Source organism: Blennius ocellaris, assembly GCF_963422515.1.
Source record: "Blennius ocellaris genome assembly, chromosome: 12".
NCBI classification, from domain to species: Eukaryota; Metazoa; Chordata; class Actinopteri; order Blenniiformes; family Blenniidae; genus Blennius; species Blennius ocellaris.
Genome location: NC_137661.1, coordinates 19,816,170 through 19,879,703, shown reverse-complemented (window position 1 = coordinate 19,879,703; position 63,534 = coordinate 19,816,170). Strand labels below are relative to the sequence as shown.

Here is a 63,534-nt window from a genome sequence, read left to right as displayed (position 1 = left end):
GTCGTTTATTTTAATTACATTTTGAGAGACACTCAGTAGATATTGAATTAACAAGGTTGGTACCGATGGAGAAAAAAAAAAAGTCTTCCACAACCAGACAGACTCACAAAAATAAATTGTTCGACATTTATTCAGACTTAAAGTGTAGATGGCGAGCATATTAAACTTACATGTGACTGAGCTAAAATAACTGCATTCAACCAAACTTCCAGCTCATCTTTCTGAGGTCTTTACACCAGCAAATCATAAAATCCTTGTGTGCTTGGATCGCTTGACTGCGAGCAAGAGGACATCTGTACCCATTATGATCATATGTATTCATTCAGATGATTAATAGTTGCCTGCAGTTAATGCTCTGTGATTGAGGGTATTAGAGGAGGCTTGTGTCCACAGCTTTCAGCCTCCTCCTCTATACGAGACTACAACCGTACTGATTACCATATGCATTGGTATAATTAATCTGCTTATAAATAGCTCTGTTCCCAGTTTACAGGACGGGCTCTCTGCCCTGCAGGTTAATTCCTTACAATTTTGATCATTTATCTGGGTAATCAGAACTTACTGGAGGCACGCGGGGATGTGAGTGAAAAGCAGAAATAAAATCAGCGTGTTATTATCCCTGTGTATTTGTGCACTTGGGTTGCCGTCCCCTACAAAAAAAAACCTCTGACATTGTCATTCTGACGCTTATTGCTTTTTAATGCGTGTATGTCAGATCGGCAGGAAACACGTTGGAGGGAAACAGTGTGAAGTTCAGGAAAGATGTCAAAGATGCATGCACCTCTCCTGATGAGCCCTCTTCTCTGTCAGTGTGTCAGTGCTGAGATCGGAAACCATCCAGCTCAAGATTTGACACGGAGACTGTATCATCCAGTCACCGCGACAGCTACTCGCACAACACACACACTTGCCATTACACCTATTGTTACAGATGCGTCTGCACACATAAGCACTACTATTCATGTTCTCTGGTTCGCTTTATCAGGGCCCCTCCTTCGAAGGACATCGATAAAGATGGAACTGTGGCGTTTCTGCCTTTTTGCAGATGGTGTTGCTCTTTTGGCTCCATCATGAACTCGTACTGCTCGTCAGTGAGTGTGGGGCCAATGAGATGAAGATCAGCACCTGCATGTCTGAGTTCATGTTCATGGGGAGGTGGCATCATGTCCCTCTTCAGGAGGGTAGACAATCTGCTGCAGGTGGAGGAGATTAAGTATCTCCTTATCTTATTCACGAGCGATTCAAGGAGGAATCATGAGATCAACTCGAGTTTCAAGCAAGCTGCAGAAGGCATGCAGCCTCTCTACAATACTGTGGTTCCTCTCCCATCCTCGCCTGTGGTCGTGAATTTGGCTTGATGACTGAAAGAATGAATTCAGCAATGCGAGGTGGCTGAAATGAGTTTAGCAGGCTCCATAAAGCGAGGAGCCCCATCGTCTGAAGGAGACTCGAAGTAAAGCTGTTAATCCTCCACACTGAGAAGAGCGAGGAGAGGCAGTTTGGGTATCTGATTAAGATGCCCCCTGCTCGCATTTGGTTGGAGTGATTTGACTGGATTGACTTGACAGCGGAGTGGCTCCCCCTGAAAGAGCTTGAGGAAGCTTCACGAGACAGGACTAAGGCCTTCTTTGGTCACGTTCTGCCACCACAAACCCATCGTGATGAAGCCAGAGCGAATAAGGATGGACGAATGGACACATTTCCATCTTCACATTTCCTAGAAAGCCGTGTCTAATGTGCACTTTTGGCCGAGACCTCTCTTGTGTCCTCAGTTCATGCATCGCTACATCTGTGAGCCGGCAAGGCGCCATGTGTGTACGTTCCTCTGATTGCTGTTGTTTATGTCCTCCAGTATTATATTCATCATCACAGCTGCCGGCCTTGAGTGTGCCACTAAGCTGCAAGGCTCCGTTTCCGGTCACGACCTGCTTCATTAGAGGACCAGCATCGTGTCACACTAACACCACTGACCAGCTATTATCATAACATGGTTGACATCACAGCAGGAACGGGACTGGCACTAACACAGAGAGGACAGACAGACAACCACCACGCTCTGATTTCTATTCCTGCCGCTGGTAGAATGAGAAAGGACCAGAGAGCAGTCACATCTCACCAGCTACAATAACAGAGTGTGAGAGCGGCCCGAGATGAAACATTAGTTGTAAAGATTAATGTTGTCTGGTTCAAGCCGGACTATCTCATCACGAAAGGCCAGAGGGTTTGGTGTCCTGTATTAATCTTATGCTTGGGGATCTTCCAGCAAACTCCTAGTTGAAGATGAAGAAATGTGGTGCAAAAAAGCGGCTGCAGCAAGTGTCCCGAAACAGCTGGAGTTCGACTGCACAGTCAAGCGACGCCGCAGGAACAAAGACGGCACATATCTATTTATCTCCGTTTCCCAACCTCTTTCTCCAAGTTTCTCATGAACTGGAAGATCTCATTTGGTTTAGTCCTGGAGTGTTTGACTCTCTTCCAGATTTCTACTGTGAGAGCTGCACATGGAAAATTGAACAACTTGATTATGTATTCCCCCAAGTTTAAACTTAAAATATTATTTTGTTGAGATGTTTTTTTGTTCTTCGTGGTGCTATAGTAGTTAATGTCTTAGGGTGAGAAAATTGTTGGTTTAAGTCCGTGTTCACAGGCCTTTCTCTGTGAAGTTTGCGTGTTCTACCTATGCAGTGTGTGGTTATCTGTCTGTTTGACCTGTTCAGGATGTCCCCTGACTTCACTCATTGTCAGGTGGGATCGACTCCAGCCCTCCTTTATCCTGAATTGGATAACGCAATTGCAAGTGTGTATTGAAATGAAAAAGGCAACTATAAAGGATTTACTCCCTGCCCTGGTGGCACAAAAAACCAGGATATTTATACAAGATTATGGTAAGATTATTGAACGAAAACATATAAATTCCCACAATGCTGGACTATAAAACATAGAGTGTTGAGGCCTGCATTACTGAAGATGAGATTTGTGAAGGAAATTGGGACTGTGAACGACAGCGAAAACCACTGAAAATGTCAAGGGCACTCTGCCAGGCTGATGTCTGTTTTCCCGGGCTGAGTGATGGGATGAGCGAGAAAACGGCGACTGACAGAGAAACAGACGGTGAAGAGAAATTGAATGCACAGTGAATCATGGCGGCTGCCAATTTGTCCTGTGTTCTCAAGTAATACATTATTTTATTTATCGCTCATTACAGCAAGCAACTGTGAGCTTGTTTTAGGATGAGACTGCGGCCGTTAAGGAGAAATAATACTGAAGGTGGTGAAAGGATAAATTTGCATCATTTCGATCTGAACTTGTGACACAGTTAAAACCGAACACACCACTGCTACGACCAGAATCATGTCGGTTTAAATATAGAATTATTCATTCCAAAGTTAAGGTACACAGTTTGTTTTCATCTTATCACTGATGGCCTGTTTACCTTTTTTGTCCTGCTCTCTATCTTTCATTGTCGGTTGAAACTCCAGCAGCTGCTGTTCAACAAAATTATTCAAAAGGCACAGCCTGTATTTCTTTTACTAGCTTCCTTGGAGTGTTTGGGAGATTTTATTCATTCTGGACAGAATTAAAATGGAGGCAAAATAAAGTGTAAACCTTGAAAATAGGGTTGCACCTCATTAAAATGGTCCTTAAAGCTAGTTCACAGTAGAAGTTCCCATCCCGAGGCCCTTTCGCCATTGAGGAAGACCACAGAGATTCCAGACTCACATCTGAGCATATTAAATAAAGCCACATTATTCACAAAATGTTTTTATCTTGCGCAGTAGTGTCTTGCATCAATGTAGTGTTTTACCAAATCGAAAAAAGGTGGAAGAGGAGGTCGCCAAGCTAACCTGGGGGATGCGGGGCACAAAGAGAGTGGTTTCTACATGCGTGGTTTTTTAAATGACCTTATTTATTTATTTGTTTATTTGTTTATTTACTCATTTGTTCATTCCAAAAATGTCATAATGTAATGAAGCCTCAATAAAATGTAAGATTGTAATAATTTCAGGTACATTGGTTGCACGTACTTGCTGTAGTTTCCACTTTCAAATGAAAAACCTCTATTAGCTGTTATCAGATTTTACCCATTGCACGCGCATCAGCCAGTTACGATGATGTTTTTCATTCAGAAAACATTTGACCTGGAATCAGAGTTTTTAGTGTGAGTCAAACTCGTCACACTATAGTGTGAGTTTAGAGTTGACGTTAATATTTAAAATGAGTCTATTTTACTTGTTTAGTCTTATTTGTTAGTGAATTAGCTTCAATAAATGTAAAGGGGAGATTAACTTGATCCCTTATAAGGTAGAAATAATTGAGCAGAAGGGTGGATGTGTAGATTATCAGGAAAGACCCCACCCACCAATCACTCACAGCTTATTTTCCCCTCGGCGCCACTGGTTCAAAGGATCAGTTTTGCATGACTCACACTGTGAATGAGGACTTGAAATGCGCTTTATTTCATACAATTTGTGTCCTGGATGAGTGGCATAATCATGGTTGGATGCACAGCTGTTGTCAATTTCACCTGGGTGTAAAAGACTTTTCAACTCGACTCTCTTCTGCCAAGTTCTGGCTGAATGTTGTTTTAGAGATTTGTTTTTAGCTTTCATCACACTTCTCTTCGAGTGGAGGCCGGGCAGCACTAATGTGCAGCCAAGAACTGTGAAGACGGTCAAAATTGTCACAAGAAGCATGAACCAGTGACCGAAGGAGGAGGAGAAATTAGACCCAGATAGCCGGAGGACTTGTTTGCTGTTGTAAGTGGATGTGTGTCTGACTATGCTGTATCCGGTTATGAACAATTTTATGTAAATCTAACTGCACGTACACCGGAGGGGGTGGGGTGGAGTGGGGGGGCGGACCTCACACCTGGCTGGAGGCAAGGTTGGCAAAGTAATGAGACGGAGCAGATCATCCAGCCAGCTCAGACCCTCACAGATGGTGACCGAGAGCGATGAAAGGAAAGCCATGCGAACCGATATGGACACAGGCTGCGTCAAATGTAGGCCATTGTTGTGAAAGGTGTAAGAAATATAAGATAACAAAAGAAAACAACAAAGATAAATAAAGGAACAAAAAGCTATTGAACCGAATGGCTTTGAAAATTCTTAATAAGAACTATAAAACTGGAATATTATTCAGCCGTAACATTATGGCCTGCAACCGCTTATTTGATTAACCCTGATTATATCTTCATCCATGCTGTTTGTGTGTGGACTATAATAGGTAGCAAGTGAGCATTTTGTCTTCGAATCACGGACAAGATGGTGGAAGGGTTCCACTCGTTCCTGGCATGAATGGACAGAGATGGTGCAGAATCCCATGAATACCCTAAATACCCACTATCATCCTCCCATCCTCCAACCACAATAGGTACTGCGAGTCCTGCGTGGCATTGACATCAGTAAAGCACCTGGACCGGATGGAGTACCAGGGACGGTGCTCAAATCATGTGCCCAGCAGCTTCCAGCAGTGTTCACCAACATTTTTAATACACCTCAGCAAACCACAGTCCCCACCTGCCTGCCTGAGGACTGCCACCATATTTCCCATGCCCAAATCCTCTGCCATGAACAAATGAGGAGCAGACTCCTCCCACTTCTGTTGAGAAAGTTTTATCACTGCACAATAGAGAGTACACACAATTTATCACACACATGCAGAAAAAAATGAGAAAAACAAGTGTCTCATTGAGTTTGATGATGACCAAATTGTGATGGCTCCTTGTCTCACCATCATGAAATTGAAGCTCTTGTGGGTTTTTTTTTTTTTCTTCCCAGTATGCGGTTGTCAGTATCTGTTGGAAGTGGTAAACCACAGACAAGGTCATGTGATGGTCAATTCCCAGTGAGGGACACGGAGGGTTAGGGTGAGCTCATGTGGTCCATTCAAATGCTCTACTGCAGTTCACGCCCCCCCGCTGAAATGACGAATGTTCAAATAACACAATGCATCACAGTCTGTTTCCTTTGGGACTGCAAAGCTGCAGACCAGGCAGAGTGGCCATGCCGAGCCGTGTCCACCACTGAAAGCACCAGCAACGGTCATCAGTGCATTACAATTGCATCATAGAGCTGCTGTGAAGTAGGTGACCTGGTCTGATGTTTTATTTCAAAACATGTCGAGCACAAATGATTCAAGGGTGCTGAAAGTAACGCTATAAATTGTTGACTATCGGATGTAATGCCTGAACAAGTCCAATCCATTTAGACTCCAGCTTGTAACTTAAAAGGCTTAAATGACTTCCAGAGAAATAGTGCAGAGCCCCCACTCTACATTATTTCTAGGGGGGCTGGAGAGAAGGCGATTCAGACAGATTCCTTTGTGCCCACATCAATAATGAGCCCGGCAGAGGATGGTTTTGAGATTGCTGAAGCAGGCCGGTCTGATCCCACAGCTGCTTCAAAAAAACTTCTGCAGAAGTACCATCGAGAGACCCCCTGCCAGGGCTGCATCGTGCTTTAACTGCAGAGGGCAGAAAGGATCTGTTCTGGGTAGACTTGGATGCTGAGTGCATGCAGAAGAGGCCATTCAGTGCTTTGTTACTGCCTATGTGAAGTGAGACTATCATCTTGTATATTGGTTGAATTGTGTTGTTCTGGTTGAGTTGTTTTGTGAGTGACCCTTTTTTCTGCAGCATTACAATGATAAAAATCCTTTTTAAGTTGAATCCAGCTGATTACATCTCAGTGCCAGATCGTAAAGCTCTTGGCAATAAAAAAAAATAAAAAAAGGAAACTACACAAGATTAGAAGACGTATTGCTATATTTCTGATTAAATGTTATTTGAAAGATATAATTGTGGAGAGAAAAACCTTCCCGTAAATGTTCATAAGGCCCATTTATATTCTACGGGAAGCAAGAAGTGTTTTCTCTCTGCAGGGCCTCCAGGACAAAATGACCTCATTTTGTTTTCGCAGGCCGCTATCAACAAGTTTGAAAACCCTGGTCCAAAACAAACTGTTCTCTTGTGCTTGCTGATGTAATAGAGAATAAAGTTATCACTTCTTGCAGAGTATAAATAGGCTTCAGTCGTTTGATTTCTTGTTTCTATGAACTGAACACTTCCGAGTACCGAGTGCAGGTGTTGTGGAATTGCTGAAAATATCTACTTGTAAAGTCGTGACGTTACTTCAATAATGAGAAGGAACACAAAGACGGCCAGTTACTTGAAAAAGTAAATCACATGTACCAAAACGGTGGTGTCTCGGGATATTTCTGTCGTATTACACAACTAATGAACTAATCCTCTTCAACTGTTTTCACACACGACAAAACAAACAAGCTCGCAAACACTTCAGTAATTGTACCTGTGCTGTGTTACAGATTTCATATTGATAAGTTACTACCTCTTTACTTTCTAACACATTATTTTGTGTAGCAGGTACATATTATTCTGATTGAAAATACTGCTTAATGGTGTGTTGTCTACCAAGCAGAGAGCCTTCATGTTATTTTTTGTGTATTATTATGCTGTATGTCTTGCTTTAAGCGTACAGTATTATCTATAGGATGTGTTTTATACTGGAAAATAGACTTTGAGTTTGAATTTGGCCTTTTTTTCACCTGAGATTTCTTCAAATTATACAAGAGTGTGACCAATAACTGCAGAAAAAAAATGTGGTTTATACTACAGGGATGAGGATTTATAGTGGCAGTTTGAGGGAAACCTCAGCATGTCCTTCTGAGAGGCAGTTGAAACTGGGGTATGAGAGACGTGTGGGATATTTTTCAGTTGATCTGTTTCTATTGAGCAACTGCACCACAATCTTAGCACATCACCGTTGACTGATCTCCATAATTACTCTCATAATGTTCAATGCCAACGCAGTAACTCAATGCCTCATTAGACTCACTTCCTAATTTCATCCTGGACAGTGAAAGACGTCAAATAAACGCACGCACACACACACACACACGCACACGCACACGCACACCCACCACACACACACACACACACACACACACACACACACACACACACACACACACACACACACACACACACACACACACACACACACACACACACACACACACAGGACAGCTATCATGTTACTGAAGAGGCTCAATCTATTATTTCAACCAGACCAGCAGATGTGACACAACAGAACAACAGCTTTTATTCTTAAGGACATCCCACCTCCACCCGCCAACCCCCCACACCCTCCTGAGTCTGTATTGATCAGGAATCCGTATTGAACACTGCAGATATACTGTGGAAACTCTCCTCTGCAGAATTGTAGAACATTGTTAAAAAGTCTGATGGATAGTCACTATGACGCTGCAAACGCAGCCAACCAAAGCAACTGAATGACGACATTGATCAACTCCTGGTCAACTTTTGACTTCTGTTTGGAGGAACAACTTTTTTTATGGGGTTAGGGTGACACACACCATTTATTTCTTACTGGCTCACATTTAAATGTGTGCTTGTTAATCGTCCAGTAAAAAAACAAAAAATAAACTATAATTGTAAATGTAAATAATTGTAAATGTGTGTACATGTTACCTCAGCTAAAAAGATGATTTGGGCGTAGACTGAAAGGAGATATTCATTGGGAAATGAAATGATTATTTTCTAGTTTCACCCTTGTCATTTTTGAAAAGAAATCATGTTAAGCAAGTTTTATGTTCAGGAAAGTCTTAATGCAACATTTTGATAAAACAGGATGTTTTCAAAGTTGCTGTGTGATTAATAGTAATGCAATAAGTGTAACATGGAGTGTTTAAAAACTACTAACAGATATAACATTTTGAAGGTAATAGGTACAGAATTACTGTTAATGTCTAAACAAAAGCTTCAATTTCGCTCATTTTGTGAAAGATTTTTCGATAGTAGTTGACGAATCACTTAACAGGAATTGCAGCATTGGAGTAAAAAAGAAAAGAAAAAAACATGGCCTGGCATTAGAAAAAGCTGGCCTGAGTTTCGAGTCAGAGGTGTGAGTGTCACACTCAATATGTGAGAGTTGGCAGTGCTGCATTCATCCGTGTCTTCACTATCATGAGCTCAGATCTGATAGAGGCACATATAAACTTGTGCAGCCAGAGTAATAAATTGTTTGCCATAGCACAGTTAACTGTGTTATGTCATCCAGCCAAATTTGATTAAAAACGAAACCTATAAAATCATTTAAGATGAGAATTATACAGATTGATGGTCTCTGCTGCCAAGCGTTCGGAGTCTGCTGAGGACATTGAAACGCAGAGAAGGGGCGGTTCCTCAAACATCGACGACAGCAGGCTTAAAATGGATATCAAACAGCTGGAGAGTCTGCTGCCGTCAGACCAACAGACCCGACGATGAACTGGAGGTGGCGGAGCTGAAGACGTTGAGGTCTTCGCTGGGAGTGATCAGGAAGGACAGGATTACAAATGAATACATCAACGGGGCAATTCACATGACAGCTTGGTGGTGCGGTGAGAGATACGAGGCCGAGTTGATTCGGTCATGTATGTGTGAGGGATGGCAGTCTGTAGGTGGAAAGACGCTGCTGAGGCCATCGGTATGAGGGGTTGGGACACACGAGTCAGAGGCAATCAGAAGAAGATGATTTGCTCTGGAAACCTCTCTGAGGACAATTCTGAAAGAAGCAGAGCAGTTATGCAGAACTTGGCATGAAGGTGACATCCATTGGCAGCACGGTGTAAACTTTAGTCTGCAGTCGACGTCGGAAGTGTGTTAAATGTCACATAAAAGGAAAAAAACCCCCACTCCTGACAGTTTTGATGGCTGATTTTAATAACACAATCCCGTCTGTTCAAAGAAAAAGGCTCAAATCCACATTTCAACATTATATAGTTACTTCTTTTTTCACGTCAGTGACAATTTTTAATATGCATAATGGTATTATAGACATATCTCTGAATTTGCTTCTCATCGTTTGAGGGTGTGTGAGGGCTTTTGGTTCCCTTGTGAGTTTGTGTTTGTGTGTGTGAGCCGGTCTTTTTCCAACCTTCCTTCTCTCTCCCGCAAAGCCCTGGCAAGTTGTCTAAAATGTATAGATCATATCCAATCATTCTCGTTATCCTCCCCCCATTGCTCATTTCCACGTTTAGACCTTTGGCTTCATTGGTTGATGACTGCAGTTTAATTAACACTTGTAATAGCAATAATCCATCAGAAAGCAGCACGGCAGCCAGATACCCCTCTCATCCTTTGACGAGCTTTCTCTTTGAGCGTGTGTGCATGCAAATGTTCCTAAAATGCTCCTCTTGTATTTGTTTTCCCTTTTTTCTCCATTCATCTTTTTGTGCCGTTATCTTTCTTCCCATTCCTTCCTGACTTCCCTCTTGAAAGGCGCTGTCTCAGTCTGCCTGACTATCTCTTGTTCGGTTCTCTCATCTCTCATTGTTCCAAGCTTGGAAAAAAAAGAAAAATAAATCCTGCCTTTTTGAAGAGTACAAATGCAATTAAGCATGCAGGGAAGTGAGGGAGCAAAGGAGCATGGGAATTTGCAGCCGTGGTAAAGTGAGATGAGCTGATAGACGCAGGAGCGCACAGTATCCTGCTTCACTCTTGTTTTTGATCGCAGATGCACACAGAAACAAAAAAATAAAAAAAACCCTCTCTCCTCCACCTGTTGTTTTAAAGACTCTGCGTTCATACTAATTGAAATACATGAGGGTACTGTGCTATATGCAGTATATGCTAATGCAGCAGAGTCCCTGAAGCAGCATGAAATCGTGCAGGAAGACACAACTTCCTGAGCAAAACATCAGATCCTGTTCGGGCTCTGGGGGTTGACCCTGACCTTTGACCTCTTGTTTGTTAAGCATCAAACACAGTCGACAAATTAAGTGCCCGCCGTAGCTCTTTCTACCTGCGTGTGTGGTCTGCTGATTATCGTATTCCTCATTATGAACTGGCAGATGTTTTGTCAGTGAAAACACTCATCTTCTTATCTCACCGCAGCTGCAGTCATTTGTTAGTGGTTAATAATGTTTGTGCGGGGGGGTCGATGTGTCACGCGTTTGTAGTCAAGTCTTTTCACCTCGCTGTGCATGTGTGTGTTCAGCATATTAATGTTTCCATGTCCTCGACACCAAAGACCCACGTGTATTACTCAAGGGAAATCTATGGAGTTTTTATCGGAAAGGTTATCACTGCATTGTTAAAAGCTGTTTGGGTGGATGTGAGTCCGAGCTTTCATTGGTCACACAACCTTTTCTCTGGAGTAATTACCTTTTCTTTTTTTTATTTCTTTTTTCTTTTAATACCCCCTTCGCTCTTGATACTCTGCCCTTCAGTCTAAACCATATATACTGATTACTCAATGCCCTCTTTCACACTACATCTTTCCTCATTAATCTCCTCTCTCATTACTCTTTCTTTTTCTCGTTTTCCCCTCCGCCTCCAGACGAGGGCCAGACGGTGTGCCACAGTCCCCCGGAGCTGGCGGGCCAGCGGCTGGCGGAGGTCGGCATGCAGTTGCGGGCGGACTGCCACCAAGGCCTGGGCTACTGGGACTACCTCTTCTTCATCGCCATTGGCTTTGTCATCTTCTCGGCCGGCACGGTGTCGGCCTGGGTCATGGGCGTGCTCATGGTGCTGTACGAGCGCTACAGCAAGCGGAAGAGCGAGGAGCTGGACAGCGATGACGAGGACGATAGGAGAGGGATGGGCGGAGGTGGAGGTGGAGGTGGAGGAGGAGGAGGAGGAGGAGGAGGAGGGGGGAACCAGGGGAATGGGGATTTGAGCAAGCCTGGCATGCAGGTGTGATGAACAAGACGAGAGGAGGAGTAACACAAGGACAGAACGAGAGAAGACAGACGGGAGGAACCAGAAGTGATGAGAGGCATCTGAGACCAAAGGCTCAGCAATGAACTCTGATCTGCCTGTCTCTCTTTGTTACAGATTTAGATATTGCAATATGCTTCTTAACACAGTGGAAAGTGTGTGTGTGTGTGTGTGTGTGTGTGTGTGTGTGTGTGTGTGTGTGTGTGTGTGTGTGTGTGTGTGTGTGCGTGTGTGTGTGCGTGTGCGTGTGCGTGTGCGTGCGTGTGCGTGTGTGTGTTAGAGAAAAAGAAGCAAAGACAGTAACAAGAATGACTATGCCTTCACTTCAGGAGAACAGAATGACCTCTGAGATTATTGAGAGCAATAACCCCCACACACACACACACACACACACACACACACACACACACACACACACACACACACACACACACACACACACACACACACACACACACAGACACATACACACACACCTGCTGTTTGACTGTGCACAGAGCTTGAGCTGGTTTATCAGAGTAGGTGGATGTTACCTGCATACTATGTAAAGCGCGCTTGAGTGACACCCTAGAAATGATGACCATAATGTGAGTGACACACACGCACGCACGCAGACAAACATGCACATGTTCAGCCGCACGTGCACATACACACACACACACACACACACACACACACACACACACACACACACACACACACACACACACACACACACACACACACACACACACACACACACACACAGTCAGTGTATCGGTGCAGATTACACAAACAAAGGTATTTGGGGTCACAAAGGGAGTGATGCCGAGTTTCTATTTCCACTTAAAGTGGAACTATTAAGTTAAAATAGCATGACTTTCCCTGATTGCTCATTGAAAACATTGCCATTTCCCTTTGACAAAATCTAGTCGGGGCACGCAACAAGACCGTGCTTGGGTCAAACCAAACAAGTCAACAGAAAAATATGTGAACGTACATATAAACAAGGAACTGAAAGTTGCATAAATTAAAGATAATATAAAAGCTTTACATGGTACTTTTTAAGTTTTAAGGCTAATACATTCATAGAAGTGATGGTCTTAGTGTACTCCAGTGGGAAGAAGACTGCTCGCGAAGCCTCTGTCTCACTGAGCTGTGACACCTTTTGACTTGTTTTGCCACTAAAACAAAAAGATAAAATGTGCAAATTAGCCACACTTTTCTTTTGCAAACACACTGAATTTGATACTTTGTGTATTTTGCACAAACATCTGAAGAATTTTGCATGAACTCACGGAAAAATGTGGGTCCAAATTCAATTGGTGTGCACATGCATTGGATTTGTGAGGTGAAGTTACAAATATTAATATTATAATGCTGCGCAATAATTATATCACATGAAAATACTTGGCCCAATGAATCTAAAGGGCACATCCCATCAGATCTTTTGGATGTAGACCAGACATACATCCTGAAGGTGTTTTTGTCATTTTGAAATGACGGAAACTAACAATTGATGAGGGCTCATGATATGTTTCAGATATCCATGATCACTACAAGATGTTGTATAATAAAGGTAAGACTTTAAACATGATGAAAAAAATTTAAGGAAATTGTAAACCCCTGCAAACACTTCATAAATACTATTTTTGGAAACTCCTTCACTATTTGTTGCAGCCCAGTGAGACAAAGAGATGTCGGAGACTGCTGCTTCACACAGGCCTGTGTAGGAGATAACCTTATCAATAAAATGACCAATTCCTATGAATGTAAACACATCTGTCTGGAAACTGCACCAGTCACCTTTTAGAAAATAACTTACTTTCTCATACTAATGCAGAAGTGCACCCTGGGGGGGCGTCGGTACAAAGTGACAGTGGTTACAATGGCGTGTGCTTCTGCGGATAAACTGCGTAAAGCCAGTGAAATATCTGGATCGTAATGATTTGTGACACAGAGGATAAAAGCAGAGATGAGGAGTAATGTCTGTTGAGACAGTTTCATTTTGTTTCTCCTTTTCTGTGACAGATTTCATATCATGTCCATGAATTTGAACAATAGGAACCTGAACCACTCTCCCTTATGAAAAGTAACAAAGTGAAATGGCTAAAACTCTGATATCTTATTGAGTTTTCTTGTTCTTTCCTCGCTATTGTCAGCCTTTCACTGAGCACAAGCCCTGCACCCCTTGACATGATCGTCTTCCTGGTTGTTTGTCTCTGGTTGGGCCAAAACAGGTTCTAAAGGAGGGTGAACGCTGTGTGATATTGGCTGGTCACGGGGCAGATGATGTAGGTCTTTCGACATTAAAAAGAGTTTATACAGTGAAAGAGTTCAAAGATCTTATAACCAAAGATAGCTTAAAGTCATCTCTTGACGGTGTCCACCTCCCCACGTCGTACAGCTTGTAGATGGGTGGGAGTAGTAGAGGCGACCACATGTAGTGATAAAGTCACACTATTAACTCTGGCATCACACACTGCCTGATGTAAGAGTTTTTTAGGAAATAATAATAGTTTTTGTTGGTGAAGGCTGTTTGCATTCATAGGCATTAAAAAAAAAAAGAAAGCATAACCAGGGTGCTAGGGAGGATAGAGACGGACTTCTGGTCTCCTAATTGACATATCTCATAGCTCTCGACACATCTGTAGCAGGTAACAAATGTATAAAATGTTCAACAAAAATAAAAAAACTTCTAATCATTTTATTATTCCATGATGTGAAAGAGTGCTTAACTTAAAAATCCTAAATCTTACCATCCAGTCTGACTTTCGTATTAGTTGTTTTGAGATCAACAGTGAATGTGAAATATTCATGTTAAGCTGCTCAGACATGAGAGGGAGCAACAAGATCCAAATATGAAAAGCAACACAACGTCTTCAGGCGAACAAAAACAACAAAGCAAACAACGGTTTTCCACAGTCTTACCGTAAGCTCATCCCAATTTGATCTTATCTGAGAAGAAGTCACACTCTGAAAAAAAAAAAAAATCAGTCTTGCCTAAACGGTGAACATCAAGTTTCGACTCAAAATATCTTGTTACACTAGACATGAGATTTCTGAGACGTTGCATCACAGATCAGAGATTTCATGAGCTTTTACAACACACTTGAAACGGTCGTGTTGGGCATTGCACTTTATTTTCTCTGATCTCAAAGTGTTTTCCCAATAAACACACCGGTTTTACTTCTCAGTAAAGCTTTCCTTGTTAGCTGAATGTGACTCCTGAGTGTGACAGGAAGGTTCTACGAAAAACTAAATAAGCATTCTTAAAAGCAGTCATTTTCTGAGCGCTGTAGATTTAAGTTTGTTACTTTGTGCCTGTGGTTGATTTATTAGTCAGTCCTATAAGCCAATGGAAATTCAGTCACTGATACCTGTGGTGTTCATTGTGGTGTTAAGTTACTCCTGAAGGTCATTCCGCTGTGAAGACAGTCAGAAGAAGACTATGCGCCTATAGGTGCACTCATATCGTGTGTGTCTTGCTCTTCTGTACGTTTGATCACACGGCCAGACACAATTGTCTTGAACTCGCCACGGTGGCAGAAGTGGGGCAGGTTCACGGTGACTGCGCGCGAAGACGGCGTCGGCGTGATCGAGTCAGACACATCTAACGGCGGCTCCGCAACATGTGACCGAACACCTCACTCTGTTGACCCTCGCGTCTGCAGTTGTGCGCGTGCAGTGGGTCGGCCAGCGATCCCGAACCCCCAACTGCCAGCGCAAGAAGTGGGCCTCCAGAGGAGGAGTGGTAGTAGCAGTGTTCATGTATGCGTGACTGTACGTGCTTAAGTGGGGCAGAGCGATCACAGAGCATCTCTGTGAGCAGCATGGATGAGTGATTCACAAGCACAGACCGTCCAAAGCCTTCCTCCTCCATCCTGCTCCGCTTCCGCCCCGTCCATCACAGGATGGATCGGCAGTCAGAGATGACAAAAGACAAAACTCCGGATAAAGGTTGGGTGGAGATGGAGCCGGGTCACCATCTGAGAGCAGAGAATTCATCGTGAGTGATGTACTTAGCGGGTTTTTATTGAAGGACTGATTGATAGCCAGGCTCTTATTCATGTTCTGAGCTGAATGGATCCAAATGCCCTGGGTGAATGGGTCTGGTTAAATGGTAAGTCTTCAGAAGGCTTGGCGGAGCATGTCACTGTGTGCACTTGTGTGTACATGGGTGCTTGTTTATGGTCTTATAAGGCTTGGTTTATGATCATGACGGTATATCTTGATGTGGCTGCAGTTGAGGTCTTTTCTTACAATAGGAGGATAAATTGTCATCAGAATCAGTCACGTGGGAGCCTGCAGAAGCACACACACACACACACACACACACACACTTCTTCACTCAAACGTCGAAATCACTTCACTATCTCCTCACACACACACACAGACTTGCTCACATGCACAATAAATCTCAAGGGCACAGCTAAAGTCAGAGCCGCGGGCCCGAGAACATTAACACTCCTGTTTTGGTCTCTCTTACCATGCATCGCTACATCCTCTTATCCTCCCCTCCTTCCCCAATCTAACTCTGTCATCAGCTTTCACACGACGCCAGCACGCGTTCAAGCACACAGACGCACACCCCCGGACCCATCATTTATCTGCTAAATCTTCAGGCTGTCATTATCGGATCATTTATTCAAAGGGAAGCTTTAGAGGCCAGTGGACTTTAAAGGACCTGCAGACTGCTGCTGTCCATCCGTGTTGTGTTACATCACACTTGTGAAAAGACAATTTGACCTACAAGAGCGTGACCTCATGGCTAAATACCGATCATATCCTCAAACAAAATGCTTCCCCTTTGGAGTTTTTCTGCATGGCTGAACCGAACGTCGGTTTTATGCCGGTGACAAATTTAGAGCTGTTTAGCAGACAGAAAATGTGAGTCCTTTATCAGCAGCAGGTCGGAGGACAGGGTCAGTGTGCCAAAAGGATGAGGTGTGTGTGTGTGTGTGTGTGTGCTGGTGTTAACTCGTCACAGGACACAGCCCAGGACAGAGTAAAAATATCACCGATCTAAGAGGGCATGTGTTTGTGCACATGTGTAGGTGGCAGCCTCAAAGGTGTAATATTATTAACGTGTTTGATATTGAAACGGGACGTTTTAGCTTGTCTGAGTTCAGTTTGTGTGATTGCATCGACTGAGTCGTTTACAGGATGTAACGTTTCAGGTTTTATAGTCAAACACAAACACATGGAATGTTCTGCTATTGCTCCGACGATCATTGTCGGTGGGTCATATTCAGGATGTGGCTGATGTAAATGAGATGAAGGAGCAGCGTTGTCACTTATCGCCTTCTCTTGACATACCTTGATTTATGTTGTATGTGAGTGAGCATGCTCACAGTATGAATGTGTGCCTATATTTCTGTTACCATCGTCTTTATGAGGCAAGAAAACCTGGAGATTCACTTCCGTTTTTGGGTCAAACTTTGCAACGTGAGACCCACAAGTTAGTTTTTTATTTTGCCTTTATTTTTCTATTGAGATAACAATCTGCTGTACCACTGAGAGATATTTGAGATTAACCCAAACCCTAACACAAAGAAGAACCCAAAACTGTACAGATGAACATTTTTAACCCCTAAAAAAAAGGAAGCAACATTTCTCCTCTTTCAGATTTACTAAAGACACTCTTGAATTGTTTGATGTTTACCAGCAGGTCCGGCTGTGAATCAATCTGAAAAGAGCGTAAACATGTAAAAGCAATATAGAATAAGGTGCAGGCCAACAGGACTTAAACAAATAAAAGCACCAAGGTCATTTTGACCTTTGCCTAGTATTGCTTTTTTTAAATTTCTTCTTTTTTTTTTTTTTTTACAAAGTTAAAGTGCACTGATTTACTTTAATTCGAGGGTTAGGATGGTCACAGGTTTTAATTAAGTTAATGATATTGTAGGAGTTTCGATTTAGGTACTCTGCAGTGCAGACCAAGGTGAGGAGGAACATTAATTTGGCAGTAAAAACCCCATAAAGATGCATTACAAGTGTGTGTGTGTGTGTGTGTGTGTGTGTGTGTGTGTGTGTGTGTGTGTGTGTGTGTGTGTGTGTGTGTGTGTGTGTGTGTGTGTGTGTGTGTGTGTGTGTGTGTGTGTGTGTGTGTGTGTGTGTGTGTGTGTGTGTGTGTCGGAGGTGACAGGATCAGATTTACAGTGTTCGCTGTGCTGGTGTGAGTTTCCAGGAGGTGATTCCTGATGCAGGACGTCACACGTTGGCTATTTTTATTTCTAATCTCTTTTGAATTTTCATACTTATTTTTACATCAAAAGCCAGAATTTTTTTCTTTTTTTTTGGTGAGGAGTAGATGGAAACTAGTGGTCTGGGACTGTTTGTTGAAACTGAAAACCGAATTAACAGGACACAGGAGGCATTCAGAGGATTGGTGGGAGAAAAAAACAAACTGCGGAGAGGTGAAAGTACCGGCATTATGTTCGGTTTCGTATTTAACGTTCAGATCTGTGCAAGGAATTACGACTCCTTGGAGTGTTTTAGACTTCTACACCTCTGACTTGATTTCACGTTGGCCAGAGTCTGTCCAGTGAAGTGACCGCTGACTCACGCGCGTTCGCTCGCCACTGGCTCGGTCCGGGGCTTAGAGCAGGAAGCCCAGGCCTCGCTTCACAACTTCAGGGAATGCACACACACAAATGTTTTCTCTCCCCAACAACTCCTCTTTATCTGCCCTCACACCCTGCTCCCACCTGCTTGGCTCACAGCACTCCACCCTTCCATTTCTCTCTCTCTCTTTTTTTTTTTTCCGCACTCCCCCTCCACTTCACTTGTGCTGCCAGCTGCTCGGCAGCACCGCTCACATCATTGGCAGAGAGTTCGCTCTAATCCCTCACACGGCCCTCCAAACTCTGCCCGCTGGATCTTACGGCTTTGGCACTTCTGAAAGCCTCTCACGAGGGACGGCTGCAGACAGACAAATGGACACCGGAGTGGGGGGGGTGGGGGTGGGGGGGGACACTGACAGGCTTGCAGACAGATAGACAGACAGAAATGGCCAAAAAAAAAAAAAAAAAAAATGTATGGAGTAGTGCGAACACAAAACCACAGAAGCACAAAAAGCAATGCGAGAGCCAAACGTTCTGAGTTCATACAGCCATTACTGTGTGTGTGTGTGTGTGTGTGGGGGTGTGTGTTCAGCTTGTGTGTTGGGTCTGATCTGATCCTGTTATTTCTCTGAGGGCGATGTTAGAGAGCGAGCACAAAGCACAGAGACCATCTAATGCAATAAGTCAATAATACATCCCATCATTGCGCACAGACACAACCACACACGCACACAGCACAAAATAGCCTTCCAGGGGAAAAACATGAGTGTTTTCTTCTTTGTAGATACTTCCTTTTTTTTTTTTTTAAACCAGTTTGAGATTTAATATTCTCGTATATCTGCATACGCTGTTCTCGCGACTCAAGGCAGGGCCGCTGCGAACTAGGGTTGTAAGTAAGTAGAGATGCCGCTCTTCATCTCATGCACCTCAAGAGGTGAAATCCATGCGTGGAATATTCAAATATAACCAGGCGGAGGTGAAGAGTCAGAATCAACAACTGTTTATGCACCACTTTGAGCGTGACCCTACTTTAAGAGCGAGCGAGCGCGCACACACACACACACACACACACACACACACACACACACACACACACACACACACACACACACACACACACACACATACATGCACACACGTTTACGCTCCAGCATGAAAGCCTTCCTGTAGATGACATTGTGTAGGAGCAGAGGAGAGTGTGGCTGTCAGCAGGATTCCCTCTGCTCGCTTGCCCTTGAATGGTATTCAGAGGCGTAGTAGTGAAGAGTATTGGGGAGACGGTTCAAACCATAAAGGGAAACACAAAAAAAAATTATATCGGCACACCTCACCAGTGAAAACGCGGCAGCACCCACTGGGCAATACGTGTCCAGCTGGGTCTTACTCTCATGAAAGTGGTCAGTCTGACCAACTTTAAAATGACCACACCGACGACATGCTTGGTGAATTAAACCCAAAAAGCAGCCTCGTGGTCAGAGATGGGTACAGAGCCTTCCTTCGATTACTTTTATATAATGTGCTGCACCCAGGAAATTAGTAATAATGTCTCAGCTGCTGATCAATTGTCTGATATCGTACTTCACATTCGTTCTTTCAGTCCTCAGCGCAGTGGGTGGTATACTGATTGACCTTGGTCGGAGCGATTTTCAGCTGAGGGTGAAATGATGATCATCACGTCTTATTTCTGTTTGTAAAGACAAACAGCCTTGTTTTAACATTGCGTAATGGTGTTTTATCCTGTTAGATTTTATATCTTACTTTTACTCATTTGTGGGTCAATTGAATGCCTAACATTATAGATTTGATGTTAAAATCAGTCGGAAAAAGTACTGCAAACCTGTGCTCAAGTACAAACACTGTTACCTCTAAATCACAGAGGAATGTACCGTTTTGTTTTGTTTTTTAAATACTGCAGAAAAAGTACACTTGTCAAAAACTACCTAAACTATTACTTTTTTTTTAACTACATGTAGTTGTATTGGCAATAATAACAAAGGTATCAGATTATTTTCACTTGCATTAATTAAATTGTATTAAATATAGAATTCATTTATGGAATTACGTTTAATGAATTTAGTTAAAGCACAATCCTCAGACAAACAACGTATTTAAAATTACAGTATTGTCACTTGTTTTATAAACAAAGGTAAATATAAAGCAGCAATACTCTCAGTCACAATAATGAACTGATAAGTAAGAGTCATGGGGATTTTCAAAGTAGCATAAAACTCACATCATGTGTGACGTACTAGAATTTCTCAGTATTTGTAATTCATTACTTCTACCTGTCTTTTCTGTTACTATTTTTTTTTTTTTTTTAATGAAGCAAATGGCAATGAAAAACTGTAAAAAGTAACATGTAATCACTGAAGTTCGGTTGACACAAAGCACAAAAGTTGGAACAAGTCAGGGTGGTCACAATCGTGAGAAGACGACCCACACATAAAATACATATTTCCTTTAATATGGACCTTTATGTGAAAGAACCAGAGCTAAAACAAAAAGTTTTGACAAGGGATTTCTTTGTTAGTAGATGTTGGGCCGACTGTCAGTAGGTAGCTGTGCTCAAATGGAGAAAATAATCAACCTAAGAATAGATGTCCATCCCAAAAAAAAAAAAAAATGTCTGCATAGTATGGATTGAAACTCAGAGTGACAACAGTCTATTTATATAAATCTATATTTGTTAGCTTAAAAAAAAACAAAAATCTGCAGACGAGTCAGAACTCTAGCTGTAGTTCTTCTTCATCGATAGGTGGAGGTTTAAGAGGCTGTGGACTTGAACCTTTTTTCCAGCAAAAATAGAGAGATAAGAAATAGAGATACAGAGCTGGGACGCAGACGTCAGAGGTCAAAGGAAGGTTCAAGACAGATGTTTGTAATTACGTGGACGTGACACATTTTCTATACGTTAGCGGCACCACACCATATGCGCTCACATCGAGGAAAAAAAACAACAACAAAGCAACACACAAAAGCAGCAACGCACCTGAGGGTCTCTGACCTATATTGCACACATACACTCATACACACACACTCACTCACTCACTCACTATATTGGTTGTCTGACTTACAGTAGCTCTCCTCTTTCTTCTAGCGTCTCATCTTTGGCTTTACACACTGAAACACACACTTGGAAACACACGAGATACAAACAAATGCACACACATACACACTCACACAAACGCTGCACATACACACAAACACATTATGCACGCACTCATTCAAATACACACTCTTGTCATTGTATGAATCTACACAGAACTTGCCTTTGTATGACTAGCGGTTCTGGCTATTTAAAACTGCAGTAACTTATATTAAGTAACATTTTATCTTTTACTATAAATTAAAACAATAGACTGACGTTTAACCCATGTTTGTGTGTTCTTTATTTCCTGGAAGCGTGTCGGTCTTTCCTGTCTTCTGTGTCCTACAGCGATGGGAAAAAAAGTGCACCTACTATGTCAGCATATTTGTGTGGAAGGAGGGCAAAGAGGTGATTGATTTCGCCTCTGCACCAACGCCCTGGCACAGGAGCCGGGAGCGACGGAGGGATCGGGAGAAGGAGAAAATGCTTAACGACGTTCCCGCAGCCTCACCCAAACAAAGCCGACTCTAAACTACCATCACTTTCTTTTAGATTATCCCGCTCATCACTTTTAAATCCCTTTGCTTTTCTCTCTGCCTCCTCTGCAGCGCCAGAGTGTTTCTCCCTTCTTTCTGCCTGCCGATTCTTTTCCACTCTGCCTCCCTCTCCTTATTTGTCTTGTCTTTTGGCCTCCTCTGCTTTACCTCCCTGCCTCTATCTCCGCTTGTCTTCTTGGCAGGAACAGTGGTTTTATTATCCAGCGTCACCCCTGCCAGGATGGGTCAGATACTGCAGTGGAGCCGTCTTCGCTTGGCATCTAAGTGCAGCAGGGAGAGGGAGAATGAAAAAAAGAGGGAAGGAAGGAAGTGGAGAATGACATGCAAGTGGAGAGTTTCTACATCTCCCTCACACATAAACCCAAAAGTGCGAAAGTTCTTCCCGGCAGCCAAGCTAATGGTGTGTGTGTGTGTGTGTGTGTGTGTGTGTGTGTGTGTGTGTGTGTGTGTGTGTGTGTGTGTGTGTGTGTGTGTGTGTGTGTGTGTGTGTGTGTGTGTGTGTGTGTGTGTGTGTGTGTGTGTTAACGGTGCGTCACTGTGGCCGCGGGCTCCCTACGAAGGGGTTGGTAGACCAGACATGGCACGCCGATGCCAGAATGCCAGGCCTGGTCTCTGCTGCCAGCTCCGAGGAGCCTCAATCGATCCTGACAGCTCAGTGTGTCACCAGGTCACACTGACATACTGAGGCAGAGGAAGAAAAAAAACACAAAAAAAACCCAAAAGAAACACGAGCAAGGAAACATTTCAGCTGCCTAAAGTCTGCTTCTCTCTCTCTCTTTACGTTTCCAATGATGTCTCTCCTTCAGTCAAGAAGCAGAAGCTGTAAAAAAGCAACATCATAAAAATCATCTGCAGCCACTCATTCAGCCATTCATGATCACTTTTGAAAAGCGGAGCATGTGTGAACAACGATCCAGTTTAAAGTGTTTTACATTAACAAACGTCTGCAGGAGTAACGGGAAACGTGAGGGAAAGCAAAGGAATTAAAAACCTCAGCATATGACAACAAATTGAAACAAAAAAAAGTTTAAAAAGAATTATGTGAGCAATTTATAGTTTTGTCAGTTTTTTTCTGTATTCAAACTTTTATTGGAATTTAATTTAGATAGTTATGGCCTACAGTTTAAGGAATGAATAGGAAAATACATCTAATCTTGGGAATTATTGTAATGGTTCGGGAAGCCGTATATAGTTTCTATGTCTAATAAGCTTCAGTTTACACATAATAAATCTGTAATACGGAAGTTTTACTGAACTACATTATGGGGGAAATACATTATTCCCATTTACGTTAATTGTATTTATATTATCCACAGAATTAATGGACTGCAAGTGTTTCATTTTTTTTTAATTTGGACCAAATGTTGTCTGCTACACAGGCTGAAGTTTGGGTCGTCAACACTGGTACTATTTGATTTTTAAGTTCCTGCATTCAAAGAGTTTATTTTACAAACCGTTAAGTCAAACTGGAATAATTATTTCCAAACACTGACAAGTGAATATATGTGGGCAGGCTGACTCATGATGAAACAGCAGCGACGATACCCCTCCGACTTCTGAAGTTTAATAAATATTACATGTCAGAGTTCAGGCGAGCGTCATCTTTTTCTTCTCATTCTCCTTTTATCTCTTCTTCCTCTCTCTTCTCCATCCTTCTCCTCTTCCTTCCTACTGAATTGTGAGCAGTTTGTGTGATAGAAATCAAAGTGTTTGGAAGTTTCACTGCCCAAATTGAACTTTTTTCTTTGGTTTTCTAATCTTAAAACAAAATCTGTACTTAAGACATAAGAGAAGACACACAGTTAAAATGTATTACAGCTCTTTTTCACATGAGAATGACTTTCACTCATGAAAAAGTTCAGATGGTTTCGATGAGGATCCAAAGTGCTGAAAACGCTGCAGTTTGCATATGAGGCCATAAGTCGGTGTGTTTTTATGAGACTTTTTTTTTTTGCACACTTTGTTGGAGAAGTGATGTTAAATTCAAAAGAGGGATCCACACAAATATTTTGAGATATGCTATAGCTATCATTTTATGTCTACTCACCCATACAGCCATAGTGCCCATGTGCAGTACTGTGTGTTTCAGAAAAATGCTTTTTTCTTCAGATAGCGAGCAATGTGTATCAATCTGAGAGGTGTTTTTACCAACCTAAAACACTGTTGTCCTGTAAATTAACAGCCAACGAGAACCATTCTCACTGGAAAGAGAATATATAAGATGGATCTTGGTTTTTCATTGGCGGTGAGAGCAGGCCTCTCCTGGAACCACATCTTTTAAACGTCACATATTTTCTTAAGTCTCCTGATGTTTTTGGACGGCACAGCTTCTTTGCATACATTTTAATGCATTCTCCACTATAAAATATGCTACACGTAAAAAAACAATTGTGTTTTCTTCTGTCTGTGTCAATTCATTGGTTTTGGTTTATCCAGCATCTTATTGTGGCAAGATTAACTCAGAACACGATTTTTTTAAAATATGTGAATTCAACTTATTTTGTCTATTGTTAATGTCTGATTTAATGATTGAAACAAAGCACAAGTTTGTATTTTGCTGAAATTAATATAGGCCACTATGTTTTTTTTTTTTTTATGAAAGTAGTTGAATGAGAAATTCAATAAACAGTTGCTGCCGCGCCGTCTTTTACTTTCTTTCTTTCTTTTCTTATTGCAGTGATAGCGACACTCCACACAAAAAGTCAGGGAACATTTAATCATCACACCAAACATCAATCACTTGGCTGGATTTGAGTAGTTTATTGACTCGGTATGCTGAGCAAACATCGCCAGCAGACTTCTGGCTTCCTGACCTCGACCTTCTGACCTGCTCACTGGCTCCCTGATGGCAAAAGTCCCTCCAGGACTGAAACTGTGAACTTGCAGACACAAAAAAAACACACAAAAAAACCAATGACATGATGTATAAGTGATTGTAAGAGAGGATCCTTGGACCGACAGCAAGACAATGGAAGAAGACGATAGACGGAGCAGTCAAGTCAAACGTCGCATTGAATCGAAGCTATCCTTCGCTGAAGACTCAACTCAGGTCTGATACTGTCTGTCGATTCTTTATTTATTTATTTTTAACTCCCCCAGATCTGATTCTTTAAAAGAAAACCCAAAGATCCCGGCGCTCACTTCCCCTCACATTCTGTCAGGGGAGGAGCCTGAATCTGTGCTGAGCGGCACGAGAAGGTGAACCAGCCAGATTAAACCTCAGAATAGCAGCGCTCTTCTCCTCTAATAGAGCTCATCTTCCTCAGAGACTAACAGCTCATTACCACAGGACTGCCCCCAAGGACCCCCTCCCCACCGCCACCTCCCCATTACCAGCTCCGCACCCCTCCCGACATGACCTCCAACCTAAAATGTAGCCCCTCCATCATGACGCATATCTGCATAAACCCCCCCATTAAACTGCTATTCTTAGTGAAGTTAAAGTAACTCCCAGCCCTCCTGCTTTTGTATTTCACCTTCCTCTTAAACGTCATCGCTGCCGATAAGCCAGGCAAACAACTCCATCTTTCAACAGAGCCCATCCTCTTTCCACGACACACACACACACACACACACACTCCTCTCCTCTGTCTCTGCTCCCCTCTGTCCCCTCGCTGGATGGCTTTTTGTCGACACCTTTCCTGATTTGGAATTTTTTGATGAGAATTCCCCACCTCAATCTCTTCTGTTTCCCTACTTAACCCTCCCAGGGGCTTCCTAGATCTGCACTGACTCACACACACACACACACAGTGACGCAGACACACACAAAAATGACTGGATCGTCCTCGCTGGGCCGCACACAGACGTGCACGCTCACGCGCTCGCTTTGCTTTAGCCTTAATGAGGTCTCATCATGTCTTTTACTCTCTCTCTCTCTCTCTTTCTCTCTCTCTCTCTCTCCTCCTCCTCTTTATCTCTTTGCCTTTTCTCATACTCAACTGTCACAATCTTTATTGTTGTCATCTCTTGTGATCTGCTGGAGTGTCTAATTAAAACATTAGCAGAGACAAACTCCGTTCAGAATCCATATCAACATAATGATCTATTTCCTTTTCAAGGACATAGAAAAACAATCTCTAATTAGCGCCGGCGTGTTTGTGTACGCGGAGGTCAAGCTATGAAGAAGGGAGCGGAGGTGCCGGTGTGTGAGTCCTCCTGCATATTGTTGCTGCAGAGGATATCATAGGAAATAAGTGAGAAGGCCTCACTTTGAAAGAGACGACCTCCCCAAGGAGGTTTTAATGATGCTGTGGGAAATCATCAACCAAGACCCACTGGTGGCAAAAATACTTACATTATCTATTTAAGAAGTACAGACACTAGTTTACAATAGACACTGATGCAAGTAGAAGTACTCATTGAAGTCAATTATTCAATTACATGTATTAAAGTACTGGCTCTAAAATGTACAATAATTAAAACAAAATGATTGCATATGGGGGAGTTTGACTACAGCACTTTGTCGGATAAAGCACGAACATACGGGAATTTCGTATTTGCAACATTAATGGACGGGATGAGAAAGGAGGTCAGCCGGGAGGCTTCATGGACAATGATGTTTGTCGATGACAATGGTCGGTCGTCAAGTAGTGAAGACGTAATGCAGGCAGCATGAAGTGGGTTTGAGAGGAGAGTCACGGCTGATGTTTGACTGAAGGACAGCGGGAGGACTGAAAGGTTTATAAAACCTACTACGAAGTTTGGTTTGGAGAGACGTTCCCCGTCGAGGAGCCAGGAGACGGAGCTGGAAGTGAACATTATGGACAGGATCTAGAATGAAGAGATCACTGCAGAGGAGAAGCGAGAGACGTTCAGATGATTTAGATATGTATTGAGGTGAAACGGTGGATGTGTTGTAGAAAGAACTCTGAAGAAGGGGAAGCGAAGAAACACAAATTCATGAATGTATTGACGGATGACGAAGCAGGGACAAGACAAGATGTAGGCAGATGAGTCAGTGTGGCGACCATGACGGGAGTCGTTGCCAAAAGTCATTGTGTTACAGTCGGGCGTTTATAACTTTGTAATGCCTTTTTTTCTCCCAATACTGTTATTATGTAATAGATTAGTTCTCCTGGCTGAACAAGCATTTATCCATTAAAACGTGTACAGAATGAGAGCAACCTGTTCAATCACAGGGAAATATAAAACATTCGCGCTGACCTCGCATTTTTGTCAAAACACAAATAAAGGATAGATTCTCTAACGCACACGCGCACGCACTCACACACTTTTCTCAGAAACTGCTGCCTCAGCACTTTGCAAGGTTGGTTATAGTAGCTGCACTTGTATGATGGATGGCCTCAAGATCCTGTTCTACGTAGAGGTGTAGTCTGACTCCTCTCAGGAGACACTGAATATAGCCGACTCAAAACCCACTCGCATGAAACAGTGAAGCTCGGCGGGAGCAACTGAAGACTTCAAGACGTGTAGCAGTTTGGTTTAAATGTCTTAGTCAGTGTGTCCCGTATAGGAAACGTCCTATGAAACACTTGTGCAGTACTTGTGTTTGTTTCGTCTCGAGGAGAATACCACACACATTTAGACACCGACGAAATGACTCCCATGCAATGTTGTTAAAACACAGAGAACTAAAGATGAACATGCAGACTTTCACCTCACTGGCATGATGTGATTAAATCGGTCATTTTGAAAACTCTGCTCTCTGAGAAATAAGAGTGGCTTTTAACAGCGATTTCCCCAAAGAATAAAGAAAAAAGAAAAAGAAAAAGATTGGTTGAGGGAAGAAGTAAAAAGGAAAAAACACAGAGTCAGATAATTATAGTGGAGGCTGCGGCTAAAAACTGCAATTTTTAAATCAATATCCAATAGAAAAGAGTCGATGATGGGTTGAAAGGGAGAGAAGAAAAAAAGACACAATGTCTGTTTCCTTTCCTCCACATAACCTCGGTCTTTTTACCAAGGTGCTATCGACCTAACAAAAGCACGTGTGTGTGTGTGTGTGTTTTGTTCTTCCCTACTTATGGGGGCCTCCACCTGATTACACACTGATGAATGGTTACACATGTCACTGTGGGGACAGGAATTGAGGTCCCCATCAGGGGAATAACAGTATTTCTAGAAGAACACAATGTATTTTTTTTTTTAATCCATCTCCACACTCACATAATATCCATCTCCTTTCGTGGTTGTTTGTAACGAAACTATTAAAGAACTTCAAGGGACATTTCCAACTCGATTCACTCTGAAAAGCTATTTTTACTGACATTTTATTTCGGTGAAAGTATTCCTTCCGTGTATCTCCACAAGCAATCGATGTTGGTTATAGACAGAATCAAGGAGCTTTACTATATTCTTTCATCTTTTCTCTGGCTTATACACAAGAATTGCTTCTATCAGAGGAATCCCCCCCGAGGGGTGTTACTAGTTGGGATATAGAGCTGCGGAAAAAATACCAAAAAGAAAACTCACAATTTTTCTGAAGTCACTCTTTGAACATATCTGTTTGGCCTTTTCCAGAAAGAAGATGAGTTATTTTGCATTGAATCGTAGGAGAAAGATAACTGATGACTCCAGGCAAAAGAGCTAATGGATTTAGCACAGCCAGCATCTTCATAATGGAGTTCATTTGCATGTTGTGCTACTTGTAAGCTTTTGTGACGCTTCTGTACCAATATAAACCAGATCACAGCAGATAGATGTATTCATCTATACAAGAAGTATTGCACTGTTACTGCAAAAGCAATAAAGTTCCAAGGCTTCAGTTAGTATCAGGTTAATAAATTGTATTTCTGTTGTTAATGCGACACTGCAGAGCCAATATCACTGTGACAACCTGAGACTGGTTGAAGATACAAACAAGTTAATTTGCAATTATTTTCAGTTGTATTTCTGGAGTTTCATGTCACCTGACGCGTCACCTGACATTCACTCTGCATCCGCACATAATTCAAATTGTAGCACTTGTCACTGTCCGTCAACTTTGACCGAAAAACTATTAACAAATTAGAATGCATGGTCTCTCCCAAGTCACCAAACACTCACTAGTAATACTAAGTGAACAAATCTATTTAATTAAATAGGTGAATTTACAGAAAAGTGTGCTTTCTTGTAATTTTTTTCAGTTTGAATAGTCATTTATAGAAGGTTAAAAAAAAATCATGATTAATTTCTGAATCTGATTCTACACTTAAGATACTTTTTTTTGCCTTTGATGTGCTTGCAAAGTTTTATGGCAAATGGCACAGCAATAACGTTTTTAGTCTTTGCCAAAGAACATTTATTACACTGCTTTGTCCATTAATGGTCCAACTGAATACGTCTCCTGGGAGAAGAAAAAGCCAGCATGTGGACGGGAGGCAAAATTTGGAGTCCATGTCTCCTTAAATCTTTTATGCTGTAACTATAATATCAAAGCCATTTGTAATTTAAATGCTCACCTTGGTAACTATTTTGTAGGACCTGCCAGCGAAATGTAGGAGTAGTGCAGAGTGGTTTCATTGTGTTGTGTCAGATCCAAGTGCTCTCAGAAGTACTCTCCAGCTGTGTTCAGCACTGGCGCCCGATTTATAAAAAGTGCATCGAAGCGTGGGAGGAGAGCATTATGTTGTGTCAATATTTCAGATGGCATAAACCACGGTGATGTGTTACTAAAGTAAGTGAGTGGAGAGGAGATGCCTGTGTGTCTGACTTCACATAAAGACACACACACACACACACACACACACACACACACACACACACACACACACACACACACACACACACACACACACACACACACACACACACACACACACACACACACTGGCCTGGCCTATAATCGTCCCTATTTAAAATGCTAATTTTCTCTCTCCCGCAGGTGCCTAACTGTGTTTGAAACTAAATTGCTCGTCATAGCAGGTCAATCTGAGCCTAATGAATTCATCTGTTCTCCCATTACACTTATTGATGCTGAATGGCGGACGGCAGGTGCTCCGAGTACTCAAGGGTTTGAAAGCAAAGCCCGCATGCCTCTTCTTGCTTTCTCGGAGTGCGCAGATGAAATTCCACATTGGCCTGTGAATATTTTAGCATTTGGCTTGGATGAGGCTTGAACTGTTACCATCTCCATTACAAAGGGATTTTTTTTTTACTTGGCTGTGCTCACTTGTTTACTGACTAAACAACCAATCACACTGGCTCTCACCTGTCTCCACCTGCTGCTACACATGAGTTCATATCGCAGCTTCAAGGTCAAACACTCACCCAGGAGATTCCCTTCATTCAATGCATTTTACTCTCTGCATGTGCAAGAAAATATTGACCTAATAAATCTGGATAAAAGCCATAGAGTGGCTTGGAGACGATGGAGAGTATTTGCATGAAAATTCATCAATATGCACAGAAACGCGCATGTGGAGTTAATGCATGAAACTTTGCATGAATTTAGTGCTTCGAGAGCCTGCAGCACCCTTAAGTAACGCAAGATGCAAAACACGGGATGAAGCATGTTGATGTGGGTGGATGGTCAACACACACACACACAGAGGCAGATATAGATATATGCTGTACATACACTAACTAATGCTTTGGGCCAGTAAATCCTGGGCCTGATGGTGATCTCAAATGCATGTCTACATTGCAAATGAGTGGAACAGTCTGTTCTTCTTGTTCCATGGCGTTCACTGTGGCACATTTACTCCGTGTGAAAAGAAAATGTGAAAAGTACATTAAGTCTATTTTCAAACCAGTAAAATGTCAGTCTGCATAACTCCAATAATAAAAATGTCTTTATTCCCGCTGACTACGCCGACAGTAATGATACAGGTTATGACAACCAAGAGTAGCCAACATAAACTTTTCTCCATTGCACAGTGACGGTATTGAGGAAGAGAGAAGGACAACAAGGCGATGAGGGAGAGGCGAGGGGACGGAGCAAGACAAGCGGACTATTTTCCACAGCTTTTACTTTTTGCTTCCCTACGGCGATCATTTCATGGCACAAGAACAGAAAATGGAAGAAGTAAAAGACAAATACATCAAGGACCAACCCGTGAATGTTACTCCTCCCAGTTTCTTGCAGCGGGGAGGTGCAGCAGGGGGCTAATCTTGTATAAGTGGCAGGTTTAGAGTTCATTGACAGCTGTGATGTAATACTTAATGCATGGCTATAAATTAGCTCGCACAGTAGTGGGACCCAGTGAGCCTTTTTCCACAGCAGCTCCCCAGACTGACGTGAGGGATGGAGTTCACTGCAAACATTCAAAAGAAAGCGGCAAGGAGGAAGACTTCCCCCTCCTCCCTCCATTGTGATGTCGCATCTACCTCACTGGAAGTAGTACATTTACTTCATGTATCTGTAAACAGCCGTGTTTATCACAAGGAGGATCTATAAATAAAACATTGTGACACTTCATCACAATTTGCTCACAGCAGAAATTGGGTGGATAGGTAGTAAGTTTACCAGTCAGTTAGTCAGTCAGTCACTAATTAGAAGGTTAGTCGGGCAGTCAGTTAGTTAGTTAGTTAATTGATGATTATGTTAAATCTCATCACGAGCTTTAAAAGATGGGAAAAGATCAGGCAATACCATTTTTTTCCCCGTTTTATCTTCTAACAATCTTTTATTGGTATTATACGGTATTTGATTACACTTTTTTATGGTTTCGACTGAAACATAATAAGTGATTTTAATTGTGAACCTGCCTCTTTTTACATTTTTATATTCCTCCACCTCTGGTCAGAGGCAGAATAAAAGTTTCCACATTTGGTCCGTTAACGAGCTGCTGGTTGCACTTGTGCATTACCATCATTGTACCGATGTGAAAACATCATCGATCTTCATATTTTCCAAAAGGAATCTAAGCTGGTCTTTCCCTTGCAAATGAAACTTTGGTTTCATAATCAATAAATCCATGCGTCATTGCAGCGCTCCCAATATTGCTGCTTCTGACGTGTTTGGCCTTCAGTGACCTGCAGATCACTGTTTTTGCTGTGAGTTGTCTGTCTGAGTACATTTATCATTTGTGCTTATGCTGCTGCTCCTCTGCATTTTTTCTGCATGCACCCCTTCTAGAAATAGCTCAAGATACAAGAAAATAATCCCAAAGCAATCCCATTTAAATAATTAAAGAACAGCAAATTTAAACTTAGCAAAAAAAACAAAAAAAACCTACGTCAGTTTTTGTATTCGGTCTTCTTCAGGTAGTGTGTCGGGGTTCAAAGGATCAGAATTATTCTCAAGGGGCAATTCATACAATCGCTCCAAATAGCAATAATGCAAATGTGACATAATTATCATTTGAATTTGTGTTTCAAAGTGATAGCAACACAAATCATGTTGATAAAAAACTAATTAATATCTTGTAGGACTGAATAGATCAACACCACCAGGAATAAAGAAACTATGAAACTTCTTCCTCCTGCATTACACTTAATCGTACGTAAAACAATGGCTCATATCAGCAAACATTGACTGAGCTGTTTTCCTGGACCTGACGCTGTTGCCAATATGCACTGCAGCTTGTTTGTGCTTGTGTCTAATATAACATAGCCAGTTTATTAACGGCTGCTAAATTATTTAAAAGAACGTCTAGATTGACTCTCATACAAGGGGCAGTTCAAACAATTACAATCATCATAGAATAATATCATTAGAGTCTTACTCAAGTGTTTTTTTTTTCATTACCTTAATTGTCACACATATCTACTACTCTATGCAATGATACCTTCGAGTTAAGATTTGCTTCAAGAATTGAGTGATGAGTCAAATCACCTGATATCAGCTTCATGTCCAGAAACAGCTGAAACCTTCATCTGTCATATATGATAACCAGTCTCCACTGCGGAGAAGCAGCGCTTCTCTGTGTAGCAAAGGGTTAATTATATCACGTTCTCGTGGGGAATGAAGTTAATCTAAAGCGGTGGATTATGTAAGGGGAACCTTCGCTCTGGCTAATCCTCTCCTGTGCTTTGATGGCGGGGTGTCAGGTGAAAGTTGCAATGTTGTTGTTGTTGTTCCCAGAAGAGAAACGGGAATAATCCCGTCCCAACATCTTGGGCGACATATCGTATCCTATGACACTCAAATTTATTGTCTTTTTTATATCTAATTGAGTACATTTACAGAACAAAAAACAGAATGCAACATTTACCAGTGGGTAACTGCATGTGCATATGTGGAGATCCCAGTAGCTCTGAGGTTGCTCTCAGCATTTTCCACCACATGAACATCCATGATCATTTGCCCTGTCGTTGCCCGAATCACATTAGTGGCTTGAGTTTTGTGGGAGGGAACATTTCCGCTTGCGTATATGCACTCAGTGGCCGGACTCGTGTCTTTATGTCAAAATAGATGAGGCTGTACATGTGGGCACGTCGAATGTGGCCGTGGGAACGATGGAGGAAATGAGATGGGCTTCATCCAATCCCGTGTCGTTTCTGATCGAGCTGATGTTTGAATCAACATCTCGTGTTGCCGAGCGTTCGTGGATGTACAGAGTGGAAGGAGTGCTACTCTGACCGCCTGGTTGAACCTGATAATGAGATAATTGGACTGTCCTCGCCTCGGCCTGCCCATCCCCACTCTGGCTCTCTTCCTTCCCTCCAACCCTGGCCGACCACTCCCTCTTGACGTCCATTGGACTGCACAACTACAACCAACAACCGATTGGCTGCAGGGGAAATTCTCAGGCTGAGGACTAGTTAATTATGCTAAGCCAAGAAACTGATAAGAAGACAGCTTTAAAAAATTTAAAACCTCTGGAAACACACACATACACGGAGAAGCGGAGTGGTTTAGAGGGAGACGGACTCTTTGAGAAAATATGAGGGGGTTTTATAGGAGCGGGCTGAGTTTACTATCGCAGCAAATACAGAAGAAGCCGAATTAAAACCAAATATCTTGCTTTTCTCCAGCAACTTTAAACCTTTGTATTATCTCAAACACAAACACAGTTCTACAAAATGTAACTGCATGTCGGTCCTTCCCTTCTCCCCACTCAGCTCCCTGTTCCTCTTGTGTTGCTGGTATGCTGCTGGCCTTTCCCCTCTCTCCTAGTTAGCTGATGTCTGTAGGCGGATAACACCGCTTCACTGATCCACAACTCATGAAACACCACTCATCCTTTTTCTCCCCTTCTTTTTTTCCTCTTTTTCATCTCTGACCAAAACAATCGCAGCTGAGCATCAGTTTTGCAGCACACAAACACACGAATGCCACCCAAGTCTTTGTGTTTATTTTCTTTAGATTTCAGAGAAGCAGGAGCGCACATTTAACCTCATAATAGATTTATTCTCGACTTCTTTTTTCTTGTGAGTTTACTGTTTGGTGGGTTTCCAAGCTTTCACTGTCGCACCATCGTGACAAAACTGCTGAATGCAACATTTACTAAAACTGCCAGATACATCAAAGTGACAGACTTGAGTGTAAATGCTCGTGTGTTGTTTTTCTTTTAAGAAATTGTTTGCTTTTGTTGTTTATTTCCCTCAGCGCTGAAATGCAAATAGTTTCAGTCCGGGTCCATATCTGCCTCTGCAGTCCGGCAAAGACTCAGGAACCCTGTGAGCTTGCAGGTGCAACTGTGCCTGCCAGAACTGGAGCTGCACTGTGGTTTCCCGCAGGACATTTTTCACAAAGGAGAAAAAAAAAAAAAAAGAGGGGGGGGAGGAGATAAAAGGAGTTGGGACATCAGGATAACCCGCCTCTATATTCTATGCTTCATTTCCAACATGCAGCCTAAATGTTCTGCAGCCAGATATTAAGTGTTTTGCAGCCGCAGTAAGGACAAGCCTTACTAACTCCACCACAACAGCAGAGACGTACTGAGCCGCAGAATGGCTAAAGGGCTGACTCTTCCCTCTGCATCCTCAGGATTCATTTTGGTTCAAAACTATGCAAAAATAAAGGGGGACAAAGCAAGAGACACAAAAACTGCAAGGAGAGCATATCACTCTGCCAACATTTTTTGTACTTGCTCGCTTCTTGTTATCTACCTTTGTGCCAAACGTATTTTCCATGCATAACAGCTTTGGGGGGAAATTAAGTATAATGTGCATCTCTCTGGTACAATCGCCTATTAGCTTTGCAATTCTGCTTCAGTGACTTTAACTGCTCCTATGTTACTGCTAAAAGGTACATCATATGTAATAAAAGCATTAAATGCTCTGATGCAACTTAAAAACAAACTGCATAGGATTATTTTAAAGTTGCCATCACAAGTAATGTGGGTCCCCTGACAGGAGTGTGTGTCGTGGCTGTGGATCAAACTGCGGAGTTTACTGGCTCATTGGGACAAAAACAAAGTGGGGAGGAAAAATGGAGGGGAAAGAGGAAAAGATGGATGGAGCAACAGAGGAGGGGGATAGGGGAGAGATCGAGTATCTGTGGGAGTATAATTAACTCCATGGCCTGGCTCTCTGCAGGCCTGCGGCACACTGCTCTGAAATGCTGATTCAGTACACAGATAGACAGAATGGCACGGGAGGGAGAAAGGGGGTGAGGAGAGGGTGCAACGAGAGAGAGAGAGAGAGAGAGAGAGAGAGAGAGAGAGAGAGGAAGAGAGAGAGAGAGAGAGAGAGAGAGAGAGGAAGAGAGAGAGAGAGAGAGAGAGAGAGAGAGAGAGAGAGAGAGGAAGAGAGAGAGAGAGCAAGAGGGAGAGAGACAGTTGCAACAAAAATGTTTAGTGAGGGAATGAGGGAGGCACAAGAGACGAGATCAAGTGTTCCAAACCACGAAGCCTGGTTGAAGAGCAAAAGCCAATACATTCGAGGTGGCGCAGTTGTGTAAGACGCACCGCATGTCTCCGGTGTGATGTGCTTGTATAAGAGGCAGGTTCTCTGCAGTCACTTCTTGACTTTACACCAGAGCTGAACATTTGCAGATACTTCAGGAGAAGCAGCACACAAAACCCAAAGGCTGCTTTGAAGAGACCAACAGTGACACCTAGTGGCTTAACGCATAACTGCAACCTGTCCTGCGTGACGCTGATGCCCAGATACCCATCAAGAGCTGATGAGGGCAGCAGTATATTGCACCTTTCTTCTTCTTAAATAAAAAAAAAGAAGATCTATATCTATATAAACCTGACAGGCTGTGAGTTGGTGTCCTGTGTTGTGGTGTCAGTCAGGTTGCTGAGATGCTGGCAGAAGGGTTAGTCACAGTTGAAAGTGGTGAGTCTGTCAGCAGGCTGGTGGGGGGGGGGGGGGGGGGGGGGGGTGTGACAGCTCACATCTATAATGCATCAAGCTGGGTGTCAGTTCAACTGGAGACAAGGACGGGACAATAGAGTCAATAAATGCTGCAGAGACACCACTGGATGGATTTCTTTGTATTTAAAGGAGAAATGTTTGTCGCTTTGAACAGTTTAATGAGGCCCAGATGTGACGCTTTATCGTTTATACTTTCATTTTTCAGAATTGCAAATATTACACGCATAAGTGGATCAAAAATTACCTGGCATGGTTGTTTTCTCATAATATCTTTTAACCATTATCATTCACATCTATGTTGTAAAACATCGGACGTAGCCATTTCAAACTAACTTTTTATACATTTTATAAAGTTAATGTTCTTGTATTAGTAACCCAGGTTTCTATAGGTGGGTCAGCCTCTATTCATTTCCTTTATGATTTGCATGGGAACTTTTGTTCCCTGTCAACTGTATCTCTCAGGAATTTTGCCTTTCCTATTTTACATCTAACGTCTATTTAATACTATTTAATTCCTTACTATCGGTGTTTTTGCTGTCGACTGGGCCTCGGGAACAGAAGTTTCATGCCAGGACATGAAAAAAAAAACGTGCAATGGTATGACAATGAAAATCCTTGAATATATTTCATGAACCATACAAGATGTCCTTAAAAATAGAAAGTGACACTGTATCCTCCGATACGTGAAGGTATTATCGTCAATTTTACTTAATTTTTAGTGGGTCTACCTGTGATGTCTCGTGGAGACAGAGTATCCTGTGAATAATTATCATGCATCAACAAAATATGCTATTTTAAAGTGAGCTACCTCAAGCAATCCAAGTATGCTGGCTGACATGAGTGCAGAGGTTTATAAACATGTGGCCTGCGGGTCAAAACAAGGTCCCAAGAGGCTTACATCTGGCCCTCAACATAAACTTGAAGCTTAAAATTAACAAAGAATAAGTGTAACTTTTCAATGAAAGTGCCTGCTGTACCCATATTGGCCACTGGGGGTCAAACTCTTCCATAAAGACAGGACATGACACAAGACGACAGACCAAAACCTGGCAGCAACACTGGTGGCCATGAACTTGGCAATTCAGCAGTAAAAACTAGCTACTGCATTGATAATGTGCAACGTGATAAAGAAACCATGTTTACTGAGAAGCCACCGGGTTTTTCATGCCTCAGTGTGGAGAAACGCAAATTCACTTTAGGTCGTCCATTATAGATCACGTAAAAAGTAAATATGAATGTTTTCAGGGTCCAGTTGTATGCTTTTGCAGTGAAACAAAAAGAAAATATGGAAGATTTTGGTAGTTATTGTTTATTATGACATAATTGATGAGATTGGCCACATTGCATTCGGGCTGTATGAATGATGGACTTTTCTGCATTAGTGTTTGTACTCTTTGTTCCATTCGTAACTACTGTCAAGAAAGGTACATGTATCTTATTATCTACATTACAATTTTCTTGTTAACAAACTAGTTCATGAAAACACCTCGTAAAAAGCAACACCCCCGCCCCAGGAGAGAAACATACAAGGCAAACTAGAGAGAAAGAGGCATCAGCTCGGCCCAAAGGTAAAACATTTTGATTTCGGGAAATACAATGTGCCCGCCTGCCATGACCTTATAAAAGGAGGTTGGGTAGGTTTGCATGCAGTGAAGAGACAAGGAGGCAACAGTGGAGAAGAAAAAAGGCACAGATGATGATCACTCATTGCTCTCACACGTAATTTTGGGGAGACATTAAACGGTTTAGGGAAATGTAAAAATAGAAAGTCTAGGTTTTTACACACGGTGGTAAAATAAATATGTAAAATAAATATAACTCAAGTATTATTAACGAAAATAGTCCAAATGCCATAAAAAGGCAGTATGACACAGGTCATTTAACATCCACTTATGGCGCATCTATGAGTTAAACATGTTTAACAATCACTTAATAATTAATTACATCACAGCTTGTGCAATGTAATTAATTGATAAAAGTGCATTTCTGTAAAAAGACAGATTAATGTTGGTGGTTTGGTTTATTACTGCCAATTTTGTCATTTTGCTTGAAACCTGTTTAATTATTTATTTGCATATTTTCTATCTGTTATTCACTGTTGGCATGTACAAAATGATGTGAATAGCGTGAAACATAAATGTCCTTGTCCTAAATGTCACAGAAACAAACCTGGACAAATATGCAGAGATGTACCCAGCATTTTATAGCTTCGATCTCAATAAATAAAATGATATTGTGCAGTTCTGCTGTGGTACGGAACGGCTGATTCAAGGTTTCTTGTACCTTCTCGTGCTGATATTCAAGATGAGTCATCTGAAGAGAGGAGTCAAAGTTCCTGCTGCTACTCAGACACCCTCAGTCTGTACTGTGGGTGTTCAGTGTGTGTCTGCCGGTTAAGTGCGTCAAACATAACAGAGACTATATTCTAATAAGTGGTTGAGAAAAGGACCCAGCAGTGAGTTTCTTCCATTATCCAACAACAGGAGAGGAAACTGGGATGTCAAAACAACCGTGAGGGATGTTTGAGGATTTTTTTTTTTTTTCAAGCATTTTACAAAAACAGATGGTGTGTGTGTGGCTTCAAGAAGGCAGCTGCCTTTTATCCAGGCACACATAACATGATACTTTAAAGTAGTGTGAGCATCCGAGTATGCAATATAAAAGCAGCCGTGCATTTTCAAGTAGTTTCCCCAAATTCTAGAAAAATGTGACAGGATGAGGAGTGTGATTCAGCCGTGCCCGCCCAGCTGGCTCCGTGCGTCTGAGGTAGCATCGGGTGGATCTTCTTCACTCGGGAGTAGACCCCACGTCCTGAGCAGAGCAACCCGCTGAGCAGGGGGAGTGGAGAAGTACTCCCTCTGTTTCTGAGAGTACGTCTGGACCGGATGGACAATGTCTCTATAGCTCCAGTCCTAATACAGAGTAATAAAACAGACGAGGAAATCTGACTTGGCTCCGATTTTTCTCAATGTGACATGCTCAGAAAAGTGGGCTTAGTAAATATAATTGGGCTCTAAAAAAACACTCAAAGTAAGAAGATTTATAGGATCAGTTTTTGAAACATCATCAAGCACAACATACCAGAAAATATATTTCCCTGATGTGAATATTTTTGGTTTAATTCACCCACATGGATTAAAAAAACATAAAACAACAACAACACATGTGTCTTCTCATTTTACCTCCTACAATACTCCAAACAAAACACTGAAATTTTCTCGGTTTAGCCCCACAGGGCAACAAAGCCTTCACCAACAGGTGGTCTTTTCTCTAAAGGTTATCCGTCTCAGGATCTCTCGGCATGGAATGGTTTTGCCGTTTTGTTTGTTGTGTGTGCCACGGGTGTTATGACTAAAACTGCCCAGGTGGCGTACCTGCCAGTGGAAGTTGAACGCCTCCAGCAGCTTGATCCGGCCCTCTCTGGAGGGCACACAGTCGGGAGGAACAGGCTGCACCAGCTCAGCGCCCACCTGCACATCTCCAAACGCCAGCAAAGCTCGGATGGCAAACCATCCGCCGAACCTCGGGTGCACACACACTCCGAACATTTTCTGTAGGCAAATACAGACGGAGACGCTGAGAAACTCAGGGTGAGCCGAGAAAGGAAATGCTACACAGAGTGCCATCCGGGCAACGTCGTGAAACGACAGGTGGGAGAAAAGAAAAAGAGAAATGGCATTACTTTTTGTGCCCATGGTTGGTCTGTGACATCAGACTGCTGGTAGTAGAACGCTGCTCCAGACACGTGGGCAGCAGTCTGTGCCAAGAACTTCGGCTTCCTGCTGGGCAGAAGCTCAAAGTCGTACCTCACGTCGACATTCTGTCCTGGGAAACACTGCAAGGCAAAAAGAGCGAGTTAGAAAAGAAAACACTCATAATCGTAATCAAATCTGACGACTGTGAGTAGTCCGTCTGAGGGAAGGCTCCCCGGGAAGCCAAACATTTGTACATGTCAGTGGCAGTATTAATGATCCACTTTACATAAACACCGTCTTCAAATTGAAATTGAATGAAGGATCTTCGTGGTCCCAAAGTAGACCGTATGCTCAGTGGTTGTGGGATCTGGAGATTAATATTCTTCATGATTTGTTTTAACATGTTTCTTTCATTTCTTTTTTTTTTATTAATATATTTATTTCATTTCTTTGTAAAGCTTTTCTGTATTTCTTTAATTTCTTGTTAAAGCAATCTGAATTGCCCTGTGTTCGAATGGTGATCTGTAAATACATTTGCAATAAAGTCAGCAATAAGACTAATGGAGCTTTACTATGCAGGTGCTGTCTGGTGCTGCTATACAACTAGTTGAAAAACTAAAACTAAAGCCCACCTGTCAATCAGACAGAACCAAAAAAAAAAAAGCCCCACAAAGATGGAAAAAAAATACAGTGAGACTGTGGTGAGAGACAAAATGTCTTAAATGAAAAAGTAGTTTTGATACTCTGCCCCGTAATACACAGCAGGTAACTTTAAACAGTACAACACCTTCTAAACCACAGCCAACCCTTTTCATGACCGTTGAAATTGAAAATGAAAAATTGCTTTTGTTGTGTACGACAGAGCTCTATAATCGATTGCTCTTCTGCGTCTCTGGAGTGGCTCCCAATAGCTTAGAAAGAAAAAAACAAACGTATGTCTATTTTAACATTCAAATAACCCGTCAAGAGAGACTCCTGTAATCAGATGTGATCACTGCTAAACTTGAATAAAGTAATGTTTTAATATTTTGCAACCATTATAAATAAAGTCACCTTCGTGGCCTCTTTCATAAAAAGAAGGTTTTAATCAGTGGGAATAGACATAACAAAGACTTTGCTTAGTATTTAAATAGCATTAGTACAACATAAACTACTCTTTCAGCTTAACTGGCATCACTATGCTCTAAATATCTCGACTGATTCAGGTGTAGAATTTATTACTGAGTCATTTCACATTAATGGCAAGAAAATCCACAGCGCAGCATTAATGCAGCATCTGAATAATGCTATATGAAATAATACAAAAGGGTATAGAATACCATACTCAGTCCCTCTCCATCCTGTCAAACACATCCACCCTCACCTGTGAGACAGCAGAGGTGACACAGCGCTTCACACACTGGTCTATGGGGTCAGACAGGCCCTGGCAGCTCCTCTGCTCCATGAAGGGCAGGAAGGCTTGTTCGAACATGGCAGGAGTGCTCAGCACCACCACCGCCAAGCTGTCATCCGGGAGGGACAGACGCAGAGAGGAAGGCAGCACAGAGTTATACCAACCGACCTGCAGGCAACGAGAAGGTAACAGAAACTAGTTACTTTGAGAACATCGGGGAAAACATGCGATCACAAGACTCCAACAAAATGCTTTTTTCTTTTTCCCCCCTCTCAAAACTTTCAGCTCCTCAGCACTCAGTCCTCTTTAAACACAACATTCTGTATGGAGTTGTCTCACTTTTATTGCCAATGCATGATAACACACACAAAAAAGTAATATGAGCCACGACACCTTAAGAGGATGCACTTCAAATCCCAGTTTTGATAAACAGTTGTCCAGTTGCCCTGTTATACTTTCCACATTGTCGATGGAAGCCGCCATTTTTGATGTCAACATTGCGCACAGGATTATGGGAAATGGTGTTCTCCGGCTCACCGGTGTCGGTCAGAAGTACGTCAGCTCTGTCACGGTAAAGATTAAAGACAGTTTGAAACATGTATTTTTTTAAAGTCACATTTTAAAGAAACAACTGTACTGTACTACGGTGTGCTTTGGTGACGTCACTTTGTGGACTACAATTCGCAGAGGGCGAGGGGTTTGCGTCTGACGTCATCACGTTGTTATTGTGCGCTCCTGGATTTAAAAGTGGTATCGTCAGGTTTTCTGTGAGTAGCTCTGTTAGCAGCTAACACATACCTTTCGATTCTAGGTGTTCATTTATACTTTACTTGGCCTGTGTAAGTAGCGCATGGCTTGTTAGCAAATTAGATATCATTCCGTGTCTTCGAGGCGATAGATTTGTGCTGTCTGCCAATCAAAGCAGAGATGGTGTTATTCTGTGAGGGATTGTAAAACTGCTAACAGACAATAGCTCAGATTGACACCACGTTTACGTCAACACGTGCAGCGCCTCCGTTTGTTATTGTTGCTGTTTTGTTTTAGTTTTTTTTTTTTTTTTTTGGGGGGGGGGGGGGTGTTGTACACACGTCGTTGTGCTTGTGTCGGCAGGAAGAGGTCCTGCGTCACTCCTAAAACTGGAGAGGCAGCTGCACATCACCTGAGCTGGCCCATTGCTTTACCAGATACCCTGCACATCCTGTCACATTAACCTGTGCAGCAGCTGATAAGCATCACCTATAACTCACACGTGCACGTGCTGCAGTTTGCCTGCTGTAATCTAATCCCCCGTCAAAGTGTCAGAGTTCTTACCTCAGCTGTTACCTCACAGATCAGCCTGAAAACACGTCTAGAGTTACTGTAGCACTGTGTCACTGTGGTGGTCAAGGATCAGGGAACCAGCTGATTATGATGCATATCTGACAGTTTCCCTCGATGCTTTTGGTTTCCAGGTGGACTCGGACATGAACTGGGACAATCAGCTGAGCTCCATCCTGTCAGTAGCAGATGGCAGCGTGGCAAAGATGAGGGTGAGTGAGATCGAAGAGCCTCCTAAGTTGACATGTATTATTCAAAAGCCTTTGTTCATGTCATCATACATATAAGTGTATATATAAAAAAAAAAAAAAACAAGCCATCCACTGTGGAGAAAGCTATTCTTTATGAGTTGTTTATATTTATTTATTTATTTATTATTTGATTTGTTTGCATTATTTATTTCGAATGAAAGAACAATCAAAATTATATGAAACAAAAAGAAAATGAAAAAATAATTAAATCAAAAACCAATTTCAATATAGTACACGTTTGACTTGTTCGAAAAGGGATAGGAAGAAGCCTCGGCTTGTCAAGTCCTTCCCCCCCATTCTTCACCATTGACAGATGGAAAATCCAATGAAATAACTAAACAGACAACAACAACAAAACTACTCCAATCAAGCTGTTTGTGTAACAGAATAACTCAAAAGCACACAAAAAAGAACAAAATGATGGGCCTTTAACATCAGCAACATTTACATTCTCCTTCTTCACTTCTGTATTTTTCAAAGATATACAGTCTCTTTTGTAATTTTTTATAAATTGCTTTATATTCATACCCCACAGATGTAAATACACATACTTTATAAATGGGTCTGAACATAATTCTGTTTCAAGTTTAGTTTCCCTCTAAAGTTATAACCCCCCCAATCTGTCCTTGCACAGTTTTTGTATGATTACAGGTAGCAGTTTATTTATTGCTTTGTACATTATTTGTGCAGTCTTGAATTCTACACAAGCTGTCTAAAACACAGCTTCTACCTTCGAGCTGTGGCCTCCATCACACACCGCCCCTTGCTCAGACACACAACACGCACAGCCGACACACTTCAAACTGTGTGATGATCCACACAAACTAAAGGACTGACCTATACCCGTCTACCTCACCTGCGGTTTTGTACAATGAACCGTCACACAATGTGCTACCAACTTGTGCTTTTTATGCGTTTTACTTTTTTATTACTGTACACATTTTTCTGCTTATACTGAGCATATTTTCTTTTTATATTTATATATATTTGTATTTATCTGCATATAATGAGAAGTCATGGACAATTTCATTCTACATTGGAAAATGACAATAGAACTATTGTTATTCTGATTATAAAAGACTTGATATTCAGTTTACGTGCAATTAATGTTAAATGTATCATATTGTCATTGTTTGGAATTAATTATGGGAAAATTAACTTTTTAAATGTATTCTAACATTTTGGGAGCCACCTGTAAATACAGTTTTTTTGTGTTTGTTTTTTTTCTTTGTATTACACTAATCAACATCATGGACGCTTGTCTCAGTCCTATATGTCATTATTGTAGCATTCTGTAGATGGCAGTATTGTTTTATTGGTTGGACTGAGATAACAGTGTGTGCTATTAGGAGTTAGGTGATTTCATTGAGAATCTTCTTGTGTTCTTTTTTTTTTTGTCAACAGGAAAGACTGACCTCACCAGGAAATTACCCAAAAGGAAGAGAAGGTGAGTTAACCTTTTTAGATTTCTGTTTAAGTATAAAGGGGGAAATTACAGTTTATGTATATAAAACTTCCTCTTCTCTTGCAGTGAATCTCACATCACAATCTTTAAAAAAAACAACAACAAAAAAACATTTGATGGTATTTTCCTTTCCTGTCCCCACGTATCTCTTCAGATTTGTTTCCTGTAAGAGAAAAGCTTTGCAATTCAGATCTGGACCCTCCTGCTCTTCCACCCCGAGCCCCTCTTCTCCGACAGCCTTCCCCATCTCTGAGTCCTGGCGTGCAGTGGGCAGACTTAGCCTCTATCCAGTCACAACTCCAGATACAGAACAAGGTGTGATTTTTTTTTAATAGTTGGATGCACAGAAACAATCGACAGTGTATTCATGAATTGCTACAGTGGGAAATTGTACATTTATATTCAAACTTTCTCTTTTAAGGCGATTGAGTCCCTCACTCAAAGACTCCATGACTTGGAAAGAGATAAACAATCTCACCAATGTCACATTCAAATGCTACAAGGTAATCAATCAGCACTTCTGCACCACAGTCAACATGTCTCACTGAATCACTTCATCATATACTGAACATGCAATATCTGACTGTTGTTATTGCTTACTATAAGAAAAGACCATTCCAACTGAGGGAGCAGGTTGATAAATGGATACAAACTGTGCTTCTTGAAAGTGACGCAACAGACATTATGATGTAATTTGACCATTGTGACAGTTGTTCAGACATATGCGTCATGGTTGTGGCTTACATGTTGCGCCACAGGTACTTTCCTTGTTATATTTTTATATAACAAAGTCCAATAGCTGTAGACTGCACTGGGCTTCATTTATGTCAGATAGAAAATAGCTGATAAAATGTAGAACGATTAAAAATATGTTTCATTTTTGTTCCCCTGATTTCCACTCTGTTTTAAAATGCTTTCCTGTACCTTTTTTATCAAATCCTTCACTATCTTCCCCTCTATTTTCTGAAAAAGCACTCATGACCAGAGGACTCATTCATAATTAAAGATCTTAATAAAGGATTCTGATTTGTCAAAGGGGAGACGATCCATTGCCCATAGCAATTCTTTAACCGGCTTTTTCTAGAGGAGGTCCATAGGCTGCACCAGGAGCTGAGGGACCGGGAGGAATCGAGGAGGGGACAAAGTCCAGGAGCGCAGAGACGCATGGAGGAATGGAGGAGAGAAGTTGGACGTGAGCTGAGCAGTCTGCGGGGACACATCAGCAGAGCCGCGTCTCTGGGCACCCTGGAGGAGAGGTGCAATGGCGGGGATGTAGATGGTGCCAGTTACCGTTTGAGGAATATCCCCGAACAGAGTTGTTCTAATTTTTTTTGGTCTTTTGTCACAGTCTGAGCACAAAGCTACATAAAGAGGAGCTGCAACACCTGCGGAGAGAGTTGGACCAGCTGAGAACACGACTGAGTGAGTCACGCGTCATGCTCAGCGGGGCCGCACGTGTCCCACCATTTACCCTCCCAAGAGAAAGGCAAGCTCGATCTTGTTCACGGTGTCGGCGCTTTCTTCTCCTCACGACAGGGAGGCAGGAGGAGAACGCGTTGCTCCAGCAGGCAGAGGCCAGGGAGACCAGGAGACAGTACGAACGCAGCTGCAAGGTGCAACACGCATTGTATGACTCTGGTGGCGTTTGCTCGTGGTTTGTTTTGATTCAGGTCCGTTATCTTCCCTTTGTGGGTTTTTTTTTTTTTTTTTTTTGTTCAGACACTGGAGGAGCTGACAGACAGCTACAGAACTCACAGCACTGATCTGACAAAGACGCTCTCTCAGTACTCTCACACGCAGGACGAAGTCTGCCAAATCAGGTACTCAAGTTGACACGTCTGCGCCTATGAGAGATTTTAGAAAAGAAGTGTATTTCAATGTGTTCTGATGAGCAACTTTTTCAACTTTAAACAAAAAAAACCCCCCGCAATATTGTTGGGGGATAAAATCCACCCTTTACATTTTGTGTAATTTCTATCTTATCTATTTAAATAGAATGAAGAAGAGAATAGCTGCAGGACAAATGACCATTACTGACCCCTTAAAGTGAATAAACGTTAGAATCGAAGCTTTCATTTTATTACAAGTGCCTTCAAGAAGTGACTGTTTCATGTTTCACAACATCTGACGTTTGGGAACCAGGTCATATGTGTGTGTTGTGGTTACCGCGCTTGCTTCAAAGGTAGAGAGCGCCTGTTCCAGTCTGAGCTTGGTCCCGTTTCTGTGCAAGGTTTCCTCTCGTGTGCATGCATTTATTGCTCTACTTTCTTTGTGCAAAACGATGTCTTTGAGATTAATCGGCGATCCTAATTTACCTGTAGACTTGAATGTGCGTCTCTCTGTGATGGACTGGCGGCCCGTCCAGGACGTATCAGCCGGGAATCTAACCATGTTACAAACACTATTTGGTGCTTATAGCAAAGTCACTTAGATCCTCACCCTTGAGTGTTTTTCACCTCCTGACACCTCAACTCTGAGGACAAAATGTTCACTTTTCTTCCCACTCACTAACAAGACCAAGAAATCATCTCTATTTTTTTCCTCTTCACCGCTCAGTGGTCATAATGTCATAATCTCATCTTTGTATATCGCAAAACAACCCTTTGGTTTTTTTTAATAACAGGTTCTTGGTTTTGTTTGTTTTTAGTTTATTCTGTTTTCCATCCCCCAGGTGATTGTTTAAGTATTATTTGATGTCTCACAACAGAACGACGGTGTCAGAACTGAAGGATGAGTTGAGGAGCCTCGCTCTCCGTGAATGTGAACCTACATCTTTGCTGTCGGCGCCCGTCTCTGGTACGAGTGTCTCCCCCTCTGGCTACGTCCTACGTACGTACTCCACATATTACCTCTATAATTGTGTTGGGTTTTTTTTTCGTTCATAATAGGGGCTTCGCCACCTTCGCTCCCTCGTGGCCAGAGCAGAGGGGTCAGAGTTAAAGAGTTGGACTCTGACTCAGAAGACTTCAGCCCGACCCCGAGCCTGGCCGAGGTCAGCTCAGATGATCTGTCATGGTTGGATGACAAAGACCCCGGTAGGGAATTGATTTTCCTTTTTGCAGGGGAACGTGTTGAACAGGTTATCGAAATGCCGAATTGGAATTGTTCAACACTTTCTTGTTTTCTCTCATCTTCACTGACAAATCCTCTGCTATCTGCCAAAAGAAAGGGTGGCCTTCAAAATTTCCCATCACATTTAAAAGATTCAATAATGGAACATAATTTAGTCGGTACAATCTGTTCGATATGGTGGAAGGTGCTGTCAGCACCCACAATATTTTTCGATTTCTCAACTTGGCCTTACCTCAGCTGCATGTTATTCCTCCGCTGTCTTTCCAGTCTGATTCTGCTGCTATTGCTGATTACATAAAAAAAAAATGCTTGTAATGTTATAAACAAAAAATGGTTTCCCACTGCACTCAGAGGTTGAGAGTTCTGCGTCATCAATACCATGTGTAGTCATATCCTTCCCATGAGCCATCCATCCGTGCTCCGACATCTCCAGCAACACAAACGCGTCCTGACGATCGGCTCACGCGACTCAGCCGACAGAATCCGGTTCACATGGACCAGATGGGCACGATCAGATGACGGTTGCAGCAGGAATGGGACATGAAGTCCTCCTAATCCTCCCCCACACATCTGGCGAGCTCGCCACTTCTGATTCCTCCAGTGCATTCACATCAGGGATGAAGGCCCTCCGTTGTCTTTAATATACAAGTTAATTAAAGGAGCTTGTCGTTTTTTGTTTTGTTTTTTGTTTTGGTTTTTTTGTGGCTAGTATGAAGAAAAGATCGATACCACTCAAGTGTCATTCACTGTCTGTGGCCTGTAAACCAACCAACCTTTTGAACAAGCTGAAGTCCACACAAGAACCCCCATTAAACACAACCGTCAGTCATTTCTCCATTTTGATTAAACTACGAGTTCAACAGTAAGGTGTACAATTACTTGTTCATTTACATATTTTTCAATATTTTGGCTCTAAATACCATCAAAAAAGATTTTAAATGAAACGATCGAGATACATTTTTTTGTTTGGTACTTTTCAGCTTCTGTTTGAAGGTACAAACCACAAATCATCACACCACACATTCAGATACTGGAGAGCAAACGTATTACAAATTCTGAGGAAACGGCTTGCTCATAATCTATGTATGCAGCTACGTTTCAGAAATAATTAATGACGATGTGAATTCCATTTATCTGCAACCGTCTCCTGTTGTACATGCTGCATCTTATCTGCATTGCTGGGTCGCACTCCTCCCATGTGTGTGAACTAACGATAAGAATATGAAAGCTCCCAAATATATTGCAAAACATTCAACATCCTTGCACCTTCAAATTTAATTTATGTGAAACGTATAAAATAAAGAGAGAGGAATATAGATATAAAATAAAAGGGAGAAATGTAGTCGTATAGTATTTCTGTGACCAGGTTTGTACTTGTGAGTTGTTACAGAGTTCCTTGGGAAGTGTGTGTGTGTGTGCACGCGTGTGCGTGCACGTGCACACTCACGCTCACGCACTGTTCGCCCCTGAGACTTACTGTAACAGAAGGTTGCTGTTTCCGGAAGAGATTACAATCTGTGCTCCAAATGTTTTTTTTCCCAGAGTGATTTGGGTCCCATGAAGCCAGGATAATTTGACAACTGCATCCACACACAAACACAAACGTGCGCACGTACGTGTTTACAGTTGTTCTGGGAAACCATTTGAATGCGCTCCAGGCTGATCCCAGGTGGTAACAGAGCAGAGAGGCTCTCAGTCGAGTCGAAGCACAAATGAGCTGCTCCCTCTGCTCTCCAGGTCTGCCGACTCGGCATCAGAGCCCGCGGACGCGACTGAGCGTCCAGTCAAGACGGAGCGACTTTGCCCGGTCCGACCTCGGCAATGATGACGACAACGAGGAAGATGATGAGGGTGACGACCTTCTTGATGATGATCTGAACCCTGACTTGGCATCTGACCTCAGTCTTGATGACCTCTGACCTTCTGTGTCATGGCTTTCTTTACAAAAGGGAAAAACTGGGAAGTGTTTAAGAGCAACAAGGGTATTCCTACTCTTCCAGGTCACAATTGAAGGGTATGAATAGTTTGAAATTGCAATGATTTTTATCAGTACCATTCAAACTCACAGCACTAATAATAGAAATAAGACTGCACAAACATCCATAAGGCTTATTTTGTTAGTGGTCCCAAGAGAAGGAGGAAGGAAAACAAAGGATGGAAAACACTGCATGACAACGGAAGCACATCTACATAGCAAGTAATTAAATCATCCTACTTGGTGTTATTGCTGCTGCTTAACCCTCCTGCTTGGTTATGAACGGTCTCTTTAACTGTGGGAGAATCTCTTAAAGTCTATTTTTAGATGTTAAACTCAACCAAAGTACGTTTAAGTGAGAACAAATAACGATGATCCACATATTTTTCTCGAATTCTTTTTTTTAATCAAATGATAATTAATCGTCTGGCCTATTTACACACAAATCCTCCAAAGATTTAGCAAATCCCGACTCATTCATGTCTTTTGTGTGAGAAGTGTTTCATCAAAGCGTCGTTATGCCCCCAGTCTTGTTAGTGATATAGACTGCAGTTTGAATAATAAGCTCTAACTGTCTCCACATGTACGGACCGATAGGAGCAAACTGAGCAGTCAGGCAGCTGTTTAAAGACTCCTTTGTGAGAGCTTCTCATTCAAAAAGAAACTTGTTTCATGATGGTTGGGATTTATGCCAGTGAAAAGGTTTTTTTTCTTCTTCTTTTTTTCTGTGTTTTATTTCTCAATGTAAACCACACAAAGAATATAATGTTTTAATTGTTGCCACACCCCGGGCTCGTACGCTGTGCGCTCCTGACAATAAATTATGGGTCCTGAAACAGTTCAGCACAGGAGCACTGTGATTGGTCTGTGAAACCACAAGGGTTGGTTTCAGGCGAGACGAAATTAAAAATAGTAATGTTTAGGTTTTGTTATGATTACAGATTGTTGGGGTTTTTCATGAAACGTTTGATGTGGTTTTGGCTTTGGAAGGACTTTCATCTTTGGCTGGAGCTTCAGTGGGATCCATAAAGATGCACAACTGATCACTTTGCTTTTCAGAGCACAGTACTGGCTTCCAAACAAAACGTCTGCTTTATACTGAAATTGCCTTGTGCAGTTATTTTTAATTAACCCTATTTTTGCACGTAAAAGTCCCTCCACGATGCTGTGCAGCCTCACAGTAAGCCTTCAGGACTTCAGATCAGGTGATCGTGGCTGGTTTTGGGTCAGGAGCTGCTGTACATTCTTCAGCCTAATGGATAATGGATCTTTAATGGACTTTTCCTCCTCCCGTAAATGTGCACTCCTCAGTCCCAACAGGAATCTGATGAGGGGTGGGGTTTTTCTTCCTGGTAATGCAGTTGAAGTGAAGTAGAGGAACATTTATAAACCATTAGCCTCCACCTCCACTGCCATCGCCAGGTACGCTCCGCCTGGTGAGGACAGTGAGGAGGTCCCGTCATGCCGTCGTGTAAGTCAGGAGACACACCGGGCGAAGCCGCGTGTGTCACGCTGTTAAACACTTCAGCTCCCAGGCAGAATTCCCACCTCAATCAAAGATGCCAGACAGCGCACAGTGCAGAGCGACGTTACCCGGCAGGCTGGCTGGATGTTCAGCGGGGTGCACGTACACCAAGGCTCAGGCTTTAAAACTCCCTCCACGGTGTGCATAGCATCTTAAAAAAAACTTGTTTTCACATCCCACTGAAACAGTGTTCTTGTATAAATGATGATATTGTGGTTCCAGAAACATTTAATGAAGAAAAGGCTCATCTATCTGTTATTGTGGCCACATAATGGCCGATGAATCAGACCCTTTTACTGCCATTTTATGGCGTTTGCCAAGTATTGTTCATTGGCGCAGCAGTAAACAGTGTTGACTCATTCATTGAAGATCTGTAAAAGAAACGTTTTGTCTCAACAATAAAAACTCTGTGAAAAGAAAAGTGTTGTGTTGTGGTTGTGCTTTTGTTGTCGCGAAGCTCGGGACATGTTTACGACCGAAGGTCTAAACGGGGGAATAAAATGAAATGGAGAAAATGGTTTCAAAATACTTTTAATCAAAAAAAAAAAAAAAATCACCAACAGTCCATAAATCACATCTGGCAGGAAGGCCTCAGTTCTTTAAACACTTTGAGAGAAAATCACAACACAGAACTTCTATTTTTCAACACTGACGTTTTAAAATTATGGACGAGTCGATAAATGATTTGCAAGGGCAGCAGGTCTCAGTCACTCTGGAGAACTTTTAGCAGGTTTCGGCTGCTAACTCCACTCGTATCAAACGAGTTTTCAGAAATGCCTCACATCCATGACAATGAAGACTAAATCTATCTGTCCCCAGCCTGGTTTTCTTAAAATCTACAACATAGAAATTTGAGCCATGAACCCCAAACTCAAATTTGATGTCCACCAGTCAGTGCACACAGGAGCATCCAAACAGTGAAATCAACATTTCAGCTTTATGCAGAGGTTGAAACATTCCAAGTCTTTGGTTGCTTTTCAGTTTCTAATTTTGAATGATGAGTCCATCCACCTCCAGAGTCACGCTGTGCTCAAACGAATCCCAGGGAACGGTGGGTGAAGGCAGGTTACAGGCTGGACAGGAATGCCATGTTATCACAAGAAGAAAGAAATCACACAAACACCCATGGAGAACATGCTAACAACCAGGCTCAACTGTCGTAGTGAGGCGAGGACACAACACCACTGTTGACTCCCGGTTTCTAAGTCATGAATACTAAAAGTAATATTTCTTATCACACTTCTGGTTTAAAAAAAGAAAAGAAAAAGTTTCTATGATATTGTGACAGTGTGAGATGTGCCTGTAAACACTAACGTAAACATAGAACATCATCTGTGTGACTGTCCCGCCTCCCGCACATTTTAAGTTTACAGCAAGACTGGTACACAATTTAAAAAAAATAAAAAGAGGACAATTTGCTTTCTGAAGTTGAGGTTTCACGTTCATTCACATGTCACATTTTTAAATTTATTTGTGACTTTTGAATGCTAATGTAGCAACTGAAACAAAGACTTTCAAAGATATGGGGGGGGGGGGGTATTGTTTTTTTTTTTTTTTTGGTTTTTTTGCACAAATTATCGGTAGTATTTACAACACGGAGAACAATAGCAGCTCTGTGTGGAAAGGCCACTGGCCAACTTCAGTCTGCAACTGTCATTGTATGAAGGAGTGCCTCATGGTGAACATGCTTCAGGCTGATCTTCAAGCACAGGGCAAGTTGGAGCAGCTACTTGCCCTGTGCCTTTAAATGGGAATGACTGGTAAATTTGGAAGTTTGTTTGGACTATAGATACAGTGTACAGAAAAAGAGAGAGAGAGAGCTGTTTCTGTACTCTGTAAGGCACCCTCTTCTAGACTTAATATCCCAAGAAAGAAACAAAAATATGGCACGTAGCTAAAATCAGCCCCAACAGCAGCAGGACGTACAACATAGAAAAACTTCAAATAGTCCCGCATTATCAAGCACACACTCTCACACACACACACACACACACACACACACACACACACACACACACACACACACACACTCTCACACACACACACACAGAAACACTGCTATGTTGCTTATGTACACACACTGACTGACTCTTCTCATACACAAAAATACATTTCTTTATCTTTCACTACTCCTGAAAAAGTAAAGTGCAACCTTATTAACACTATAATCAGGCTGTTATTTCTTTTCTCTGGCCTCGCAAGTCTGATCGCAATCTCTGAGTGAGTCAAACTCAAACTGCTTGTCAGGGTGGTGTGAGTCTAAGTGTCTACTATCCTGCTACTGTGCACTCACCTTTCTCAGCTTAAGGGAAATCAAAACCTTGTAAAACAACCCTAACTAATGGGTTGAACCAATGTGAGCCGCAACAGAGGCATGAGCTAAATTTTGAATTACAAACAAAATAGACTTTTTCCAAACAGGCCCATCGTGGGCGTCGTCCTCGCTGTCCATTGCAGTTCACAACATGCCATCCTTTAAGTCGATCGTCTGGATAAATGAGCACAATCCAGAAATGTGCATTCTCCTACTAAAAGTTCTTCCTGTTTGCTGTGGGGAGGAGAGGCCAGGTTCGACAACAGCTGCCTGAGTCTGGATCATAAAAGAAAGGGAGTTTTTGTGCACCAGCCGTTCCGTTGTGCCTCCATCAGTAGCTGTACATGGACAGGGGCGTGTCCTCCATCATATCATCCTACACAGGAAAACAGAAATGACAGAACAGGTAACCTCAGCGGTGCTATCCATCATGAATGATCTGGATCAGACACTAATTTGTATGATTATCTTCAGGAATAAGGCTTGAGAGTCTTTGTATTGACTTTGAAACTACAGCTTGCAGTCAGTTACATTAGTTTAGCACCAAGACTGAAACACATCATTCACCTCCTTGCAAAGTCAGCTCCCTGCAACTCAAAAGCACCATGCACGGTGTTTATTCATCACAAATTGTTTAAATTTGTTTGGAGAATTGGACTAAGTTAAACGGTATACCCTTTTAGGTCACCATAAACAAAGCAAAATGAAAAACTTTAAATTTAGGCTCGCCTTCAGCATACTGCTGTACAGTCATGGGTTATAACAAATGTTGATGAGTCTTCCAATTTATTTTAATTAACAAATGTAAAAGAACACCAAAAAGTCCCAACTCTGCAGTGAATGAATAAACATACAGACAGACCCACCTCCTATATATAACACATGGGTTCTTTAATCCACATTTCACTCTTTAAACTGCACATGGATTATTTTAAATAGACTCAAGCTCTTTATACCGAATCTTCAACTCTATGGAGAACACATGACATCCACAGCAGACACGGATTATTAAAAAAAATAACAGATTCTTTTTTCTTTGACTATTTACACTACACATGTGTTTTTTCAAACCAGTCTGAAACTCCTCAAACAGACCTAATCTCTTTGAAATGGACCCACACTATTTGTCTTACACATGGACATCTCACTCTAACCCAGACTCTCTAAATTGATCACACGCTGATAGCTACTTTCTTTAAAAAAAAAAAAAAAAAGGTCCAATGACATTTGAAAAATGTGAGACTGCTGATAATAGTCGGTAGACTGTGACTGAAAAAAAATTGTTATTTTCACACGTCATGCATTATACATAAAATGCAGGTGAAACTAACACAGTCACTTTCTGATTTTTCACAGGTGCATTTCAACACCTCCATGATGTAGGTGACCTTTTAACCATGTACAGAAATAAGAGCCTCTAATTATAATGTGGAATTAATTCTGGCCTTAAACTTTCTTTGTATGGTTTTCTTTCACTATCAGCCTTAAAAAAAAAAAAAAAAAAAAACATATATCGCTGGCGATTTTATTGACCGGCTGGGATTTTTCCACTGTGATCCAATATAATGGCCATGCTCACCATCGGTAGGTCCTGCAGCCTGCGAAACTCTGGCCTGTTGTCTCTGCGCCGCAGTTTGAGGAAGAGGAGGAGCGTGATGATGACGGCGGTGATGATAAAAGCTGACACCAGGCCAGCCAGGAGTGGATCTAATTTGGGAGAGTCGTGGACCATCGTGGCTGCGACGGGAACACAAGAGGCTCATGAGCGGGATGCATTCTTCAATCAACAATCTGCGACTTAAATAAACATGCTGACCGTGCCACATTTAGGGTGGCCTGCAAAAACACAGCCACTTCGCTGGTTGTTTAAAGCTGTGACTGGAGCTAAATATAGCAGCATGTCGAGTGTTTATCATGGAGCTCGGGACAGAAATGTCAAACAGGACAGTGATGTTAAGCTTGCCTGTGTGGAACTTAAGGTCACTGATGAACAAAGAAAAATGATTTTTAGACCTGAATTGAAGAGTAAATACATAAATTGTCAAGAGTTTTAGTTTTGCATTCATAGTTTACTAATTGTGTTAATATTCCTGCTGCTGCAACAATTTGAATTTCCCCACTGTGGGATGAACAAATAAAGTACAATCTAATCTAGACATGACTGTTTTCTGCAGCAGTAGTTCTGTGATTTGTGCACTGTAAATCTATATATGGATATTGCTATTTAGGACTGTTGGGTAGACTTAGCAGTTTGTTTTATAACCTCTGATAGAATGAAACAACAACCACAGAGTTATGAACGCTCCCTGGTCCTTTGGCTAATGGAAAGAGGCAAGGCGCCAGGCGCTTAATAAAACCACACAGAGTGAGACGAGAACAGAAACTTCAACATTTTAACTGTAGCCATGCAGCCTTGTCAAAAGGGAAGAGTTTAGCAGTACCAGTTATTTCCATTCACAGCCCAGTTAAAGCATTTTCAATCACCAGAAAGGAATGGTTTAAACTCTGTGTGGACAGTTTAGATAGAAAAAGATAAAGTGTAGGTGTATAAATTATGTGGCAGACGGACAGACGTGGGCAAAGAGACTGACAAGAGAAGAAAAACAGAATTCCCAAGTCCCGTGACTGCCCTTTCTCTCTCAAACAAACCCATGATTGTGTAGTGCCTGGTGGTGACACCGCTAGTGGAAGATGTAAACACTAAGATGCATGCTGTGTGCGCGTATGTGCGTGTTTGTGTGCAGAAGCAAGGGCTGGCTTGTGCTGGAAAAACAAAAGAACAGCATCGCCTTTGTTCTCAGTCCAATTGACTTCTTCCTCTGTCTGCACCCCGACAGAAACAATTTCATAAAAGAGCACAGGCAGAAGAATATTATGATATTATGCACTTACGGTCATTCCCCACATTGAGCTGCGACGGGTTGTCGGTGTGGGTTTTGGCCTGAGCAGAGGGACCGTATGACGACTTGGCGGTGGTGGTCGTGGTGGTGGTGGTGGGGGTGGGGGTGGTAGTTGTGGTGGTGGTGGTGGGGGTGGTAGTTGTGGTGGTGGTGGTGGTGGTGGTGGTGGTGGTGGTGGTGGTGGGGGTGGTGGTGGGGGTGGTAGTTGTGGTGGTGGCGATGGTAGTGGTGGACGGGGCTTTGGTGATGGTCCCAGGGTGGCTGTCAGACGATGAAGTGTGTGTTGGCGATGGAGATTGGTGAGGCTGGTGAGCGATAGTGGTGCCGGATGGCGAAGTCGGCTGAGCACTTGAAGCAACACCGGTGTGTCCGGGCGTCGGGGGCCTGCTTGTTGGGACAGGAGGCGAGGAGGCGCTGTTGGTCGCATTGAGTGAGTTTGTTGAGGAGTCAGGAAGCGCAGGTGCAGGATTACGCGAGGTGTTGTCGTCGGGCGACCGCGTGACTGTTGCATCTCCGTGGAGAGTGTGAGCGTGTGTGGGGCTGACAATGGCGGTGGAGTCGGGGGTGTGAGAAATAGAGGGGGGCTCCACAGATGTAGGACGAGGAGGATGCGACGGTGGCTGAGTTGTTTGGCTGTTTTCTGGAACAAGAGAGAAAGACACTGTTTGCAAAAAGAAAAAGACGTGTGCAAGATTTGACTACAATCCTAAAACATTTTACATGTTCAGTTTCGCTTGGACCCTGAAAAAGAAAAAAAAAAAAACAGTCTGTCACTTACTCATACAATTTTGTGATTTTCTCTCAATTCGGAATCCAGGATTTCAGTAAAGATATGACATACTGGATGGTCCCTGAAAACCTCTTTAAAATATAATAGGATGAAGTAGCGGTAACTCAAAGGAATGAATAGAAAAGGCCATTAGCAAAATATGCAGGAAATGAATCATGTCAGAAACTGAAAATGTGAGGAATTAAACCACCCAAATTAAAAATAAATATACTTTACTGTGAAGCGCAAACGTGCGTGCGTGTGCGTGCGTGTGTGTGTGTGTGTGTGTGAGACTGAGTGAGTGAGTGAGAAAAGGAGCGAGAGCTTGTCTTCCTTGGGGGGAGTTTTTCACTCTTACCTTTCACACCCCCTTGTCAGAAGTCACACAGCATTTAATCACTCCTCTCCTCTCGTCAACACCATCTGAATCACTTCTTAAGCTCACTTGAACTCTCCCAGCATATTTTATCACCTTGTGCTTTCTCGAGTAAGTTGGTAAAAACTATTTTAATTTGCCTTCCTCATCAAGCACATTAAGTCTTTTCCCATGCTCCTCTTGTTAAGAGACCAAACAGAGACTTGTTTCAAAATAGTTCCGAAACGCAGAACAACCTACTCTAAAGCTTCCTTCTGAATTCTTCTCAAGCCTCAAAACTTCTGTAAAAAAATCTCAAACGGGCAGAAAAACCAGCTGCAACATGAGGTAATCACGAGCATGTTTCCAAAGAGCTAAAAAAAAAAAAAAACCTTTCCTCCACTCTGGTATTTTCTCAGTCAACACTAAGAACAGGAAGTGACAATGTTGTCGTCTTTACCTGGCGTGGATGTTACAGCAATAACATCCGGGTTTGTAATTGTGTTGTTGCCCAAACTGCCGGTGCCATTCACACTTAAGTTGGGATGAGAGATATTCAGTCCATGATCGGTGGGGTCCACAGTGGGGCCAGGAAAAGAGTGTGCAGCTTCGGTTGCAGGACCTGCCTCAGTAGCCGCTGCAGTAGCAGCAGTGTTGTGGCCTTCATCTGTGGAGATAAAAACAAAGCAGCGGATGTGCTTTTCTTTAATGTCTTCAGAGTCTTTAACAATTCCTTTATTCATTATTTATAATCAAACACAGGGAAACAGGCACTTTGAAAACCCAAACTATCTGAATGAGTCACAGCGAACAGGCGGTAATGAGTCCGTCCCAGCAGTAATGATTACGATCGAAAAATTACTGACACATGCGGTCCTGTCAATGTATTGTCGTCGCCACAAGTCTGGAAAGTACAAAGGCAATTAATCAATGAATGTCATTATTACTGTGTGTGTGTGTGTGTGTGTGTGTGTGTGTGTGTGTGTGTGTGTGTGTGTGTGTGTGTGTGTGTGTGTGTGTGTGTGTGTGTGTGTGTAAGCCTGAACAAGAATATCAGAAAACTAAACAAGCAATAAACTATATTCCTTCTTATCTCATAAAAATAATTATTGTAGGTGTGGAAAGGACTTTATTTTCTTCTAAGCTCATGTGGACGGCCCCGTAAGCTTTAATACCCGCGCTGACAAACATGGTATTTTAATAGCAATAGTTATAATTGTGTTATACTATGTGTGTGTGTGTGTGTGTGTGTGTGTGTGTGTGTGTGTGTGTGTGTGTGTGTGCGCGCACACAGTTGTGAAACCCCTTATTTAACGAGAACGGGTTTTGTTTGAGGTCTTCTTCATTTTTCTTTCTCTGTCCACTCAGATGAGGGACAGCAACTGTATTGACCAAAGAGCAGCGACTTTGAAAACAAAGCAATTTTCAACATGTTGAAGTTAAAAGGTTTTGAGCCAATCGGGTACATGTGAGGTTTTGTTTCAGACCTTAAAAAGTCTTAAAGTGATGGAAAAATCTGCATCAAACTACTTAATGTCACATTTAGAAATTCTCCCTTTTATGTTTTTTAGCTCTATATTGACATCTTTTTAACTTCAGGACCTTTGGGGTCTCCTTATTGTCTCTTACTCCAGCTGCGGTTTGACGGATAAAAACCTAAAAACCGTTCTCTATTGCTCTATGTACTATTTATGTAGGAGGACTGATTGTTTTAATTCCAGTACTTTAACAAAGGTGCACGTCCAGGACAGACATCCTTGTGTCAATCAAGAAGCGACTTTACTGAAAGAAATAAAGGTGCAGTGTTTACGGAATAATTAGGATTCTGTTCGCATTGAAAGCTCTTCTTTTTGCATCAGTGTGAATACAGTTTATTGAGTCCATTGCTTAAAGAGAAAATAATAAAGCCATTCATACTGTACGTAGTAAAATATTGTCCTGTGGCTTATTTGCTTTCCAAAAGATTCCAAAGATTAGGTTGTTTCCCTCAAAACATCTCTTGCCAGTTCAGGGATTCAAACCAGTGACTTTCACCTCTCAAGTTCACTTCATTAACCTCAAAGCATCACAGCCCCCAATACAACTTAATTTCTGTAATAGCCATAGAAAAGCCCAGCTGACATGCGTTTTACCATTTTCTTTTCTTTATTTTCAAGCCCAGTTGGACTCACCCACTCACGCGAACAAATACGACGCAAATTTCTCAGACCACAAAATAAAACCGTCTCTCAGTTTAATTTGCAATATTTCAACCGCACGCTACACGGAAATGTTGTTACGTTGAAGGCCTTCAATCTCTTCTTTTAATCTCTTCACCCGCCGTCCTGATGGCTTCAGCGCCACGGTGCAAGGCGCCATGTCTGTTCCTACCTGCTTTTCCTTTGATGAAGACCAGAGCAGCCAATGTAATGTAAAGTCATTACCGCTTAGTGACACAATGCCCCGGTGGCTTTCATTACCATCACAATCACTCAAAGCTCATCAGCCATGAAAGAGAGAGAGACAGAGAGAGAGAGAGAGAGAGAGAGAGAGAGAGAGAGAGAGAGAGAGAGAGAGAGAGAGAGAGAGAGAGAGAGAGAGAGAGAGAGAGAGAACAAGGCTTTCTCCTGCCAGGTCAGACACTCATAAACAGACACACATTCTGTAGAAGTACAAAATCCCCAGCTTCATGTAAAATGTTTGAAAGCAAAGACGTTCTAAATGCTTATTTTAGCATGAAGAAGACGTCAAGGCTCACAAACAAACAAATCTATTAGTCCTATTTTCTCCAGCCAGAACACTTTGTTTTTAGAGCTGTTCGTATTGGAGCCATCATGCAACCAGCCGCCAGTTTCAGATTTTGTTTGAAGATCAGGTTTAAAACTTTCCTATTCGCTAAAGTTTAGTTAGTCACTGACTCGGGTCCCTTTCTAGTCCAACAGCGACAGGTCGACATGTCAGGCTGACAGCTATTATCATTGCACTCCCCATACTTTCATAACACATGTCACATTTACGCGCCACTGACAGTCTGCCTCTTATCTGAGCTCTCTCTCTGTGCCTTCCTGCAGGATCTCTGACTGTGTGACTGGATGTTGGTAATCTGTGCTTCCTGCACCGATCAACTCTGCAGCAAGTGGATTAATTTGCTTGCCAGCTGACTTGCACTTATCGGTTTGCCTCTGTGTCCTTCTCTCTCGCTCTTATTATTTCCTAACAAGCAGCTGCTACATCAGAGAGCCCTCATCGAGGCCTGCATCCTGCAAGGGTTTTATTTTAACCGATTTGAATTGAATCAATACCGGCCTTGTCTCGTGTTGTCACGTCCATTAGAATTGCAAAAGGTCACGATGCTGGATTGGTTTGCCTTACGTGTGCTTCTGCATGTGGCGGAGTGTGTGCAGAGAGCATTCATGAAGAGAGTCAGTGTTTTTACCACCGCACACTGCTCTCTCCAGACATTACAGGCTCTTTACTCACAATCTTCCAGGCCAGCGCCGCCGCGCGTACCTGGGGAAATCGCCGGGGCCTCACTTCTTGACCCCGCCAGCGACAGGAACAAGCAGCCATTTCTCAGCGAGCAAATGTCTCCTGCTTCAGCGCTTTTGCTGGAAGTGCCTTGGTGATACAGCTACTCCTGCTACTGCTCCAGTCAAACTGCAGACGCACTGTTTTCACAGCATGTGTTTCTGTTGAGATCTCATTTTCACAACCACAAAATCAGTTGCTGATTTTTCACGTTAAGTTGAAGATGTTCGAAAAAAATAAAATAAAATATGTTAATTAACAAATTGCCTTCTTGTTCGGTGGAAAAAATATTGGTTTTCCATCAGACTGGAAAATATCATTTGGATTAACAGAATTGTTTCAAAATATCTTTTTGTTTTTATTTTAGATACTTACAAGTCACTAAAAATTGCAAAAATATATAATTTCTTAAAATATCAGAATAGTTAATGATATTCAATGAAATGTTTTGTTACTGTTTTAAGGCTTTTTTTCTTTCTTTTTTTCACTGAGTAGCAGATGACTGACACAAATTAACATGCCCATGGAAATGTGATTCTTTTTTTTCTTTAGATAGATTTTTACTGGTACCTATTTGCATCAATGGCAAGACAAGAAGTTTAATTAATGGCACTTCAAAGAGCCAAAGTAGACTTTTTAGTTGTAGTTTGAAGAGTTTCCTGCATTGGGTATGCGCCTAAAATAGCCATTTTTAATTAGGCTTCAGAAAATGACAATACACACAAGGAAAGTGTGCGTGTTAAGCCTATTAGTACAGGGGCTGTTTGAAGCATTGTCATATATTTTCACAGTTGGTTTGCAGCAAAACGTCGAGAGAATAAAAACATGCTGCCGTTTGCAAATTTGTGATTCTGAGAACAAAAGATGTATTTGGCCATGTAACGTGGTCTCTGTTCAGAAAGTTCAGAGAGAAAAGACAGTAATAAACTGCCATTTCTCCACTTCCTCCCACCACTCAGTGTATTGCATGATGTCTGGACACTGTGGATCAAGATTCTCCCCATTGCACTGCTTCAAACCTCCTCATAAAGTCTGCACAACTGTACTGCAGAGGCGAGCCAATTAGCATGACCCAGGAAAGTGACAGTGTGCTGCTGCACATAATTAAAGGTGTCATTTATCACAATGTACTTCCCCGCTCATTTACAGCCAATAAATGTTCTCCAGAGAAGCTGTGCTGTTTTCTATTCATCTGACTTCGTCTTTGTACCATCAGCTTCTCGAGCTGACGGTACACTTCAGCCCAATAAAATCTTCTCAAATGTCAATAGTCTCATTTTTCTTTTTATGTGGGCGGTGCTGATGGACAAAAGAAAGAGGGAAAGTGGGAGGAGGTGAGAAAGCGTTTGGATCAGGTAGGAGAGAAAGAAGAAGTGTGGGGGGGGGGGTAAAGAGTGAAACAGGAAATGTGAGAGAGGTGTGTAAATGTGATGTAAGCAGAAAGAGGAAGGAGGGGGTGATGCTAAAGAGCAAGTGTGGGGTGTTTGAAGAATAAGCAGAGGCTTGAACTCAAAAGGGGGAATTTAAAGAAACTTGAACAGCACTTAAATTGAACATGGTGTTGTACAGGGGTCAGTGGCAGGTTACAAGGTTTCACTTTCATCCCAGAGAAGATAAACACCAGTGACCCGCCCCATTCTGTCAGTTTATAGGAAAGAGAGAGCGAGAGAGAGACTCCTGAAAGATGTACTGTCATTGATGATTAAATGATTACAGATCACCTTGGTGACCTTCGCAATATAAATGTCAATTTCACATTACTTTCCTTTCCTTTTAGAAACTCTATGACATGAAACATATTCCCCTTACAAAATCTGCCAAATTCACACGATTGTTTATTTATGTGCTCTAATAAAAACAACAAACGGATGGGAGGAGAGGGGTGCAGTTTTGAGTAAATGTCCAACGTGAATTAATAATCTAGCGGTAAACAGCCCAAAGGTCAAAATAAGTCACAATCAATTAAAAAAAATTTTTTTTAAAAAGTTCACTACTTACTGTGATCGGCTGATCCTGAGTTAATGAGCAGAAGCGCACAAAGGGCAGCAGCAGCCCACAGTTTGGTCTCCATCATCCGTCTTCTGGCTGAGAAGATATTTCACTGACGTCCCTTCACTCTCGCTCCTCGTCTAGTAAGAGTTCTGTCTGTGTTTATTTTGCTTTTCGTTTCTCGTCCCCAGTCCGTTTTCAGACTTTCATGAAGTAAGTAACAACTCCAGGATCGCTGCTGCTGCTGCTGCTGCGCACTCCTCTGCTGCTGCTATGCCCGCTGACTGCTGCCGCTGTACGCGTGGCTCTCTCTCTCTCTCTCTCTCTCTCTCTCTCTCTCTCTCTCTCTCTCTCTCTCTCTCTCTCTCTCTCTCTCTCTCTCTCTCTCTCTCTCCCTCCCGCTCTCTCTCTCTCCGTGCCACGTGTTGCGTGCTCTCCGTTCAAAATAGTCTGGCGAGTGACTCCGCGCCGTGACGCGGCTACTGTAGAAAGACTGACGCCTACCTACAGGGCGCGCGCGCGCGCACGCACACACACACACACACACACCCACACCCACACACACACTATCTCACTGCATCATACTCCCACCGACCACTCCCACATTCACTATTTGACTCATAACATTTTGTAAAACATCACTTATGGGCTCCTTCACATATTACTCACACAACGGATGTTGACGCATGAAGGGCGAAGGGTTTTTTCCAACTATCATATAAAAAAAACTTACTTGAAAATACATAGCAGTGATACTGCTATGTATATATTCTTTTAAATCGAGATTAGTAAGTGATGTCGTGTGTGCGCGCATGCGTGCGTGTGGGTGTGTCAATTATTTTTCATATGAAGGCATATATTAGGGTTGAATTTCAAAATACGTTAAGGAATAGGTCTGAAGTGATTATAGGATTAGAGTA

The 63,534-nt window shown here is 42.2% G+C and overlaps 4 protein-coding genes across 4 annotated transcripts in view; 2 read left to right on the top strand and 2 right to left on the bottom strand.

Annotated features, from left to right (window-relative positions):
- The window catches only part of lrrc52 (leucine rich repeat containing 52), a gene marked incomplete at both ends in the record, with an annotated part of 18,340 nt that extends 6,615 nt beyond the window's left edge, over window positions 1-11,725 (top strand). The window contains one exon of the mRNA XM_080506088.1: window positions 11,364-11,725. Within this exon, the coding sequence (XP_080362214.1) occupies window positions 11,364-11,725 (362 nt within the window). The remainder of the gene's footprint in view (window positions 1-11,363) is intronic.
- A 26,621-nt stretch (window positions 11,726-38,346) lies between these two features.
- mmachc (metabolism of cobalamin associated C) lies at window positions 38,347-41,658 on the bottom strand (the record flags this gene model as incomplete). The annotated part of the gene is made up of 5 exons (XM_080506976.1): window positions 38,347-38,999; window positions 39,462-39,638; window positions 39,770-39,922; window positions 41,146-41,343; window positions 41,569-41,658. 5 exons carry the CDS (start codon window positions 41,656-41,658, stop codon window positions 38,817-38,819), a joined length of 801 nt encoding a protein of 266 aa, XP_080363102.1. The 3' UTR covers window positions 38,347-38,816.
- A 258-nt stretch (window positions 41,659-41,916) lies between these two features.
- LOC308137735 (uncharacterized protein) lies at window positions 41,917-51,068 on the top strand. The gene is made up of 12 exons (XM_080506540.1): window positions 41,917-41,942; window positions 42,627-42,704; window positions 44,148-44,190; window positions 44,363-44,523; window positions 44,630-44,711; window positions 45,293-45,464; window positions 45,557-45,630; window positions 45,745-45,821; window positions 45,928-46,028; window positions 46,916-47,004; window positions 47,097-47,243; window positions 49,018-51,068. Exons 2-12 carry the CDS (start codon window positions 42,639-42,641, stop codon window positions 49,197-49,199), a joined length of 1,194 nt encoding a protein of 397 aa, XP_080362666.1. The 5' UTR covers window positions 41,917-41,942; window positions 42,627-42,638; the 3' UTR covers window positions 49,200-51,068.
- Window positions 51,069-51,294: 226 nt separating this feature from the next.
- LOC308137234 (uncharacterized protein) lies at window positions 51,295-63,038 on the bottom strand. Its single transcript, XM_080505841.1, has 5 exons — window positions 62,624-63,038; window positions 57,579-57,785; window positions 55,987-56,634; window positions 54,674-54,831; window positions 51,295-53,470 (listed from the first exon to the last, which is right to left on the bottom strand). The coding sequence occupies exons 1-5, from the start codon at window positions 62,697-62,699 to the stop codon at window positions 53,426-53,428; spliced, it is 1,134 nt and encodes a 377-aa protein (XP_080361967.1). The 5' UTR covers window positions 62,700-63,038; the 3' UTR covers window positions 51,295-53,425.
- Window positions 63,039-63,534: the final 496 nt, after the last annotated feature.

Bases quoted from the DNA above. Each gene is read 5' to 3' on its own strand.
- LOC308137234 (XM_080505841.1), bottom strand. From the start codon at position 62,699: ATGATGGAGACCAAACTGTGGGCTGCTGCTGCCCTTTGTGCGCTTCTG. The intron at 57,786-62,623 runs GTAAGTAGTGAA...TTATCTCCACAG, and splicing joins CTCAGGATCAGCCGATCACA to ATGAAGGCCACAACACTGCT. The intron at 53,471-54,673 runs GTGAGCATGGCC...TTTCCTGTGTAG, and splicing joins GGCTGCAGGACCTACCGATG to GATGATATGATGGAGGACAC.
- LOC308137735 (XM_080506540.1), top strand. From the start codon at position 42,639: ATGAACTGGGACAATCAGCTGAGCTCCATCCTGTCAGTAGCAGATGGC. The intron at 42,705-44,147 runs GTGAGTGAGATC...TTTTGTCAACAG, and splicing joins GCAGCGTGGCAAAGATGAGG to GAAAGACTGACCTCACCAGG. The intron at 44,712-45,292 runs GTAATCAATCAG...GGCTTTTTCTAG, and splicing joins TCACATTCAAATGCTACAAG to AGGAGGTCCATAGGCTGCAC.